This window comes from Lipophrys pholis (assembly GCF_963383615.2).
Source record: "Lipophrys pholis genome assembly, chromosome: 8".
Lineage (NCBI taxonomy): Eukaryota > Metazoa > Chordata > Actinopteri > Blenniiformes > Blenniidae > Lipophrys > Lipophrys pholis.
Window position 1 is genome coordinate 19,732,078 of NC_137630.1, and position 51,103 is coordinate 19,783,180.

General features: G+C 41.2%; 4 protein-coding genes across 4 annotated transcripts; 2 read left to right on the forward strand and 2 right to left on the reverse strand.

The window, feature by feature from the left end:
- The first annotated feature begins 6,894 nt into the window (after positions 1 to 6,894).
- On the forward strand, positions 6,895 to 17,288 carry LOC308113399 (transmembrane prolyl 4-hydroxylase-like). The gene is made up of 9 exons (XM_080469670.1): positions 6,895 to 7,586; positions 7,790 to 7,871; positions 12,363 to 12,559; positions 12,706 to 12,796; positions 13,420 to 13,582; positions 13,680 to 13,865; positions 15,468 to 15,558; positions 15,725 to 15,848; positions 16,250 to 17,288. The coding sequence occupies exons 1-9, from the start codon at positions 7,224 to 7,226 to the stop codon at positions 16,462 to 16,464; spliced, it is 1,512 nt and encodes a 503-aa protein (XP_080325796.1). The 5' UTR covers positions 6,895 to 7,223; the 3' UTR covers positions 16,465 to 17,288.
- LOC308113400 (secreted frizzled-related protein 5) lies at positions 8,739 to 10,330 on the reverse strand (the record flags this gene model as incomplete). The annotated part of the gene is made up of 4 exons (XM_080469671.1): positions 8,739 to 9,058; positions 9,179 to 9,265; positions 9,351 to 9,526; positions 9,798 to 10,330. 4 exons carry the CDS (start codon positions 10,328 to 10,330, stop codon positions 8,739 to 8,741), a joined length of 1,116 nt encoding a protein of 371 aa, XP_080325797.1.
- Positions 17,289 to 21,898: 4,610 nt separating the features above from the next.
- Positions 21,899 to 36,804, forward strand: LOC308113366 (sodium- and chloride-dependent creatine transporter 1). Its single transcript, XM_080469615.1, has 14 exons — positions 21,899 to 22,477; positions 23,687 to 23,995; positions 27,033 to 27,164; positions 27,266 to 27,596; positions 27,771 to 27,903; positions 29,136 to 29,270; positions 29,386 to 29,489; positions 31,735 to 31,859; positions 31,968 to 32,080; positions 34,582 to 34,722; positions 34,928 to 35,030; positions 35,116 to 35,216; positions 35,304 to 35,474; positions 35,683 to 36,804. The coding sequence occupies exons 1-14, from the start codon at positions 22,447 to 22,449 to the stop codon at positions 35,809 to 35,811; spliced, it is 2,058 nt and encodes a 685-aa protein (XP_080325741.1). The 5' UTR covers positions 21,899 to 22,446; the 3' UTR covers positions 35,812 to 36,804.
- Positions 36,805 to 37,896: 1,092 nt separating this feature from the next.
- On the reverse strand, positions 37,897 to 49,478 carry slc26a6l2 (solute carrier family 26 member 6, like 2; the record flags this gene model as incomplete). Its single annotated transcript, XM_080470051.1, has 19 exons — positions 37,897 to 37,923; positions 38,021 to 38,151; positions 38,334 to 38,388; positions 38,509 to 38,883; positions 38,979 to 39,089; positions 39,332 to 39,424; positions 40,282 to 40,351; positions 40,437 to 40,543; positions 40,632 to 40,727; positions 40,836 to 40,913; positions 41,693 to 41,806; positions 42,573 to 42,720; positions 43,031 to 43,113; positions 43,280 to 43,432; positions 44,975 to 45,139; positions 45,242 to 45,414; positions 45,513 to 45,623; positions 48,556 to 48,695; positions 49,348 to 49,478. 19 exons carry the CDS (start codon positions 49,476 to 49,478, stop codon positions 37,897 to 37,899), a joined length of 2,361 nt encoding a protein of 786 aa, XP_080326177.1.
- Positions 49,479 to 51,103: the final 1,625 nt, after the last annotated feature.

The following is a 51,103-nucleotide window of genomic DNA, read 5'->3' on the forward strand; positions in this document are numbered from 1 at the left end:
TTTTAAAGGTCAAATATTGAACAGCTCCTCAACAATTTCACACAGGGTGACAGAGGTCCAACAACATTACAGGTATTCAAAGTGTGTTTCCCCAAATCCAGCTTCGGTCCTGAATTTGAGCCTAAAAGTCTCTCTAGATTCAACTATTGTGTTTCTGGGTATGTTAGTTTGTTTGGTCATATGTCTTGTTACAGTTACTACCAAGTATTTCTAGCTAGGAAATCTGCCTGTATGCAGGCTTCCTGAGACACTTTGGTTGTGCCGATGTCATTCTGGATAATAAATCTTAAAGAGGATTTCGACTGTGGGCTTCACCTGTCTGCTCTTCATATCATGAGATATCAAGATTCCCAGCAGTCCCAGTTGCTCAGGCAGCTGGGATTCTTCTTCTTTTGTTTTCTCTTGCTCCTCCGGCTGGGCTTTGGCTCTTCCAGCTGCTGACTCTGTACCAGGACCTCCGGTTTCTGGCAATCCTCTGGCTTCTCCAGCAACTGGAAGAGCTTGAGAATATTGTTCTTTGTCCTCCGGGTCCCCCGGCTGAGCTTTGGCTCCTCAAGCTCCTCAAGCTTCTGAGGGTCTTCCAGCCAATGAATGGACTTATTTTCAACCCAACCAGTCAAAGACACTTTGAAGTGGAATTGGGTTCTTCTGATTGGTTTTACTGAATACTGTTTATGTTGTAGTTTTTTATAGTTTATATGTCAGTCAAACTGATTCACTGGGTTTCATTTTTAATTTTTTTTTATTTGCCACAAAATCCAGGTGAAGTTGTTTAAGTTAACATAAATAAGAGATACAGGACTGCAGAGTGTAATTGTTTAGTTTTTTTGTTATGACTGAATAAAGTTCTTAAGTCATTCTGAGAAGAATTTTGATTCAATAAGTGAGTTTTACAATAATTTCTAGCGAAACAAAGCTTCTGCCAATAGTGCTTTTAGCTTCAGACATCTTAGTTGCTCCAAAAATAGACTATTGAGTATATTTGCAATAGCAATGTAAGTATCGGATCAGGAAAGTATTGGTATCGGCCGATACTCAATTCTGAAAAATCAGATCGGTATCGGGGGCAAAAAAGTGTGATCGGGACATCCCTATTAGAAATATTTGGTAGTAACTGTAACAAGACATACGACCAAACAAACTAACATGCCCAGACACACAATAGTTGAATCTAGAGAGACTTTTAGTCTCAAATTCAGGACCGACGCTGGTTAAACCCACAAATATTACGTCCTCTCGTCAGAGAACGGGGTGCCTTCGCAAACAACAGACTCGCTCTACACATCCAACATAGAAAAAAAAATACATTTCTACAAGAGCGGTGGAAACGTTTCACTACATCACTTCAAAAAAATAATCCCTAATTCATTTCAAGGAACAATTTTTCGACTCAATCACTTTTCCAAATGTGAATTGAGTGTTACACTTTGGGTTTACGTCCAAAAAGGCTTTACTGGGAGATAAAGATGCTGGAGCAGCGAGCACATACTGCAGGCTCTCATTTGCACTGACCTTCAGTAAAGTTGCCAAGATATTCACAGATTCACACTTCTGGCATCAGTAACTCTGTAACAAAATGTCAACACACAAACGAAGGCTCTTTCTCATCGCCATGAGGAACAAAATGTGTCCCGAGCTAATTTTTCTCAAAAGTAGCCATTGTTTCTTTGGAGCAGCAGAGATAAGATTGGTCTCTGAGCAGCCGGCTGTGTAACCTGTGTACCAGGGAAAGTCTGCAGATTGCAAACTGCTGCAGCAGCGGAGACAGACACTTCAATATTAATCTTATAAAAAATACCCAGTAATGTCACTGGTGCCCACTGCAGTGTCACCGAAGTCACTGCAGCCTTGACTTGTCCCCTGCTGATGATACAACACTTGGTTTGACGCAGGAGCTCTGGCGTCTTCTGAGAAGCAGTATGCACGTGTTTAATGCCAAGATCAAGGTAATGGTAAATTATTCCTGCCAATAGAGCCCGTTCTTACAGTAAATGCTCTGAAAGATGAATCGATGTGTTCTTTGATAGTATACTACCTGATATACCCGTTGTTTTTTCCTAAACTCAGACTGTCATTTCAAGTAAACCAGCCCCAAAACACCTTCATTTTCTAAAAGGGACTAATGAAGCTTCTGCTTGTATTTGTTCACAAGGTTGGTAATAAAAGAGTCATATTAATAAGTGCTCTCTGTTCACTAGCTGTTTAAAAGAACTTTATTGTTTCATTACCGGGGATCCCTCTCAGTCCAGAAAAATGCAAGATTGTTGTAAAATGGTTTATAAACGCACCGTATTTAAATGAAGTTAACATTGGCTGAAAATAAATCATAATGAAGAGCCCCACCTAAAATGTTTATCACCAGCCGCCACTGCTTTCAAGGTGTTCGAGTAAACGGGGCCTAAATTAGTTTTGGTCTTAAGAATTATAACAGAAAGAGCACCGAAACAGTTTCGTGAAACAGTATTGTTTCACGAAAGCAAATGTGCCCAGATCCTGATAAGGAACAAGTCCCCCGGCCGGGATGTTCTGTAATCAAGGCCCCCCGGAGAGGAGCATGGTAAAACGTCCATCTAAAATGTTATTCTCACCCAATTTAAAAAAGAAAAAGAAAAAGTTTGACATTTCAGATATATTTCAAGATATCCATGTTTTCACCCTGATGAGTTTTACATACAAACACCAATGAAATCTACTAAGAATGGACGTCCCATCCATTTTTAAAGGCTCCTGAAACACAAACATCAGTTTACTTTCCACCTTCAAACATAAACTGAACTAAAAAGACATTTAAGTGTATTTTTAACAAAAAACAGTGAACGTGTTGACTTATTTCTTGTAGAGTAGAAGATAATCCACTATTTTGAATGTGAAGAAAAACATGTCGCTGATAGGTGGTGTTGAGGGGGTTTGGTTTCGACTTTTGGTTGGTAGAGGTGGTTGGGTGGGAAAAGGTGCAACGACTTGAGAAAAGCAAAGCATCTTTGGGTGGAGACACGAAGCAGAGCTGGTTTCTTTGGTTTCTCTCATGCTGCAGGTGAATCCTCTGAAGCTCCCGGTTTGAGGTCAACATGTAGCACCTTCATGTTTGTCCCACTGGGCCTCTTCTGGTCGTTGAGATTCATACAAGATATAAATAAAGTTGGGGGGGGGGGGTTCTTGCCTTTTTCCTAAATGTAATTTGACACCAAACAGTTTGCTTACATATTTAAGAATGTGCATAAAATGAATGCTAATCCATCCATAGAGTGCTTGTTTTTAACAGATTGTAGAAATTTAAAAAAAAAAATATATATATATGTTTTTCAATCAGCTGAAAGACTCCTTATTGAATTCAAAGGAAGTCCCCGAGGGTTGGGCTGCGTTACACAGTCTGTGAAGAGTCCTTGAAATGCTCTTTGGTCCACAGCAGAATACCCCGACACGCTTACTGAAACCACAGGAAGAAAAGAAACGGATGTGAGAAGATGAGTAGGTTTTAGAACAGTGATGAAACACTGAATGAATACCCTCCCCACTACTTACTGTTGGTTGGCCTTTCCTATTTCATCCAAAAGCAACTTCCATCTGGGTCGACCAACCAGCAGCCTTGATGTGAGCAGGCGATACCTCTCCTCAGATATGGTCTGAAAATGAAGTCAAGGGTGAAAATAGTACCAATACTGCTGCAAGATCAGAGCAGGGGCTCGGATCTCCTTTTTCTATTCACAAGAGAATAAAATCCATCCCAACAGCAGATTCTCCATTTAATGGTATTTACATCTGTTCAAAGCTTCTGATCGCCTTCGTTCCACTTGTAATGGCTTAAGGTCCTTCATATGTTATCTGAAGCTAAAAAATGCTGTGGCCACAAATTGTATGCGTTGTTTGTGCTATTTCACTAAAGAATGGTATCAAAGGGAAATATGTAACATATAAGCTTCCCTGTCAGGAGATTAAAGCTCCTGCTATGTGTTCAGCTTAGCTGAGTCGACCTTTAACCTTCTTTTAGGGGGTGGCTGATTTACAACAGACGTGATGATTCACGGCTACTCATAAATTCAGGAAACTAGTTTATTTAAAAGTCTGCCTCTCCCCGTCGGGGAATCGAACCCCGGTCTCCCGCGTGACAGGCGGGGATACTCTCCACTATACTAACGAGGAGCTGGTGGGTGGAGTGCAAACATTGTAATTATCCAACAATATCTAGAAATATACAGTATATACATATTGAAAAACCATTTGCATAGATATCAAATGTTCAAAGATAAAAAAAAACACCAATACTTATTTTCCACAGCCTCCTATTTAGCAAACAAACTTTTCATCTTTCAGAAAACAGGATTTTGAAAGAAACAGTTGAAACTTTTAACGGGCCGTCTCGGTAAGACGGAAAGGCCCAGAGTTGTAACGCCCACTGTGAATCTATTGAACACAGGAAACACAACTAATTCTATCAAGAGAGTTACTGATATCGTGTGAAGATTTTAATATTTGCTTCACCTGATAATCATAACATCTTAAATAAACAAAGAAAGAAAAATGCACATCTGTTCACAGAATGATCAGTTTAATTCAATCGCATGATTACATTAAGAATAATAAACAGTCTTTTTAGAGTCAGAGATAAATGAATATTTCCACATGCAAAATAATTTTCACACTAAAACCCAATGCTGCTCAAAAAAAAGCAATGATATAACTTAATTTATAGAGAATCCTGGAAGTGGTTTAATTCCTGGTGTCACTCCTGGCAAGTCTGGACACAATAAATGTTTTATATTATAGGGAGAGATGAGATGCCAGCAGACACTAGCAATACCATGATTTTTCAGACTTCCTCTAAGTCCCAGCTCTAAGTCAAATGACTCTATTTACAAATGAAAGGACATTACCTGAGGATCAGCAGGGGAGTGAAAATGAGAATCTGACTTGCGCATTGGAATTTTTCACACCTTGGATGTTTTGGAGTGTTTGGGGATGGGCAAAGCTCAGAGCTTCTTTTAGCATACTCAATAAATCTCAGCAATAAATTGTAGAATATTTGCGTGTGTGATAACCTATAATGTGTCCCAGGAATAACTACAGTCTGAGGTCTAAAGACTTGTTTTTACACACAGTTCCGACCATCCATTATAAACTGGGCAAAAAAGCCTTTATGTATTCTGCTCCATGTTTATGGAATGCTGTACAGAAAAAAATTAAAAACTCACAGTTTGTCATGCTGGGCGAGTTTAGGGCCGTTTTACAGCACATGTAAACACCAACCTAACCTTGTTCTTGTTTTAGCTAACTTATATTTAAGTATTTGGTGGCTTTTATAGTTTTGTCTTTCTCTGCGACTGTACTTTTTATTGTTTCCATCTATTTGTCTTTTGTGCTATTTATTTGTTTTAAGAATATTTTTGTATTAAGAATTAATATAAGACACAGCAAACTTTTTTATGTACTAAAAGAGGTGAGTAATCTCAATGTGGTTCTCCTGATTTCAATAAATATACATGTACACATGTGCATTTCAATACCTGGCTCCCCCTCCTGTGGTGCACCAGTATTAGCCTTGTTTACATAACAAACAGCTGAGGGTGAGGTGTTAGCTGAAAGTCTGGGAGTCAATTGACTGTTCTTTGGTATCTAGAGGAAGAAAAGTCAAATGACTTCTCCATGGTGTTGCAAGTGTTAAGGTGATACAATTAATTTTGTAAGGATGCAAAAAACCCGATTAATTAGTATGTTTACTTTAGAAAGTGCAGCTCCAAATATCTAATTTTTGTATGGCGACTGACATATAAACCTAAAGATAAAGTAAATATTTTGGTTCTTGTCATCTTTTTTTTTTAAATGTATAAAATGTAAATGTTTACTTTTATGAAGTGACATCACACCAGTCTTTTACGTGCTGAATCTCAAATGACACAGCAAACCCAGTTGTTAGAGATGAAGTGTTTCCTGCTGGTTTCCATCGCCACCATGTGGTCAAAACAAGACGCATGTTGACATTCACAGACATAAATCCCTGGAGCCCATTCCACAGATCAAGTTTAACCAAGTCCCATACCATGCATATTCAGAAAACACGCTTTTGAAAACGTGTGCTTCCAGTTACTGAGATTCCAACCAGCACCTTCTGAAGGTTGGCCCGTATTTTGATATGGAATTAGAACATAACTCTTTATGCAACAACCCACTTCAGATGAGGTATAAACATGGAAATAACTGACTGGGAAGCAATTAAAGACTTTATATGAAAATAAATAAAAACTAATTTAAGATATACTGTATGTTTTAAGTGTATAATGTGAAGCCATGTTGAGGACTATGTACCTACATTTTAACTCATGATTTTGTAAACTACAATCAAATAAAGAAAATCAAGGCAAAGTATTCCTGCTATGAACAAGATTTGTGGAGATAGACTGTATACCTTTTTACTTGTGTGAGTTAGCTTCTGATAGGTCACTTGTCCACGGTGTGATTGGCTCCAATTCCCACGTTCCACAGACTAGATGAAGTAGGAATAGAAGAATGATGGATGAAAAGAAATGAATGTCTTTTATACCCATGTCAATGTCAATATCTGCAAAACATACACTTCCTTTTTACTCATATCATGGTAGGGTATAATGTTTACTGGGGAGCAGTTACTGCAAAAATAATACAGAAATATGAAAAAAACTGCATAATAATTTTCAAATACTGTCAATCATCTTCTTCAATGGGCTATCATGCGTAAAGCATCATAGTGGATGTCAAAATAACAAAATTCTGCTCTTTTTTTGCCAGTTTTAACTAAAGAGGTCGGTTGTCTGGTCGGTTTTGGCCCAAGGGCCTCACGTTTGACAAACCGGATATAAATGTTTTTAAAAGTCAGTTCCGGCGGTGGCCGCTCGGAGTCGCTGTCAGTTTGTTTGACCCCCCAGAAGCGACGCGTTAACTCGTTGTTAGGCAGGTTGTTAGGGGCAGAACATCAGTTGGGATTAAGCCACTTTAGATAATGATGACACATTCATATACTGAAAAAGAAAGAGTGTCGGAATACCTGTTTTTCACTCGAAGCTGCCCCCTTTCTCTGGGTGGAAGTAGCAGAGACCCCAGCGTGGATCTATGTCTTAATATCCCGGAGGTTTGTGGAGCAGTTTGCTCCGTTGCTAGCGAGGTTAGCTAAGCTCTGACAGCCACTGTTTACCATCAAATAAATATACACTTCTCTTTCTATCGCGATCGCTTTGATATCTTTTGTTGCAAACATGGAAGATGTTCCGGAAGATCTATTAGAGCAGGAGGAGTCTGACAGCAGCATGAAACCACCGTATAAAATCCCTTTTCGCTCCACTCGGTTACAAATCCAGAGGAGCAATGTTTGCTCTCGGGCTTACTTCGTGGTGGTCATGGTCTTCTTTCACGTCTACATCGTGAATGTGATCGCACTTCTGCTCTACGTGCACTACAACAACGGCCCCGGGGACCTGGTCAGCGGGGACGGGGGCTCCTCCTCGGCACCAGCCGGCGACAGTGGAGGCAGCCTGCCTCATCCTGAACCATCATCCAGAGAGCTGCATGAGGAAGAGTACAGCCAGACCTTCAGCCTGCCTCGCTTTGAGGGGATCAGGGTAGGAAACTGACTAATTTCTGTAGGCCAGAGTGGGTCGCTTCTCCTCATCAGTTAAAGTAAATCCCTTCCAAACGAGTGCATTGAGTTGGCTTTCATTCACAAGTACCAGGAGTCATTTCTTTAATACACGCCCACTCTGCTATAATATCACATTAACATTTTTGAATGAAGCATAAAAAAACATGCCATGCACCTTTGCAGGTTGGTCATGTCCAGCAGGTGTCCCTTGGATCTGACAGGACACATGGGATGAAGACTCTCAGCCTGAAACCACTACTATTTGGTGAGTACTTCGTAGGGGTGAATCACTGGTATTTGCTGCTATTCACGATTCAGTGTCATTTCATTGGGATTTTAAAGAAAAAGATTTATTCAATTCAAAAGTCAATACAAACAACGATCAGAAATATTAAGTTAAAATCCATCTGTATATACAGGGTCTAGTAACAACATGACACCACATGCAAAAACAGAACAACTGATATTTACAACTGTTGGCTTTTGGTTAAACTGTTCATAACATGGCCTAACCATTTTAAGCTTGCTTTGCCAGTCAGATGTGTCTCATCCCTTGACAAATAATTAGATTGTTGTGTATATCCCCAGGTAATTTACAAAGCATGATATACACAAATGGAAATAGAAATGTTAAAGCTTATATCTTTTTCAGTTTCCTCTGCATGGAGAGTATATAAGGGAGTTATCATCTGCAAAGGCCTCTATGTCAAACTATTTGAACCAGAAGGTCTAAATTTGTAAAGTACTGTTCCCAAAGTATTGTTCCACAAAACAAGATGTGTTTAACTTTCATGTCTTGCTGAAAGGTGTTTATATGCCTTTAAAAGAGTGAAAGACAGGCCATAACTCTGCAAGTGCACAACTGTGGTGCGACTTTTCTAGAAGTTAAAATTCATCTTGCAGCTTTCTTGAAAAATTATTTCACATCAAAAGGTTTTTACAGACCAACGCCACTGTTTAAAATGAGTATATCTTAGAAAATATAAAAATGTACTAACTTAATCTTTTGTCTTACTGTGATTTTGGCTTATTGATGTTATTTATATCAAATATGAAGCAAATTTAAGAATGTAATGAGATGCTTTTTCTAATTTCACAAGGAAAGATTCTTTTTTTGACAAAGCACGCAGTCCTAGCTCTTGCATCTGTGACGTTTCCATTTGCGTGCAGCTGCCATCAGGTTCTTGTCCTGTCTGTGCCAAGCATAGGCCTTGTTGACCACCAGACGCTCCCCCTGCACTGTGCCCGTCACAAGGAAGGTGCCCCCTCGTGGGTGTTGCCTGGTCATGTTCCCCACACAGGTGGCATCCCTCTCCAGCCACAGCTCAACGCGTGAGCGGATCTGCCCACCTAACAGTGGTCCATGCTTCAAGACGTCCAGTTTAGCAGCCAGTGAGAACTGAGATAGAGTCACTGGACTGTATTTGAGCCTCGTCAGGCGAAGTTTTACAACTGGAAATAAGTAAACACAAATGTTGCGTGAAATCTCATTTTTAGGAGTTGTTGCATGATTGGTTTGTATTTCCAATCATCATATGTTTTGTTTTTTTGTGAAAGAATATTGTTACTTACCAAAATCACTCCTGCAAAAAGTCTCCAGGGTGTCTTTTGAAGAGGAAGCCTCCTCCAGCTCACAATCCTGGCAGCTTGCCTGAGGCACTGAAGAGGCAAATATTTAATTGAATCATTTGTTAACTGAAGTCAGCTGTTTGTGCGTGTGTGTGCGCGTAATCAGTTAACTCACCTCTGCGCCCCCCTGTATGAACAGTGGTGTTGGTGATGGAAGAGATGCACATGAGATGGTTTGCAAGATATTGGTCACATCGTAGAATTTCGGGCCAGGGGTAACCATAGCAACTCATAATAGGTGCACAGCTGTCCCGTACAGATTCACATAAACTCCTACAGGGGGATATGGACCTGATGAAGAGGAGATGAAGAGGGAACAGGGGTAGCTGTGAATAGATAATGTGGTTTTCATCAATGGCACAGTGGTATAAGACACACACACACACACACACACACACACACACACACACACACACACACACACACACACACACACACACACACACACACACACACACACACACACGTGATTGTTTTTTGTAAACAAAACTCGTGAAACTGTAAATTATACACAGTCGCTTTATCTCACTTTAGTTTGAAAGTTGCTGGTGTGTAAGCTTACCTGTCGAGGCAAATGGGCGCGAAGAGAGAGCACAGGAAGATGCGGGCATCAGGATGGCACTCTCTGGCAAGTAGCGGCAGCCAGCTGGCACTCTGCTGCACAGCCTCAGCAGGAGAATCATGACCCAGCAGGTTGGGCATCCTCATTGTGTCGTAGCCAATGTTTTGGCACAGGGCCATAGCTGACGGGATGGGGACACAGTGAGAGGAGCTGCGGGGTTCCCAGAGTCCACCTTCACTGTTCAAGAGTGTGGGCCTGAAGTTGCGAGTCGCATCAGTGTCCCCCCAACCTTCACCATCTTCTGATGCTGCAGCCCCTGGTTTAGAAACACCAGTATCTGCAAATCCAGTTTCACTGTTATCTGTAATACTTGCCCTGTCCTGACCCTTTTCTTTTCCTCCAGACCGTACCCTCCCCCCTACCCTCACTCGTCCCTCTGGCCGTCCTCTCACTCTGCCAGAGCTCAGTGCTAATGGACCATTAGGTCCAGTGAGTAGAAGAAGAAATAGCAGTGAGCCTGAATGGGAGGACATGTCGGATATAGAACGGGGACAGAGCAAAGCAGTCATCCTGGGTCAGAAATTTGGAGAAAGAAAAAGTCCTGTGTCAAAGTGGAGGGAAGAAGGGCCAAATAGAGCCTAGTATTTATAGTGGGTGGTAAACCGATTTGCATAGAAAGGGGAGGTGTGGAGTGGAGGACAGAAGTGAGAAGGGGTGGGGTACACATTGAAGTGTTAAGTGAGATGTGTATCCTCTCATGTATGTCAGAAATTAAGACCTATAATGCACTTATTTCAGTGTTGTGTAGTTTGCTTGCACCTTAATTCAAGGAAAATGAAAGACCTGATGTTAAAAAGAAGAAGAAAAAAAAACCTCCACCTTTTCCATTTTCCCACATTTTCTTTGAAACTACACTGTAGCTATTTGCACTTTTTCAAAATATCCATTTCAGATTAGGTTGTTTTTCATTCCGAGCCTGCAACTCCTGAGAAACTGAAGATGCTTCTCAAAGTAAACTTTATTATTGATGAAGTGAACTGATTGCCGGCTTTTTGCTGTTTAAGAGAAGTGAATTTATGCTTTCCAAATAAATGCCAGATTTAGGAAATACTATGAAACACTGGCATCTATACACTTTTTATGTCATTTTGCATGTGTGTAGAATCAAAACAGTTTGTTGGTTGCTCTCCTGCTGCGTAGCCATGCACTGGTTCTTGTCCAGACAAGCAGGTCACTTCCTTTCCGTGGGAGAAAGAGACACGTAGGTGGGGGTAGGAGGCAGCAGAGGAAGGCTCATTTCAGTCCCCCTTCATTCATATCAGTTATCCTGATTAATGAGGCTTGACTGGACAATAGGATTAACCAAGGGTACAGTGTGCAAGACACGGGTGATAAACAAAGCTTCTACTGTACGAGCAGACAACCTACCGGATGTCTTTTATTTGTTAAAAAAAAAAAAAAACACAAACGTTCTGATATTTCTGTTAGGAAACAGATGGAAATTGTTTACAATGACTTTGAGCATTCACAGAAAATGTAGAAACTGTTTTTTAAGCAGATCTCAATGTTGAAAACCAAGTATGTAGAACAGTTTTGTTGTTAGATAACTTTAGTACAAAAAGAAAGTCGAGTATATGTAATTGAGAATGAGCACATTAAAGTCTAATTTTGTTACCACAATACACTAATTATTATTAGTAGGTACTGACTCCCTGAAGCCTGTACTCTCCATGCTCCACCGGAAGAAGTCCCATGTCATTGCTCATTAAAAGTCTCTGTGGAGCATTGTATACATTGTATGAGCCACTGTGGGATGACTGGACTCATTATACACATCATCTATATACAGTACACCGTCACTAAATAGGTTCTTTCCTTAAGCACCTTTAACATACAACCTGAGGAACAATGAAAAAATAACCGAAATTTCCCTTAATTATTGTTTTATATTTAGCACTTTAAGATTAATGTTTGGATTCTAATGTAAATTAGATTTACTGATGTCTTTGAAACAGAAACATCATTGCTTTGTGGCTTCCTCTTTTTTCTACGCTTTGATCAAACTGTCCCTAAATTCATCCTGAAAGGTTTTCTTAGGGAACCAAAATAATTAGTTTAGCCGTCTGACGGATCAAACAAACACTGTTAACAGAAATCTTTCTAATCCACTTAGAGCCAATCAGTCACTCGCCACTTCAGGTCTGCAATAAACTTCCCTTTGCGAGTCTTTGCAGACGCGATCACTTAATTTAAGTTATATGACATGACGCCAGTTATTATCATCTGTCTGTCTCTGAGTGCCTTTACTCTTATGTACTCACCGTGTGAAGTTGTTACGGGTCAGAAAATGGCTTTCCTTGAGCCTTATCTTATTGCCTGACAGTAATTTTGATATCTTAGAAATATGTGTCTTTATGGGGACAGATTAGCCTCTATTTAGTCATTTTATAAAACATTATAAATGGATTTCTTTGAGTAAGCAGACAAATGGGATTGGATTTCTTATAGCATGCACTCATATACAACGGTCACACCTGCTGCTGTTTTCTTTAAATGGTCTTGTAGAGATCCCTGGATTTCTGTCGGAAGAGGAGTGCCGTGTGGTGGTGCAGCTGGCGCAGCTCAAAGGACTGATGGACAGCCAGGCAACAGCGTCCAGCCCAGGACAAAAGGAGTCGAACCAGCCACTACTTTCTCTCAGCACAGAAGAGATCTTCAGTTTGTTGGACTTGAACCAAGATGGGCTGCTTCAGAAGCAGGAGGTGATAAAAGAGGAACATTGTGCATCCCTATTCCATACGGCTACTTGAAAATATCACATTTCTTGAGAAATGTCTTTGGATGGATGTATGAAAGGATTAATTGTCAGAACATGTGGCTTTTGGTGAAAATCTTGTCCTTTTTTCAGATTGTGAGCCACTCACGCTCTCGAGATGGAACCTGGTTGAGCCCGGACAGTTTACGACAGATACTGACAGGCCTGGAAACCTGCCCGACAGGTCTCTGCTCATGTGGTTTTTCATTTGTGAAAGATTCAACTGAAGTAGCTCTATCTCTTATAATTTTATGGTTCGTTTTGAGACTCTTTTTTTTTTTTTTTTTTTCTACAAAAAAAAAAAAAAGAAAGGTGGCTGTGCATGCAATTGTTTTTGAGTGGCAACGCAGGAAGAAGAGTGACACCGTTTTGACCGGAAACTATTGTGCCAGGCACTCGACACATCCCACTCCGGATGTCCCTCGACCTCTCTCATTAAAAACTGATTATTTTTCTTAATTTTCCCCCGGATCCCCCGCACCCTAAAACTCCCTCCTCCTCACCCCATGATTATCCCACCCCCCACCTTCCTGGCCATTTCATCTCAGGCATCCCAAAGCTATTGTTGCCATTGGGGTGCGGTCTCCCAGGGGAACTGATGGGGGGGGGGGGGGGGGGTGTTGGCAGACAATTATTCAGCTCAGAGTAACAGCACAAAGAGGGAAAGAATAGCAAAAAGAGAAACTGGGGGTGTTACAACCCAATGTTCCATGTGAAAAAAAAATCTGAGTAAGGCTATACGGAAGTGAAGTTCTGCCTGCCTGATGTGCTGATCTGATAAATTATCCACTTGTGTGTGTTTGACAGGGATGCTGACCTTAGCGGACTTCAGACAAGTTTATGATGTTTCTCCACATCCCGAACAGCAGAAAAAAGGCAAACTCTATGGTCAGTTTAAACAGAGAAGCAAGCACACGTGGCTTTACCAAGGTCCTGGATCTCACCATGTGCTTTACACACTCAGGAAGAGGTCACTACCTACACACACATTGTTATCCTCGCAGTAATCCCCATGTTTGCATATAAAATGTAGAAAAACATTCTGCTGTGTTGCCTCTCTTACTCAGAGTCGCCAGTCTAACACACCTGCCCTCGCCACTGGTTGAACTGAGTGAACCACTGCAGGTAATTCGCTTTGAGCAGGGAGACTTCACAAACGCTCACCACGACAGCACTCCTTCCCACTCGGAAACAACGTGTGCACACACACGACTGGCCGGAAACGCGTCTTCTCTCACAGAGGTCTCCTGCAGGTATTCATCTTGTTTTGTTGCAGATGCATGTCTCTGTTACTGTTTAAGTAGTTTGACCATTTTGAAGATGTTTTTGTAAGAATAGAGAGAGCTTGTGTTTATTATTTGGAGCCCAGATGTAAGGAGGTTGTGTATTTCTTTGGAATGTTGCAGAATGTTGTGTTGCTAAAAGGGTGGAGGTCTTGATTTGTGTGAAATCAAACACTAAGACAGGCTGGCAATAGGCTGGTGTTTTTAACAGTCTCATTCCTCCTTGGATACATGCTATTTTATGAAACTTGTATCCAGTTTAACATCTCCAAGACAAAGGAGGTAATCGCTGACTTTAGGAGATCAAAGGGAAGAGAACACCTCCCCCTCCACATTCACTGAGAAGCTGTGGAAAGTGTGAAGTGGAGTCAGTGTTTCCAACCAATTGTCATGGACTGCCAACACCTCAAACCTGCTCAAAGAATCCCAACAGAGACTGTCCTTCCCCAGATAGCTGAGAAAGGCCCACCTCCCCCACAAAGTGGGGCTCAGCTTCTGTCAGAAAACCACCGATGGCATCTTCACAAAGTGCATCACCGTGTGGTTCGTAAGCCGCACAGCTGCTGAGAGGAGGGTCCTGCATAGAGAGCCGTCACACTTCAGACTGTTTGGAACCATACAAACTAAAGGACTGACCTATTAACCATACATCTACCTCACCTGCAACGTTGCACAGCAAACTATCACACGCCATACAACCTATTTATACTTTTTTTTTTACATTTTATTACCGTACATATCTTTTTGTCTATATTTGTACATCTGTATATAAGGAATGGTCATGGGCAATTTCATTCTACATTGTCTCATGACAATAAAACCTTTCTGGTTCTGATAGGAAATCTCACATCTCTTCACAAAGTTTCTACTGGAGCGTATTTTGTTCCACTTCTTGCAAATGAAACCGCAGCGGCTTGACCTCGGAGCGATGGGAGATCTCACAGTGAGGAATGTTGCGATCAGCTGATTTTGCACCGTTTTACAGTGTATGCTCTGTGCGGTGCAGCACACTTAAAATTGCAAAGTTTCGTCGTGGTTTTGTTAGAAAAGATCAACTTGAAGGAAAACGTCTGTGAACACTGTCTGGAGGTTTTGATTGTTTCTCCACAAGGTGATTGTGAACTGATAAAGAAATTGACATGCGTGGGTGGAGGGCTTGTGATGGTTATTGAAATGAAGGATATTAGTCATTTATTTTATTTTTTTTGTCGATATTTTAGTAATATTTGTGAATTTTCAGTTGTTGGTTTTTTTATAGACAAGTAGATAGGAAAATGTAAATTTTTCCATTTAGCTGGTTTTTGATTCAGTGCATCAATGTTTGCAAAATAGTTGTTTACAATGAGATATTCTCAAAACCTGACTTTTTAAATAGTCAGGTTTGAGCTTTATTAACATTTTGGATTGAGCAACATCAGCAATGTAGTAGAAATGAAATTAATTATCACAACTTCAACTTGCTTTAAGTAACTGAATTGAGTTTTGGCACAGTGAACCAAAAAAAGACTAATTTCTGTGAATGAGGAATTATTTTGCACATTGATGTAGATCTGTCTTCTCGTTTCACTGCAGGTACCTTACGGTGTTATTCTACCTCAACATGGTCGAGGAAGGTGGTGAGACAACATTTCCTGTGGCAGACAATCGCACCTATGAGGAGCAGGTGGGTGTGCTGTCACAAATTCTATTCGTAACCCTGCTATGTTTCTCACCTTTATTTAAGGGTGTTTCTGCGTTTTGACAATGTGGACTGGTGATGATCCATTACACAGAAACTGTGCATTAACAGACTCACAAGTTGTATTTTGGAACACGTTTGTGTGTCCTAGGCACTGGTCCAGGATGGAGTTGATTTGACAGACACTCAGGAAACGTGTAGCAGAGGGAATCTACGAATGAAACCCACTGCAGGGACGGCCCTGCTCTGGTACAACCACCTCTCTGATGGAAGAGGTAAGATTGCGGTTTGTACACTTGCATCGAGTGAGTGAGCATTAACTCAAAATATCATTAATCATTTATATCTTAAAAAAGACTTCCGATGTGCTCTGCATCTTGGTCTGTTTTGTGAGCGTTTCACTGATTGAACATCGTGAAAGAGTCAATAAGACCATATAGAATAAGAAATTTCAGCAACAGCATCAAAAACAGGAAGTGTCCCTCCCTTTACTACAAAATAGTTCAATTAAGGGAAATTTGCAAATAGCAAAGCACGATGAAAAGCGTGTTCCAGAAGATCGGAAACTTCAGATATGCAAAATGTAATGAATAATTTTTTTCCTCTTGTTTACATCCATGCACACCACATTAATTTATTTTGAAACCCTGTTGATCGCCTCCTGTTGTTTCCTCAGGTTGGATGGGTGAGTTAGACGAGTATTCCCTGCACGGCGAATGTCCAGTCAGGCGTGGAGTGAAGTGGTTGGCCAACAGCTGGATCAATGTGGATCCAGATCACCTGCAGCAGGAGCACTATCAGAGACTAGTTGCTGAAAAGCATCAAGCTACATCAGGCATGGAAGACCATTATAGTCCTGTCTCACATAGTGACCTCCATCAGGATCTATAGCCGGGACTTTTGATGATCAGACAAAGCAACTTTCACTTTAAAACGGCGTCAGTTTGGCTTCACTGAACCGACTGAGCTCTGACAGACCTTGTCACGTTTTTTTTCACGTCTGAATTTCAATACAACTTGCACAATATAGCATCACAGAACTTCTCCTGTCAGACAATTTAATATAGACATGATGGGGCAGAGTCTTTGCGTTTTTAAATTAATTTGTAATACATAAAGGATGAAGTACAAATATATTTGATGAATGCTATTCTGTATAAAATCGCGCCTTAAAAATAATTTTAATAAGGGAGTTTGAAAAAGATGCTATTTGGTCCAGGAAATGCGCCTTTCATTTCGGTTTACTAGGCATCTTGTGCCCCAGTTGCAGGTCAGTGCTATTTGTAATTCCAGACTTCAGGCCTTTTGTTATAAGACATATCACAATATCATATGTGAATGTGTTCCAGAGGAAGACGATGTGAGATCATGTATTTATGCCTGTCCTTTTCTTCTTTGCTTTAATTCCCATGTGAAAGAGCTCAGATTTGTATGTTACCTACTGCAAATGTTGGGATTTTGTAGGCTGGACAAAATGCTCACTCTTGCTTTACAAAGCCAGCCCTTCAGGTGTAATTCAAACTTAGCTCTTCAGGGTTCCCACATGTATTGAATTGTCTGGTTATTTATTTGAGTGTTATTTATTCTTTGCCACCAGGTGATTTAATTTAAAGTGTATTTATAACAGCTTGTTGTTGCACTGATATTGATGTACTGTGTGTGTGTGTGTGTTTATTGTGATGAAATACAGTATAAAATTGTTTTCTTAGTGCTGGTGTGAGTGTTCACTGTTTCATGTTGTTGATATATACAATAGCCACTAGATGTCACCCAACATCAGATGCAGACCTGCATTTTCTGTGACTTGTTGGATGAACTAGTTAGGAGATGGTTGAAATTGTGATACGATTTATTGCTGCACATATCTTTTATTTGTGTGTGTGTCGAGTTGACACAGATAAGCACGTAGTACCAAAGTGCAGATGTGAAAATGGCCCATTGGTGTTAGCATTATGAATGACAGGTCATGTGTGCAGAAATATTAGGCAAGTTAGGTTTTGTCTTAAGAGAATATCTCAGTGTCAAAAATGATTTGGCAAATATTGATGTGCATAACTAAGCCAACGGAATGACAAACAAATATTTTCCTCCATCTCACTCATTTGCATCTGTTCGAGTTAAAATGATGAGCAAACAACTGAATGTTTATGATACAACATTTATAACATCCACATAACATCCACACACAAATATATCTCTCTACCCCTTTTCTTTTTTTTTCCCCCAATGACTGTCACAAATCTTCTGATTATCAATTTCTTTCTGTTCACAATCAACCACAGCCTTGGAGACACTGATCAGAGAGGTGGGCTGTTTTCCTTCAAAGTACCCGCCTGCTTAAGAGGAGCCCACAAGTACTCAATAGACTTAAGACGTCTTTACTGGCAAGTCATGCAGTGAGGTACTTTGACATCTGTGAAGGAGCTTTGTCCTGCATAAATATAATAGTCTTCTTGAAAGATGCAGAATTCTATTTTTTATTTTTTTTCTCTGCCACTGCTTAAAGAAAATGTCCTCTAAAACCGGCACTAGTTCTGGGAGTCGATTTTAACCCTATCTTCAACCTCATCCTTAATGATACCTGCCCATACCAGAACCCCACCTCCACCTTGTTGGAGCTCCGTGCTTATTACTGATCCAGCCAGGGGCCCATCCATATGGTCCGTCAAGAGTCACTCTCATTTCATCAGTTCATAAAACCTTTGAAAGATCTGCCCTTAAGTCTTTCTTGGACCAGCCTTGATATGTTCATCAATGTTTGTTGGATTATTTTGTCCACATCTCAGAGCACTGAACACCTTGTACTTCTGGGGTCCTCCAGGTAGGCACAGTTCAGGAACATGCCAGCACTGGAGGACAATACATTCTTAGTATTGCATCGTGCTTGGTTTTTCATATAACTTTGACAGTCAACTTGCACCTTTTTTCCTCAAAGCGTCTGACCCTGTTCACTTTTGGGAACAAAACAGTTGACATTTCTGTGATCACAACCAGATTATTTTCAATTTCAAGCGTGCTGCATCCTTCTGAAAGATTTTTTTTTTCTCCAATTTTTCACTTTTCCAAGTCAGTCAAGGGTTCAGAGTGACTTTTTTAACCTCAACCTTTTTGGAGTGTGTGAGGAAACCAGAGTAAGAAGATGCTCCAGTTGGACTCAGGTGAGGGTGAACACGTTATTTCTGTTTTGTTTGTTTTTGTCGTGCAGCGATGGTTTTCATCCAGTATTTTCAAATGGAAGCACTCAAAAATTCCCACGACGTGGGAGTGCACCTATCTGCTCTCACGCAAAACGCGCCGTAACTCGTGTTATTGAAAGACCCAGATTTATGAACTAAAGAGATGAAGCAGCAACAAAAGAGCTGAGATAAACATGACGGTAATGCTGGTGCTTATTTTGAGACATGGGCAGAAGCCGAGATAAAAAAAAAATGTTTCTGACTGTGGGACATATTCTGCTTGATTTTCCATTCTGTCTTCAGTTCCTCACTCTGCTGTCCCCGGGTGTGCAGAGACGTACGACTGGGTCAAGCCAGCCGCCTCTCTGTTTACCAGTGCGCCCATACACCATGCATTACTGTAAAAGCATACCCAAACGCATTTAAAAATAAAAGTGACATTCCAGTAAATTAGATCTCACTTTCTTAGTTAACACAACACAAATGAATACTACTGCTCATAGTAACAACACAAAACAACAAACAAAGTTAATGAATGCATCATTAATACAAACTATTAAAGTTATTCTGCAAGAAAGAAATCTTTAAAATATCCTTCCTATTAAAGGTATCACTTCTGCACAAAGAATAAACTAATGCACGGAAAACAAAACCATTACCACTCATTTCCACAAATGTCCAACACGCAGTTGCCCAAATCAATCACTAAAGTTGATATGTTTACAAACAAACTGGAATTTGTCGCCACTGAGGTTTGCTGACGTCATCTTGAAACATTTGTCCAATTCAGCCCCAAAAAAGCCAGACTACTGATCGTTAATAATTTTTTCTGTGACGGAGTTTCCGTGACTGCAAGATGTCAACAAACCTGGATATGTTCCGTAAAATTTAAATGCTGGAAATACATATTTGTATGAGTGTAATGACGAATTTCCTTCTGAAAGGTATTGTCAACGTATTAGGGATGTACATCAACAGCTAAAACTGAGTCCTACATTTTAAAATGTTCCCGTCGGGATTCTGGGAGACTAACTTTAATAATAAAATATTAATAAAACTTGCTGCCTGCAGAAGCGAAAAAAGCTCAACACATTTTCAGTTAGGGATATTTTAATGTTACTATATAATACTATAAACATTAGCCCATTGTAATCACTTGTTTCAAAATAAAAGCCCAACAAAAAAGTATATCAAGGCAAAATTCTGATTTATATCATATCATATCATATATCTATCTGTTGCCATGAACCCATTTAACTTCAGATTGATAGGAGGCCAGCGGACGATGTGGCATGTCAAAATAGGAGCCCTCTGAAATAGCCCATCTGGGCTCCATTTTCTCTAACTTCGGACTATTATTCAAAGGAAGTTTCCCGTTATCATACATTAATTCCAGGTCAGACTGATAGTAGACAATCTCAGATTGTCACTCACCAAGAACCTGCCCAATTTGATATGGTATATCCAAATAAGAGCCCTCCTGGACTCCTTTTTCTTTACCTTCAGACTGAAATTCAAAGAAAATTCCGTTATTATAAAACCATTCCTTGTCACATTGATAGTAGACAACCTCAGGATGTCACTTACAGAGTCCCAGCTAAACGTGATGTGTAATTTCAAACTAAAAGCCAATTGAAATTTTGAGTATAACCAAGAACTCAACATGATATCTCCTGATTTAAAGTTGGATTACCTCCAAAATTTCTGTTTATCATAAAGACATTCTACATCACAGCAATAGTGGACCATTCCAGGATACCACTCAGTTAATATTAAGGAATTCTGATGTGTCATTTTAAAATTAATTTATTTGAAAATTGGAATATGCTGCTCCATCTGATGGTACGCCATGAAACAGGAAGTGATGTGTAACTCTGCTCGACATACGGCAATCTGCTATTTGGGTTTAATGGAAAGGAGAAGAAGAAGAAGAAGAAGAAGAAGAAGAAGAAGAAGAAGAAGAAGAAGAAGAAGAAGAAGAAGAAGAAGAAGAAGAAGAAGAAGAAGAAGAAGAAGAAGAAGAAGAAGAAGAAGAAGAAGAAGAAGAAGAAGAAGAAGAAACTACTCAACTCCTTTTCAGTCTCTTTACAGACATTTACACAGAATTGTGTGAATGCTGGAAGAACTTATAGTTTCTTTTTTCATTCTGAAAGGGGGTTTAGCCTAATTTTCATTTGACATGACTATTGGCTTAATTTTCTTATGACATCACAAGATGTTGCTTAGTTTATTTTTGCTCAGCACATTTTATTATTATTATTTGACTTCTAATGGTTACTTAAGCATTAATAATGCACTAATGTATTTGTTGTTGCCTATTGGCAATAGTATTAGTGTTTTATTAACTAATTTAGAGATGTCTTTCACTGGAATGTCACTTTTATTTTGAAATCCGTTTAGTGTGCGCTTACGGTAATGTGTGGTGTATGGGCGCACCGCTCACCAGAGCGGGGGGCTGGCTTGACACCAGTACCTTTCTGCACTCACGCAGAACACGCCATAACACCTTTTCTTGAAAGACCCAGATTTATGAACTAAAGACAAGAAGCAGCAACAAAAGAGCTGAGATTACCATGACGGTAAGCTGGTGCTTATTTGGAGCCATGAATCCATGGACAGAGGCCGATATAGAAAATGTTTCACGTGTCCCACAGCCGCACGGGGGGCAGTAACGGCATGCTACAGCGCCACACAGCAGCAGTGCTGAGAGTAACGCGTTACTAGTAACTGAATACCATTTCGACTTTAAGTTGTGGAGCCGCTGTTGGCATGAATATTAAGCGAAAGGCGTCCTGCAGTCACAAACGTTTTCTAAATCGGCGTCTGTCCATGGATTCATGTCTCAAAACAAACACCAGCTTACCGTCATGACCTCTCCGGTCTTCTGTTGCTGCTTCTGGTCTTTAGTTCCTAAACCGATTCTGGTCGAATCCAGGGGGTGAACCAGACGGAAAATTGACTGCGAAATTTGCGTTGGTTTGTGGGGTCAAGGACGGGTGCCGCCGCTCCTTAAAGCCATCCTTGTGACTCCGTGCGTCGCGAGCGCGGTGCTGCTGATGCTGTGCGCACCCGCACCGAGCCCTCCGCAGCCAATCAGGGCGCTCGGCGGCGGCGAGCGGAGGCGGAGGGAGGCGGGGGAAGCGGCGAACACAGCTAACGGACTGTGCCGCCGATCACATTCTTCTCGCTGCGTCGTACCAAGGCATCTCCCAACCGATCCTCGTTCTCCTGACTGGGCTGCTGAAACCGACCACGGACACCATCTTCACCCAAAGGCGCAGTATCATTTCCATCTAACTGTCATCCATGAGATTCTTCAGGCTTACCTTCAAGTGCTTCGTCGACTGCTTCTGAATCTTCTGCGTCCAAACGGCTGAACGGACCGCGGCGCTTTTGTCAAACATTTTTCCATCTTCTGGCTGAGCTGAGGCTTATTTCCCCGACGTGCGATAATCACAAAAAAAACCTGCGATTTTGCTTCTTCGATATTTCAAGAGGGAGGAAATTAACAAACTCAGAACCTCGAAAAAGACAGCTGAGTGTTGTGGTTACATCTCTTTAGACTGCCTCTCTGAGCCCGTCGGGTGCCTCCGTAGCAGGCTACACGTCATCTGCCCCTGGACGAACAGCCAGCTCTTTTTAGTTTTTTTGTTTTTTTTAAGAAGAACAAATATTTTTGTGTCAGTACCCAAGAAAAATGTCTCCAGAGTTGGAAGAAAACAGTCAAGGTGAGTGAGTGCAGGACATCAGAGCTCCACTGATCACAGTGTATTTGTGTCCATCCATGTGTAAAACAGCATAAAGCAGCCCTGCCTCTGCATCTGCTTTGGCCATGTTTCTCACATTTCTCTTGACATCACGTACACACTTGAGGTTAAATGGCTGAATATGTCCCCACGACTGACTCCAAACAGCCTGAAGTCATTTTGATGGTAATGCTGCCGAGCATGTGTCACTCCCGGTTAATCCACAAGAACTTCCTTTTGCTCTCATAAACACTGCCAAGTTTTTTCCTCTATGTCAGTGTCACAAGGTAATCTTCTCTCAGGTTCTACCTGGGACATTTGCACAGCACTCTGCTTCCAGTGTATTCACACTTGACGGGGATCTTAGGAACAAAAGGTGCCTCATGTATTTTCTTTGCTCCGCACATTTGAAACTATTTTGATAGATGTAAAAATAAAAGGCAGTCACACACTGTTTGACTGTAATTCTCACACTATCTTTAGCCATTATTGGGTTAACACATAGACGCTTACATCTTTTACTTCCCCACAATGCGCCCCCCCCCCCCCCCCCCCCTCTGTCCATGCTCCCCCTTAAACTGCTCTGATCTGGATTCATCTGCCTTGCTTTGCATCCACCACAGAGCGGCTGACGCTAGTATCTCAGAATGGGAGTAAAGATGTGCCGGCACGTTGCATCTACTTGCAGTGCAGTGGCGTAATTGAAACAGAGAAAATGAAAGCTTTGTGCGTAACGCAGGGGGCTTGAGATGTACCTTGAGGCTGGTCTCTGCTGTGTTGTGCCGCAGCACACTAATCACTCTGTCTGTGAGACACAGACAGACAGAATGAACATCGGGGGAGGGCTCAGGGATGAGAACGGAACTGCTATTAGATGTGCAAGGGAAAAAAATGCTGAATGTGACAATAGAGATGTATTTCAGTCATATTAATAGACTAAGGCTGCACTGGCTATTTATTTCAATGAATGGAGAGTCCCCGTCATGCCTCTCTTCCCATTCAGCAAAAGGCTGGTTTAAGAAAATTGTAGCTCGCCTGTTTCCTCCTCTGACGTCATATGGGAAGTTCTGAATGTGCATACTTGAGTGTGACAACATTTCCTCCAGCTCTCTTGTGGTAACAATCTCAGTGTTTTATTCAGGAGATTTTCTTATTCTTTTCCCTTTTCTCTCTTTTCTGATCCCTCGTCAGGCGAAATCAGCGTCCCCCAGATGGAAGCTGGGATCTTGTCAGAGGAGGAGGGTAGCGGGTCAGCTCGCCCACTGGTGCCCATGCCTGGAGCAGACCCGGGGTGCGGTGAGGGCGGAGGGGCCGGCCCACCGCAGACCCCGGACGGAGCAGAAGCTGGATTGGGAAACGGGGATGTGGCGGTGCCAGCGCCAGCGGTGGAGAGAGAAACCTGGACCAGACAGATGGACTTCATCATGTCCTGTGTGGGCTTTGCTGTTGGTTTGGGTAACGTGTGGCGGTTCCCTTACCTCTGCTATAAGAACGGTGGAGGTGAGTCACAAGGGCACGTTTCACTTATTACACAAGTAAACACAACTGGAATGACAGGATGAATCTTATCCCTGAAAGTCGATTAAAAACAAAAAGTCTCTCTTTAAAGTCTGTAAGACTTGAAATGTTGGAAGTAATTGTGTTATCAGCACACATGTTTAAATACTCATCAAACGCAATCTAAATAGACAGTGCAGGATTAAAAGTCAGCTGAAGGTCACCTGCTGTGCTGTGTTACTGTTATAAATGTTAAGATTTTGATTTGCCAATGACTTCTCTTTTCTTGAAGTGCTGTGTGCCAACCCCAACGGTCTGTGGCATTTAATGAGAAAGTCCACCTCAGATAAAGACAGGCTAGAGCTCAGGTTGCGACAGCTGAGTTTTACGGGTGACAATTACACAAAATGTCGTAAATACACTGATGAAACGCTTAGAGACACTACTACCTAGGTAGCCGTGGCATAAACACGTAGGTGAGCTATGAAAGAATCGCCTATTTGTTTTAATAATTTGGGAACATGGCGGTAAAAAACAGGGCTGCAAGACAGAACGCTGTATCAAATGTAAAATGTGTACTGTGCAGCGTCTGCGTGGCTTTTTGCACGTAGTGCTGACACTCCCCCCCATGTGACATCACCGTATTCATTATGTTCACCCGTTACTTAACAGACACACATAGTAAAAGTTGCTCCACAATATTGCCTTTGGCACATATTCACCAGAAGTGGATGTAGCCATTTAGTTTGAAGTCTGGTTTTCTTCATCTGTGCCAGCTTGTACAATAGTAACCTGACCGGACTGCAGCTCTTGGCCTTGACTCACTCTTATCTCGGCCCATCCCACCGTTCCGTTTATTTTATGAGGCGTTACTTTGGAATAAAAACTGAATGAGTGACAGTGTGCGCATACGTGTGTGCGCCCGCGTAGTTCTTAGTCCAGCCCTCGCTCTCCCCCCACCTCCCGCTATGAGTGTGTGTCTTGTGACCAGTGGCTCTGATACCCACCTTCTGGTATCATATAACAATGGCCTGCCTCACACACAGTCCCCCCCTGTGCTCCTGCCCAGCACTCATGAGGCATACAAAGGTGCTCTCTCCCACCCTCCCCCTGATAAGGAGGCGTATGGATATGTCACACAATAACCATCCTGTGACTAAGCCAGTCGAAGTCTTCCCTCAGTGTCGACTCAGTCGCGTCGAGTACAGTACTTCACTTCATGCCCTTGGCTAACCCAAGGTACACTCCGTAACACAACAAAGGTATCAGATAAGAGCTCAAAGAAGGACACACTACACTGGAGACTGTGGATATACTGTAAAATCGTGCAATTAATGCACTGCAAATCTCGTGTGTGGTTGGAACTCAGCCGCCAGGCCCAGTATGTCTGGTCTAGTTATGATTACAGAGGATTTACTTAAGCTTATTAAGGATACTTCTCCTTGATGATTTGGATAATAGGTTGGGGTATGTTAGCACCAGCATTTTCTCCAGTCCTTTCATTCACTCCTCTCTGTGCGTCTCCTCTCTCTTTCTCTGTCTGTGTCTCTCTCTTCCCTCTCCCTCCTCTCTCTCTCTCTCTCTCTCTCTCAGACTCACACTCACCAATGTTTCCTTATATGGCTACAGCCCTCTGCTCTCAGAGAACGACATAAAGAAAGATGAGCCGAATGAAGCTCAATTTGTCAGGCGGTAGCGCTGTTGCAGAGCTGACCAGGTCAATGCCTTGGTGTGTCACTTTTTATTTGTTGAGCCTCTCGCTCCCCGATTCTGCCCCAGTTTTCCTCTCTGTGTTGTCTATCCATCCTTCCCTCCTTTCTCCTGAGCTTCTTTCTCCTCTGCGTCATAACTGGTCATGTGACTCCCTCCCATCTGTACGCTGTGGTGGCATCGCGTACTTATATTATTATTCAAACGGAATCGCTGCACTTGCATTTTGAGTTTCACTCCGCTGTTTTTTGTGGAATGACATTATTGTAAAACAAAAAAAAGAGCAACTGCTCATGGTCTCTTGCCGCTAAACAAAATAAAACAAGTCCTCCAAGTATTGTCAGGGTTAATCATTCCTGATAGAGCCTGCTTGAGTCTGCTGCTTAGCTCCCTCCTGAATTTGATAGTTTATTGTTTTTCTTTGTTTCCATACCATGCAACTTTTTCGTTTCAAGGACAATACTGTGCTGGCCAGACCTCATGTGCAATGGGAGACAATGTGTTTGTCTCCCACATAGGCTTTCAGAGTGTCTCTTATCTGTGGCCTTGCTTGTCCTTCTTCCTAGCTATTACCCTTTTTGTTCTTCTATTGTTTCTCCCTTCTTTATGACAGTTACTTATTGTCTGGTGTACTTCATAACTGGAAACTTTATTTCATTTTTGTGTGGCGTGTGTAACCCTTTACTTTAAACCAGAGTTGTTATGTATATTATATAATAACAACATCCAACAGCAAGCAATTTCCGTTCAACTCAAAAAGTAAAACATTTAGGTGTAGGATGAAAAATACTTATAAATCTACATGCAGTTCTCATAGAAGAAAACACACACATATATCAGGACCTTGAATAAAGCATCTCATGCTTCATATGATATATCAATATTTGAATATGATATACACTCTTTTTGTCTGAATCAAGCACAGGAAGTTTTAGTAATTGGTTGGTATCAGTCTTCTGACGGTTCAGTTTCTTTTTGACTGATGATGTGATAAATATATATAAAAGGTATCATGTTAAACACATTGCATAAATAATGGATACTTTAAATGACCCCACTCTGAACTTTTGAATCAGATTATCTGTCTATTCATACGTCACCACAATATTATAAGCAGCGTACCCGTCACTGGGAAAGCACCAATTCTCAGTCTGTGTAACACAAAAGAAACCCACTGCTCTTTAGTTTACGGAGGTCAGAACAGGTCGTCTTAGTTAGTTTATACACCGGACGCCCTTCCGGGAGTAAATCCGGGTCACTCAGGCGCAAAGTCAAGGCAGAAAGACATCAAGTTGGTTTGCTCAATATGTGTGTGTTTTGTTTCCTGCAGGGGTTTTCCTGATCCCCTACTTGTTGTTCGTGTTCATCGGGGGCATCCCAGTCTTCTTCCTGGAAATTTCACTGGGACAGTTCATGAAGCAAGGAGGAGTCTCTGCCTGGAACATCGCACCTCTTTTCAAAGGTGCTGATCCTACAAAATGTTGTATGTAAATGATCACACAAAGAAGCCTACAAGCATCACTTGAAATAATATCCGATCACTTCCGTCCCTCTCTCTGTCAGGTCTGGGCTTGGCCTCGATGGTCATAGTGTTCTTCTGTAACACTTACTACATTATGATCCTGGTGTGGGGGCTCTACTTTCTCTTCCACTCTTTCACTGACCCACTGCCCTGGGCCACCTGCGGACACCCCTGGAACACACCGAACTGCACGCAGGATTTTCGACGTGCGTGCCACAACCGCAGTGCCCCCCAGCCTGCACTGCCGCCATCTGCTGCAACCCCGTCTAACCTCTCCTTCTCACCCCCCTGGAACCTCTCTGCTCTCCAGTATCTCAATGGCAGCTGTGTGGAGGCTGAGGGCATGCGCTCTCCGGTCATCGAGTTCTGGGAGTATGTCCAATTGAATATTAAAACTGTACTGATCGACTGAGGAGTAGCTCATTTTTGATTTGTCCTGTAGAAACTTGATATGGCTTGTTAAAGTTTGTTCAATGTGTTCACACTGAAGATAAGGTTGAGTTTGTGTTTGTAATTGGTGGACTTCTCCTTCCTTCTTCCCCGCAGACGTAAAGTGCTTCGCCTGTCTGGAGGGCTGCATGAGCCTGGTGGCATCAGCTATGAGTTGGTGCTGTGTCTCATTGCCACTTGGATCATTGTTTACTTCTGCATGTGGAAAGGAGTTAAATCTACTGGCAAGGTAAAGAATTTCCTGGCTGTACAATTCACAATACATAATGTCACATGCCAGCGTGTGGGTTTAAAAAGTGCAGATTAATATTAAAAGCTTTATACTGTACATATACCCTGCACAAAACATTTCCTGTCACAGTTCATGGAGTGCAGACTAATATTTGCATGGCGTCCAGCGAAGGTTTAAATAATTGCAATATTTTGCCCTTTGATCTCAAATCTACTTTAGTGTAGTGAGAGGATCAGTGTCCAGACGAAAGCGCATAGGAACGCACGACAATATAAGCACACATGTATTCTGTGAGTGCTCGTTTTTATACTTGTTTTCAGTAACATTCTAATCTTGCGCTGACCTCTGGATCTTCATTGTGTTGCACTCTACATATGTATATTATAGTTCAGGGTTATTGGATTTTAGTAGCAGAGGGAATACAGCCTGTCATTGTTTTCTATCTGTGTGCTCTGATTCAACATATCGTTTTTGTAGCATGTGGGGAAATCTGTGTTTGCATAGTTGTGTCTCCAGAGCAGCCAAAGCTTAGAGAATGAAAGAAAAAATAATGAAAGCGATTGAGCCAACCAGCTGTAAGCCGATTAGTAACTTTCCACCATGTAGATGTTTGAAAGCTGGAAAGAGGCTTTTCTCTCCATGTTCGTTGTAGATCAAGGCAAATATGTGCTTTCTCACTACTTTGCTTTCAGCACGCTGATTTAGACTTGACTTGATGCTTTCACTAGTTAGCGGGGGGTGGCTTTCTCAGCGTTACTTGACATAGACTACTACCTTCTGAAAAGGTCTGCCAAAAACCCCTGCTATTGCAGGAGGTTTACAAATTGTCTGGCTTTCCATTTACAGGCTACCTTTTCTCCAAAGTAACATGACAGGCCCCATTACACATCTACTACAGGGAGGACCTAATGGGCTTCTACTTTTGACTTGAATATTTGCAAAGCAGGTAATTGCCAAATCAAAGCGATGAAACATATCTAGGTACACTTGACCTTAGCTGGTGAACCATGTTAATAAGCACTAAACCATTCAGCTAGCCTGTTGAATTCACCACATACCTGATGTAATGTGAAGGGTTAAATGTTTACTGTGGCATTTTCTACTTTCACTTAATATAAGTTAATGCATAGCAGTCACACTTCACCACTCCAACCTAAGTATATCCTACTAATTGGTTCACGAGTATCCAGAAGTGGACCTGACGGCTGTGTATTTGATTCTCTCTGTAGGTTGTGTACTTCACTGCTCTGTTCCCATACGTGGTTCTTGTTGTTCTTCTGGCCCACGGCGTCACTCTGCCTGGAGCTTTGGATGGCATTGTTTACTACCTGAAACCAGACTGGTCCAAACTCGGAGAAGCTCAGGTTGAACTTTTATATAAGCTTGACTTTGGGTTGTCAGAAGCAGAGCATCTGCATGCATTAGATTAAAAAAATTTAAAATTATGCAACATCACTCACACATTTTTTTTTATAATAGGTGTGGATTGATGCCGGCACTCAGATTTTTTTCTCCTATGCCATTGGACTAGGTGCCCTGACCGCGCTGGGCAGCTACAACCGCTTCCATAACAACTGTTACCAGTGAGTTTATACACAACATAAAATCAGACCCCACTCTCACTGGAGGAAGGCCAACATCAACACAAAGTCACAGCTGGTCTCTGCATGCTTCTGTATTTGACTCCTGACTCCAATGCTTCCTAGAAGAGATCAGAATTCCACAAAATGTAGTCTTTGTTTTACTGCACACACGCTGACAGGATCAGCATAGCATAACCACTCTGCCTTTACCAACAGTCACACGAAGAAGCAAAAGGATCAGTTCCTTTTCTACTAAAAATAACACCACTCACATTTGCGCTGGCTTGATGGTAATGTCTGTGCTGATCTCCAGACACCACAATGACCATCAGGGTTAAAGACGCTATATGATTACATGCAGGAAATTTGATTGAAAGCTTCCGAGCTCGCTACTTTCATTTGCAACCTTTTCCATCTTGGATCAGAATAGAAGTCAGTTTCCTCCATCCTCAACATGTAACAGTTTCATTTTACCTTCAACCAAGCATTATGCTCTGCATAATGAGCTCATCCAACAAAATATCAATTATACACTTAATGAAGAGTAAAGTGCCTGTGTTGTATATTTCCAGTTACAGCTGCTGTTATTACTGCAGTTTGATAAGCTTGGATGTGTTTATCTTTAACAGACAGTTATGTAAACCTATTAAGGCCCCCGCAAGGTAGGATGTTCCATAGCAGTGAATCGCCACATGCGCTTGCATATTTGGAATGCTCAAAACAGGAGGGGCTTCATGAATATCTCGCCATCTGACATTTTCTCTCCCTTGACCTTAATTGGAAGTTGAAAGATGAGTTCACAGTTTGAAGTATGTTCGCTGTGTTTCTCTGACACCATACTGGATGGCCCGGGGGGAAAAAAGTGGCTTGATTGTTTCTGAGATGTTAAAGTATATTTGGCAGTCAGTTTCCTGAGTTCAGATCATTTGCTATAAAAACATGTAGCTGTATTCATCACTGATTAACAAGTTAATTCAACCTAACATGCAAAGTGGGAGGAGGTTAAAAATCATGCATGCTCAGGGAAAACATGGAAACACCACAGAAGCAGGCCCTGACCTAGAATAGGACCAGGTTGATAACTGTTTCACCACTGTGTCCAGCCCAGAACATCACCGGATTAGGAATCGTTTTGGGAAAAATGTAACACACATCCCCAAATACAGTCGTGAGTATTTGTCCTTTAGCATCTTCTCATGTCAGTGTGTCTACAGTAATGATCGATTGAGATGATGGCACGGTTACAGTTTTAACCCCTAAAAGAGGTCAAAATCTGCCATGTTTTTCCACTGCTACAGACTCTGAGCTGAATGTGTTCACCTGTCCACCAAAAAGAAATATCACTTGTAAACTTAATTCGTTTATAGAAAATGAGGGAGGAAGGGAGTTCAGAACTAACTGAACTCACCACAAACTGTGATCTTATATTCCTCAGTCTTGCTTATTCTTACTGCCGCAGTAATGTGCTCAACCTGTTCAGTCAATTTGTTTTGTTTCTTTTACTTTTATGTCGTATTTCTTATCAAAATAGAAAGAACCTGGTTCCAAAGTGAGTTTATTTTTGTTTTCGGCTCGTCATGATACTTTTGAAGGGCCACATAATTTGTGTCCTTCAACACTAGCATTGTTATGGACTGCTCTCATGATATAAACACTTTGCTCACTTATTTAGATTACCTACATTTATACACACTAATCAGATGGATAGAGCACACTGAGATTTGATTGGTGGGTGTTTCTGAGAGTTAAGATGCAAATCTTGTTTATGCATTCCTCATATCAGACAGGATTCCTGGTTAGTGTTGCCAACAAGGCTTGACTTGTTGACGTAAACAGAGAACCATTCCTCACCGGGCGGTCGTCAAGAAGGACTTTGCTGACTAAGAATTTCAATGGGAACTCAGGCTGCAGCATTACTGATTTATTTATTATTTTAGTGAGAGACACTGCATAAATGTAGGAAACAGCTTTTCCTTCGATTTCTTCTCCTCTCCGACCTTGAGACAAACTTCCTGTTGGCATGTGCACTCTGTTCTCCATCTGCCAACATAAAGACAACAGCAGCTTTCAGACAAATTACTATTGATCCCATATTTACCATCGTGACCCATCCCCTCTGTGCTGGTGTTTGTCCTGAGCATCTTCCTTGAGCCTCATGTTGCAGTGTATATCATAATGCATCCTTTTTTTTCCCACAATGCCTTTATCTCTGCTCTGTCTTCTTCATCCTTCTCTCTCTTTGTAGGGATGCATTTGTGCTGGCTCTCATTAACAGTGGGACCAGCTTCTTTGCAGGCTTTGTCGTGTTCTCTGTGCTGGGCTTCATGGCTGCAGAGCAAGGGGTGGACATCAGTAAGGTAGCTGAGAGTGGTGAGAAAACTTCACAGCGCGGTCTCCTAAACTGCAGAGTGATGAGCATCTACAGTATGTGTAATGAGAGTCTGCAATTCTTCTGAATCTGTCTTTTTTAATGTGCAGGTCCAGGCCTGGCTTTTATAGCCTACCCTAAGGCTGTGACTCTGATGCCTCTGGCGCCGCTCTGGGCTGCACTTTTCTTCTTTATGTTGCTCATACTGGGTCTGGACAGCCAGGTAATACAAATAACCACACTTAAGTTTGTTTTCACATATATATTCTAAACATTTAACATAGGATTCAGCTCATATGGTGTGTGTATATTAATATAAAATAGCGCTGGATCCTTCTTTCGAAAACACGTCCACACAGTTAATCAACCGTTTAATGTCTGTTTTTGTCTCACTTCCTCTCACCCCCGGGTGACACACACAGTCTAAAGACTAATTTTTCCAGCTTTATCATTGCATTTCTCAGCAGCCTGTTTGAGTCATTGCCTACATCCATTGTTTTACAGACCAGGGATTTGTCAATGAGCTTCTGTCTTATTCACACAGAGAGCGTCTGTCTGCTCTCCAACCCATTCATTTACACTCACTTTCCATTCTCTCGCATTTCTTCTCCGTCTATATATTTCTTCAGTTGTAGCCTTATTGTCCATGAATATTCTGCCTTTTCGACTTAATCATATAAAAATAGCCGCGCAGCTGTGATCCTCAACTCATTCTAGAGGCTGAAAAGTGGTGCTGTAAATAGGCAGATAACATTCCTGCATATTTGGGTCAACATGCTGACCTCCAAAATCTCTATTGTGGGTGAGACACAAATATTAAGACTTTTAAATAGTGCTGAAGTTGCTCCACCAGCAAGACCGCTGTACTGAACAAAGCAATTTTTTTTCCCCCTGTATCTTCCTGTTTTATATTTCTGGTGACCTTGATACTACACTGTGTGCAGACTTATCGTTAATGTCATTTCTTAACAACTACAGTGCTCTCGCTCAATCTCAATATGTCAATGAAGCTCAAACCTGACTGTTTAACTTTAAGTAACCTTCAGGTTCTGTCTTTCTAAAGAGAATATCTCGAGCTGAACAATTATTTGTCAAATATTTATGTACAGAATTTAGGGATGCACCGATACCACTTTTTTCCAAAATGAGTAGTGTATGAGTACTTGCATTTGAGTACTCACCGATACCGATACCGATTACTTAGGCCAATACACACATTTATTTTTTTCCACAGATGTTATTTGAACAATATTCCTACGTTGTGATGTACTGACATTCAAAATTAGTTCTTTTATGGCACTGCCACATATACTGTTAGAAAACATTTCAATAAAACTTTTGTTATCAGTGTGTGTGTGTGTGTGTGTGTGTGTGTCTGTGTCTGTGTCTGTGTGTGCGTGGCCCCTTTGACAGGCGCACTGCTCGCTTGACCAGTGTGCGTGAGGGAGCGAGCGTGCATATGCTGAGCGATCTAGCAAGAAGCTGTACATAAAAGTAAGTGGCCAATAAATGCAACAAGTGTTCATCCCATGTCCTGCTTTCCACCGGCTGTGAGGCGAGGGAGTTAACCCCGAAGCTGAGGACAGCTTCGGCCCGGAGTGGAAGTTGGTCTCCCTTGCGTCTTCCGACCACGGTCTGGAGACTGGAGCAGGAAGGGTTAACACTTTGTCATAAACTGAGAGCTAACTTATGTCCTTTCAATAAAACTTCAGAAACCGCAGGGTTTCCTCTACATTCATGTAGGAGTGGCGGGCCGCCCAGGCTGGGGGTGCGCTCAGTGGAACGACTTTGAGCAAGCTGTACCCTCTTCACTGACCGCCCGCGCTTTGCAGTGAAGTGCTGTAAACCGCACGCTGCCATAAAGTGGTATCGGTGTCGTGGTATCGGTGGCAGTTTTATGAGTACAAATACGAGTACTCATGCTTGGTATCGAACCGATACCCGATACTGGTATCAGTATCGGTGCATCCCTAAAAGAATTACAAGCCAACTCAATGAAAAACTAATATTTTCCCATCTCACTTGTTTATTTACATCCGTTAAAGTTAAAATAATGATAATAATCATCAATCAAAATAATCATCTTTAGCACCTTTTAGTGGCAAGCCATGCAGTGAAGTACTTTGATGTCTGATGTAGCTTTGTCCTGCATAAGTATCATAGTTTTCTTGAAAGATGCAGGCTTTTTTCTGAGCCACTGCTTGAAGAAAGTGTCCTCTAAAACTGGCGCTAGTTCTGGGAGTTGATCTTAACCCCATCTTCAACCTGAAAAGGTCCAACTAGCTCATCCAAACAAACGGTTTGGTATTTCAGTGATCTCACAACCAAATAATTTTTACTTTCAAGTGTGCTACATTACTCTGAAACAGTCAGAATCAGTCAAAAAAAAAAGGGGAAAGAATCTGCCTAATAAATGTGCACATCTTGATATAAGGTTTGTCCCCTAAAAGACACACCCTTCCTCATTACACCAATGCACATCGCCTGATATGCTCAGTTCATATAAACACTTCAGCATGGAGTTGAAAAATGTGCATATAAATGAGGATATGGCCAAAAGACTCACAGTTGTGGTCACAGTGTACTATGTCACAATATTTTTAGTCACAGTTCCTCTCACCCTATCACAAGTTTCAAAGTTTACGCCATTCCGTTCACCTCTGTGTCAACTCTCTTTTTATTCACTGCTTCCTCTATGTTGTCTACTTGTCCTTTCTCTTTCAGTTTGTTGGAGTGGAGGGTTTGATAACAGGAATCATGGACATGTTACCCCCTAAATCAGTGCTGAGCTCCCTGCGGCGAGAGGTGGTCGCTGCCATCTGCTGCGTCATCTGCTTCCTCATTGACATGTCCATGGTCACCGAGGTACAGTGAGGAGTTTTATTTCTCATTTACAACAAAGAGACAAATGCTTGTTTCTTTATGAATATCAGCACATAGACCAACTATGGCCAAACATGTGTTTTATGTTTTACATTTCCATTTAATACCTCATAACGTGATTAAAACAGAAAGGCCAAAGTATTTAAAAGGTGTTCAGGATAGTCACTGCTCTTTCGTTTTCCTCCAGGGAGGGATGTATGTCTTCCAGCTGTTTGACTACTACTCTGCCAGTGGCATCACTTTGCTGTGGCAGGCCTTCTGGGAGTGTGTGGTGATTGCATGGGTCTATGGTGAGTCGGCAGAAAAAGTTCAAACGGCACAAATCAATGAATTATCACAACATGAGGGATAACTCTTCCCTTTGGCCCTTGTCAGGCGCAGACCGCTTCATGGACGACGTGGCCCGGATGATCGGCTATCAACCCTTACCCTACATGAAGTGGTGCTGGTCCTACATCACTCCTCTCTTGTGTGTGGTACGCGCTGTTTTATATGGTTTCCTCTGTGAGATTTAAGTGTCCATTCCAAACTGCTGAAGGTTTTGTTTTTTTCTGTACATGCAGGGAGTGTTCCTGTTCCACGTGGTGAACTACAAGCCCTTGACCTACAACACAGTGTACACGTACCCTCTGTGGGGTGAACTGTTTGGCTGGGCGCTGGCTCTGTCCTCTATGCTCTGTATCCCTCTCACCGTGCTCTACAAACTTCTGTGCTGCAAGGGATCTTTGCTGGAGGTCAGTATGCCTTTCTGCAGCCGTGCATTATTTGCATTCTCTTGTTTCAACTATGAGTAATTGCTGATAAACCAGCAGGAATGTGTCTCCTTGGATATCGACCTCTCTCTCTTATCTGCTTTTCCAGTTAGTTGATTTCATCATCGTTCATTACACAGAGTAGGCTGCGGCATGGCCATTCATCATTTCCTTGTCTGTTTCTCACCAGCGGTGGCGACACCTCACCACCCCGGTGTGGGGCAGACATCACCTGGAGTACCTGGCCCCAGAGAGCGAGGCCAAACTGCTGCCCCCTGCAGGAACCAAGAACACACTGCTCTTTGAGAGTGTCATCTGAAGAGCTCCACTGAACCACAGAACACAGAGCCAAGGTCATCGTTGGCATCGGCGCGCGTGCACACACACACACACACACACACACACACACACACACACGAAAACACACAAAGCAAAATGCTATTTACTTGTTTGTTTCTCACCAGCTGTTTCAACACACACTGAGTTTTAAAGCCCTGGACCAATGGACCAAAGATTAGATTGGAGAAAAGCTGCAGCACATCTGCACCCACACAGTCATCACAGGCTGATAACACCCTCTGCTCTGTTTTCTGACTCTACCTCGCTGGCTCTCCCCTCTCTCTCCACCCCTTGCCTTCGTGCTGTCCTGTCTTGCTCTGTGAGTGTAACGTGTTCAGTGTAGTTGCAGTATCTTCCCTTTTGGCACCTTTCTGTCGGGATCTCAACATTTGTCCAAGCCATGATGTTATATTGAAAATAAGCAGACCCATAAAAAATTGATAAATCTGGAAGACCCTTTTAATAAAAGGTCTCATATCTGCTGCTGACATGCTGTGGTCCGAGTGTGTATGTATGTAAATGCACGTATGCTCGTGCGTCTCTTTGTGTATGTGGGAGTGTGTCTGAAAGCAGGAATGTGTGTAACATCGGTGTCCTCATTTACATGTGACATTGCCTTTGGCCATAGTTTTCTGCCAACTGTGCTCTCTGAATTAACTGTTAAAAAAAAAAAAAAAAAAAAAAACTTCCATTTGCTAAAAAATGAAGAAAAAAAAAAGAAATCATTGTAACAAGACAATGCATCAACACATTGAGCTGTGTATTATAAACTAACATAAGTATCCAATGTATTGTAGGGTCTGTGAATCAGTGTTAATATTTGAAGGGGGTGATGGTCATTATTTCCACAAAAAGAGAGTGACAGAAACTTCGGACTGAACTGTGTAACAAGCAGGAAACTGGGTTCATGGGGAGGGGAAAGAGACTGGATGCGATGTCAGGAGAGAAGCAATAAATTGACTGATAAACATGGATGTGTTTTTAAGTGTCTTTATTATTGCAAATGTATTCATTTATTTCATAAAATAATTACAGTGAACATTTACATTGACCTCGAAATATACCAGACCAACAACAAATATTTTGCATCTGTATAAAAAAGAAAAGGGGTCAGATAAATTATTTGATAGTTCAGCATCTCACAATCGGGACAAAAACAAGGAAAAGAATATTCAGCCATGATTATAGAAAATAATTTTACAGGGTTTAGTTCATAGAAACGTACATATCAGATCTGGTTGATCTAAACATTCGGTGCGTCAAATAGTAAGAAAACAGCAGAAAAGTACAAAAATAATTAAATAAACTATGTCTGAGATCAGTTGTCCGGAAAACTGTTTCCTACCATTGGTTCATTTGGTGGTTACAGTAGCAGATGACACTGGGTCCTAAAAATAGACGGGAGCTCAACATGTCAGGGGAATCAGACATGTGAATACAGACTATAAATACACCCACTTTCATTCAAAGCACCTGCTCTTAGTAAATGCATCATTCAGATTATTAACATTTGCCCTTGGAGCAAATTTGAGAGTTATAAACCCCTCCAGGAGGCCAAGTCATGGTCAGATGTTTAGATTTCATGGAGTTGTTGTGGAGAATATTCTTCTAGTCAACAATAGTGACTCACAGACATTGCGGTGTGTGTGTGTGTGTGTGTGTGTGTGTGTGTGTTTGCTACGCCGCTCACATTTCGCCTTTCAGTCAACCTTTCCCTCTCTTCTCTCTCACACAGGCTATAAATACAGACTCCTATTAGTCCACTGTTACATTCTCCCACTCGGCCCCCACCCTGATGTCTCTCGCACCACAGAGGGAGAGCGAGCGCTGCAGTGACGTATTGCTGGCTATCTCATTAGACAATATCATAAAAAGCCAGTTGCCACAGCAACGGCTCCCTGTATTTCCATGGCAACCGGCCGCCATGTCAAGGTGGTGCATTCTCCTCCACCAAAAGGGGAGGAGACAATGGCGACCAATAGTGCGCAACGAGGCTGCCTGCAGCCTAAGAGGAGGAGGAGGAGGAGGAGGATTGTCGGGGTTGAAGCAATCTGATTTCTGCTGGTCACATCCTGGTGTTACAAGAGATATTCTGCAAAAAGAAAAAAAGCATAGAAAGAAGCAAAACATGAGTGATGTAAAGAGATGACAGATGTCAGAGGGTTTCACGAAGGTTCAATGTGACTCACAATCACAAAGTCCGTCTGCCCCGTTTTGGCAAGAATATGAAGCACCGCATCATGAACTGTGACAAACAGCCTGCTCTTTGGGATGGAGTCTGAGAAAAAACCCGCCGTTTCCAGCTGGTCCACGACGCAGGCTGAGCCGTGTTCACACAAAGAGAGAGACCGTTAATGCACTACAGGGAAGGCATATTTTTTCAAGGTATGAATAGATATTGAAATTTCTGGTGCCACTGAGGCTGAGTCCTCGCTGCAGTCAATGTGAAAGTCTTGCGTAGCCTGACTCTGCATTAAGGAAATGAACGGTGTCCTGTCTCACCTTGGCAGTTGGCGAGATAGATGTCCAGATCCACCTCTCCAAAGTCATTGAAAATCTGTCGGAGAAGGAAAAAAAAACTTCTTTGCCATTTCTCTTCTTTGAAAAGCTTTCATTGTACACAATGTCTGCTGCTGTCACTCATCTGTTAATTAATCATACAAGGATGCGCACATACATTTTTAAGTGTTTTCACAGTGACTGTGTCCACAAAGCTGCTTGTGGAGACATCCAGGACGATGCTGTGTATGCGGGATTCACCGGTCTTCACATTGTCCTCGTCACCCTCCTGGGAAAGCTGGGGGATGCAGCTGTCGTCGCCGTGGCAACCCGCGTATGAATCTGTGTCTGACATGCTGGTGTCAGGTTGGTAAGCCCAGTTGGCTTGGCCTTTACCGAAGCTGTTTACAGCTGTTTGTGTCTGACTGAGGGCGATGCCGTTCCCTGCACTCTCCCCCTTCGTCTCCGCAGATATTTTCCTGTTGCTCATTTCCGACTCCTTCAGGGAGAAGGATCGATTGGACATATGTGACGACTTTGGGCTGGCATTTTTCTGCAAAAGTGAAAAAAAAAAAGATTAGAGAAATGTGAAATTCATATGAAAAGAACTGCATAGACAATGCTTCGGTGTGACACGGGATATCATACTTGATTCTTAGCCTCTTTTTTAGCTTTCTTTTTCTCTTTCTCTTGTTTCCGCTTCTGTTTTGCGTCATGTTTTTTCTTGGCTGTTAGAAGCTTCCCAATTTCAATTCCACTCTGCAAAAAAAAAAAAGGCCAAGCATCACATTAGAGAGAGAGCACAAAAAGTGAGACTACAGAGAGAGATGGCCTAATGAAAGCAATCAAGGCTGCTGTAGACCGTAGACAGGGCATCACATCCTGTAAGCAAATGCACTCAGAGTTCACACACACACACACACACACACACACACACACACACACACACACACACACACACACACACACACACACACACACACACACACACACTCACTCACCTTCTCCTGCAGAGCCTCCAAGAACATGTCAGCATTCGTATAGTAGATAGTTGTGGATGAACGGAAAATTTTAATCCCTGGAATCTCTTTAGCCTGTGGGGAGAAATCAGGTGGAGGTGGGCTTGAGAAACTCACACCACACACAGCTCTCATTTGCACCTTCCGAGTCCCTCAGGTGAAGTTTCACTCAGCTGAAATCTTCAGCCTCCTAATGAGTGTAAACAGGTCCAACTCTATGCCCAGAGCACGCTCTTTAAAGGGCCAAATGATGCAAATTTAGGGGAAATGATAATGTATCAACACTGTCGGAAATACAGCACAGTGCAGTACAGACTGCCATATTGGACAGTATCACAAGGTGAAAATCCAAAGTATATCCCCCATAAAGAAACCTGATGATTTACTTTACATTTCTGGAAGTTGTGTTTAGGAACATAAGCGCTAAAACTATCGGACGAGTTTAATGTTTTCTGAAGCACTAACAAGAGAGCATTCAGCAGATGTGCTAGAGTTTTCCATCGTTGTTTATTGGATGATTGAGCCTAACGAGGCTAATGTGGTTAAGTTTGATAATCATCATGAACCAAAGTTTTAATTATGACAATGAGGTTTCTGGAGTCACAGGATCGGCATGGATCAAAATGCATCATGGAAGTCATTTTCAGTTGTTTTAATTATTCAATTTCTCGATGCCAGCATTATTAACACCAACACTTGTGTGTGTTAGGTGGCAGCAGTGAGCTCCCGGTTTGACTTCATCGAGCTTCTTTGAATATCTATCAGTGTTTTAGAAATTTGTTATTTAATTATTTTTTTCTTAGTTCTAGAAGCTTCATCGTGTGTTGTTTTTACTTTTCGATCTGCCATGTTTCTTATGAGACTAAAGACAGTCCAGACATTGGAAATAAAGGACTGGATCGGAATGAATACAATAAATATAATTTTCTTACCTCCCTGTAGGTTTCTGTGTCCAAATACAAATCAGTGCCTGGTATGTTCCCCAAGATGGAGTAACGGGGTCTGAAAGGTAATAAAATGTCACTACAGCTTGAATGGCTCTCATCATGTTTACATCAGTGATCGTTAATTTGAGCTGTGTAGTTACAGTTGTGTCCTGAAGATGACAGTGAGCATGGAAAAGCCGATGGAGATGGCCAGGCCCATGTCCAGGTTAAACAGAATGGTGCTCACGAACGTTACCAGCCACACGAGCTGAAAGGGCAACGTGAATAGCTTCAGCAAACAGCATCAATGGGGCAAAACAGTGCACAAACTATTCAGTTGGAGTATTAAATCTCACCAGATCCACCTTGTTGGTCCTCCACAGCGAAGGAACATCCATGAACTGCTTAAACATACCTTTCAAATTCACAAACACTATTGTGGACAAGACAGCCTGTAGAGGAAGCAGACAGAGAGAGGTGGAAACACACCTGTAACCTTACGGCAACCTGAAATAGCAGCTTATCAATAATGACACACAGTAGAGCGAAGGGCGTGATACCTTAGGAAGGTCTTCAAAAAGAGCACCAATTTTCAACACTGTGATCAACACAATGATGGAGGAAATAACCCCAGCAACCTGATCAAACACACACACACACACACACATGTAATTACTCAACAATAAATGCTCAGAAAATGAACAACATGACAGTGATATGCAAGCAAAAGGAGAAAATATGTGTTAGTTCATAAGTTTAATGATAATGATGATGTGTTATTATGATGTTCCGGAATCCACAGAACAATAGACGTTTGTTTGGAACTACTGACTGAGTTTTGTTCATATCAACTGGTGGTGCTTGATTTTAACACTCAGGTGTTGTTTAAAATATATTGTGACCTTTTCTTTTTGTACATTTGTGACCTTTTAATGTGTGTCCCAAAAAAAAACTTTGAGTATTATTCAAATGTAAAATAAAATGTAAAACTGTAAAATGTAAAAAGTGTAAAACTGACCAAAATTACATTATATTTTTTTCACTCTGTGTCTTTAAAAGGCGTCCTCGTCCTAATTGTTTCATTGGTGCATTATTGCACTCAAGGAGAATATCTTACTCCTTGGTTTTATTTTTTCTTTAATCTTTTTGAGAATAAATCATAATAAAAACAAATGGATGGAGGACAGAACTATAACTTATTTTATTGAGTCACACATTTGTATGATTGAATTTGAAGCTTTTGTGCAAAATCATAATGATAAAAACAGATGCAGTTGAGTTTTGCTTTTTACTGCTGTCATTTTATTGTGAAAGTTACTACTTACATGATGGTTGGTGCTGTTGCGTGCGGTGCGTGCGGTGCGTGCGGTGCGTGCTATTGCGTGCGGTGCGTGCGGTGTGTGCGTGTGTTTCTTACTTGTGTTTTGCCTCCTGTGCTCTCCTGAACCAGACTTCGAGACAAAGATGAAGTGACAGAGTAGCACTGAAAGAAGCTGCCGACTGTGTTACTGAGACCGAGGGCAACCAGCTCCTGGATGAACCAAAAAAAGCAAACAGACACACATTGGGTCACAAACAGACACTCATAGTGGCCTTTAATACTGATGAAGACATAATATCATTAATGTCATACCTCAATCTCCTCAATGAACTGTTTATTACCTTCAGAGCCAAAACATCACTGGGGCCAGCATAAATAAATAAAGCACATTGCTTTAAACTGTAAAGCTTAACCAACCACACGCACACACACACACACACACTAGTACATCTTTGACCAACACTGTAAGAGGTTTAAATGATCCCGTGACAGTTCATCATTATTATTTTTCTATAATCCAGACTTGAGTGTTATTTTAAATAACTTTGGAAAGCTTGTGAACATTCAACACAGTATTGCCTTCCTAGACGACAATAGCGTATTGGGTCAGCGGTAGTAATACATACAACTGAGTTCTGTTGCTTCATTCATTGACTTGAAGCTCCAATGTAAATCTCAATTCCTCCACTGTTTGAAGTGCACATGTCGAATACTTACTTACTTACAATAAGAATTGGAAACAAATCAGTGTCTGATGTTGTTGCAGCCTGACAACCCTGGACAACCTGAGTCATTTTTCCACTAATGTGACAGCCATGACCAACTGTGAGTGTAAAGTCTAATATCAGACCAAAGCTTTACCTCGAACAGTTCACAGTGAGTCAGATAGGAACATAGACTCTAAGTATAACTCTATCAGCTGGCTGTGAGTGACACAACGTGCATGTGTGTGTGAGTGTGTGTCTGTTTTCCTCACCTGGTTACTGTCCACCTTGTAACCATGTTTGAGGCCAAATGTTTTGCCCAAGGAAATATTGATGGCATAGCCTACAATTGCCACAGCAAAGGCGTCACCGATAACCTGTGAGAAGAGAGAGGAATCTGGAGCACGAGGGGCCTTGATCCTGATACAGGTGAAAAAATAAAGAAATTACTGACACGATGCAGAAAACCAGAAATCAACACTTTCCTGCAATAATCCAAAAGCCTGGTATTTAATTGGTATTCACAAGTCACACTTTAATCAAGCAGCTTTTAGATCCACTGTAAGAGTCATTTGTCTCATTGACATCTCCACATTTCTAAAAACTATGAGATAACTCTAAGTGGGACTCATGAGTCTCTGATCACATGTGCAGCATTTTGCACTTAAATATACCCTGAGCTTCTGTTTCTTTCTCTGGATAAATTTCCAACATGCAGTAATGCACTTACCCACTGGGAATTTCTCCGACCACATCAATATAGTATTTACTCGGGAGTCCACTGAAATGGGTAATGATTGTAGCTACTATAATCTGTTGAAGAAAAAGGTACAAAAACTGGTTGAGTTTGAGGACTTCAGTTAAATCATTACTTTTCCAGAACACAGTCTCTGTTAAATGAGGTCAACAACCCTGAGGACAAGACGCCTCCTGGTGGACCACAACATGAAGAGCAAAGCAAAGAAAAGGGAGGACTTACAACTACAAGCTCTATGGGCAGAGGCATAGGCAGCTTGTGTCTGTAGCAGGCGTTGATTTCTTTCACCACAATGAGAACAGTGAGAGCCACAAGACTGACCACCAGCTCTGGCACCTTCGTCTGAGGCAGCAGCTTGCAGAGGTCCACCAGAGTCTGAGAGGGAAACACAGGGAAGCAGGATTATGATGGCTGCCTGAAACATTGAAGCATATATTCTAATCTCTGCCATGCTGGTTGTGCTAAGAACACAGGGAGCACACACTGAGAGATATTCATCAGAACAGCACAGGTGGTAGGTAACAAAGCACTGATGTCACTTTTTTTCTTTTACTCCCTATATGAACAGAACAATCATCTACGTACTTCTACTTCTAGTATTAGTTCACCAAACTGCTTCTTGTTTTAATCTGTTTAGATGACAGTAATGAGCCACACTGAGGCTGCAGTTGATGAATCCAGTGGTGATCCAGTCCAGTGATGCCTCCTGTTTACTTTTCAATCAAGATCCCTCTTAACATCTACAACAGAAGTTTTATAGATTGTGCAATTGCTGTTGACTGGGCTGGTGTTTCTTCAGTGACATAGAATAGAATAGAATAGAATAGAATAGAATAGACCATTTACAGGAACTTGCTGAGCTTAACCTTTTTTAGTTTTTTAAGGTTGTTACATTAGAATGAAAAAATCAAATCAATGAAACTACACCCATAAAATTTTCACATTTAACACCTCTAATGCACTTTTTCTTTTTTTTTAACCAAACCTGTGGTGCAACCTCAAACCCTTTTTGCCTCACGAGGATCGTTTTCAGAAAAATTGTTGGAAACAGCTTGTTGCTTCTCACGCTGTGAGATTGTGCAGGCTTTGGTGAGTGGAACTGCACAGTATGGATTTGGTCCCAATGTCATTTTCCAAGCAAAAAATTCAATCAATGATCGAAAGCCTTCATATACTGTATGTCTTTTTTAACTAAAACAATGTAACCCACAGCAGACAGATTAGAAAAAAGGTGTCAGTCTTCTTTCTCCACTAATATAAGCTTGTGACTGATTTCACTGAAGGTTTCTGACCGTTCTGCCCCACCCGCCTTTCTGTAATTTCAGGGATGTTCATGTGCATATTTCCAAGTGATGAAAGCTTTAATGTGATTAAACCAGGAACCGTGATTAAACCAGTAAAATTGTCCCATAGATGTGTGTATGTCACACAAGAATTGTAAAGTTTGGGCATCTGTGTTACATTAAACAAAACAAAACAAAAAAACCACATATCATCCCACCATCGAGCAGGGAGACTATCAGCAATATCACATATCATATGTAACTTCCAGTAATTCACTTCATAGCTGCACACAATATCAAACAGATGTGTGCAGAGGTCAGCTGAATGTCCATGGAATCTATTGGTGTTGGTGAGAAGAACCAGACTGAGTTCATTGTGACATGTAAATGAATGTATTGAGGTGAGATTTACGAGTAGAGTTTTACAGTTGAATTGCTGCAGAGTTAACTTTACTACTTATTAATTCTCTTTCCCTTTGCTTGCACAAAGGGAAAATGTGCAAAATCCTCAAATAAAAGGCCTTCAACCAGACATGAACTGAGCACAGTGCAATATATTGCCTTAAATGTGGTGAGACAAGAATAGCTGGAATGCAAATACAAACATGAACTGCAGTTGATTTGACATACTCACATAAATGAGAGAAAAAGGACCGGTGAAGCGCAATGGTTTGACTCCAAATATGTACTTGAGTTGAGAGACACACACATGACATGCTGATCCTGTTGTGTAGCCACGAACGAGGGGCTCTGACAGGTAGGTGACCACAAAACCAAACCTCACCACGCCCAACACAATCTGAGAAAACAGAATAAAAAGAAATCAAAGGTTTTTACGGCTGAAAAGGGAAACTAAATCCTTCAACATAGGCTCTCATGTTATTATTGTTATCACACAAACCTGAAAGATTCCTGCCAAAATGGTGAGGGAGCACGCTACCTTCACCCTGTATGCATCCCTTGCATCAATATCCAAATCTTCGGTCCCATTAGTCCCATTTACCATGTAATTACTGTCTGGAGCCAGCCTTTCGGTCACACTCCCAATCATGATGCTGATCACAGCAAATGTACCTGCACAATCAGGTATACACAAATGCACACAATTAGTAATGACAGTCACTGTTCTTTTGGATTCTCCTGAAAACATACATACACTCGTTTCCACTGACCGATAGAGATGTGTCGAGATGTACCAAAGATGAAGTAGACCAGAACTGGGAAGAGGGAGGTGTAAAGGCCATACACAGGCCGCAAGGACGCCAGAAGAGCATATGCCATGCCTGGTGTAAACAAATCACAGTTAACTGGGAATAGTATCACTTCCAAGTGGGAAAAATAAATGTTAATGTTGTTAAATTTGGAACATCTTCTTTAAATTGTTTTATTATGCATCATTACATATCAAGTTCTTTCCCAGGCAGGCAAGGCAAATTAATAAAAAAAAACAAAAAAAAAACCCACAAATGACTATTGTTTCATGAGAATAAGGGGTAAGACTAAATAAGCTATGCTTCTTCCTACTCCTATTGGGGATGTTGGGCCATTGTTTATTATTTATCTGTTACTTTTTTCCCCTTGTTTGCTTTGCTCTGTTATGATTGTTGTTTGTTTGTGTTTGTTTATCTTTGTTTTGTTATGTACTCACGTGTCCGACTTACCTAAACTAAACTAAACTAAACTAAACTAAGTCAACATTGTGGACTTAAATACAGTTGGTATATGTGATTCCCAAAGTGTGGCCCCCTCCTGGTGGTCCACGGAGGTATTGCAGTGGGTCCGAGCGAGGTCATTTCCAATTAAAAGTTATTTGTATTTTCCATCAATTTTGTAATTACGTTTGGTACTACTAGAAAAATCTAAAAATAGATATAAGAATAGACACTTTTGTATAAAAAAATATAAGAACTGATAAAACAGAATGATGGAATTCTGTGTTATCACACATTTATCCACCAGTTTGGTGTGGGAAGCAGAAGTCAACACTGGACCATAAGTACTAAAGATGAATGTGGTTCTCTGATCACATTCATTGAAAGGGAGAGTCACAGAGGAACATGGAGCTTCATAGTTTACAGATTTTTCTGTATGTCTGAGGTGAAAACTGTGAAATAAAAGACTCATGATAAGTGTTTTTCATTTAAATTAAACTGTTTGCACATTATTTCTTGCCTGCGTTGCAGAAATGTGGAGGAGATCTGGAGGTGGACTGTACAACACACTGAATTTGTTGAACAATATGCACGTTTTTGTTTGTTTTTTTTGTTCCTCCGAAAGCATGTTTCGTATATTTACTGCATTAGCCCATGTTCACATTGAATAATTCTGTTCGTCTTAAACTTGTAATTCTATCAAGTTTGTGATATGGAAGATTTTAAGTGGGCCTTGGAATTATTCAGTTTGGGAACAGCTACTATAGGTGATGTTTTTTGTTTGAATTTAAGTTGACATTTGTCAGCAGATTTTCACCGTACTCCTTTTTTTTTGCTGTTTCTGTCCATCATGTAAATGGTTTTAATTGGGACAAGACTCATCGTTTTGAGATTTTTAGTGGCCATTAACAATGTTGAGTAAGTATTTGAATACTTTATTAGTTCTTGAATAAATAGTGGATTTATTTCACTAGTTACTGACAAATAGAATTAGTTGAAAAAGCAACTTGTGTGTTATTTCTTCTTATCTTTCTCAGTTGGGGCGGCTGAATGTTGCGCACTAGTTGGCAGATTCACTCTTTAAGCTCAGCTGAAGTGAAATCACTTGACTGGAAGGCACATGTCATGGTTAGTTTGGGAGATAGTAATGCAAAACTCAGCACAATTCTACTTCCTGGATCAAATTAAGTTCAGCTAATGTTTAATCAGGCCTGTGACCATGTGGTGGAATCGCTAGAGTTAAATCTAACAGCGATCACATGGAGCAGGGAGGAGAGAGACAGAAGCTTCACGACTGTTTTCAGAAGTGACAATTAAAAGGAGCATGGAAACGTCAGTAATTATTACTGCATTATTATTTTCATTTAGAGTTTCCTACAGCCCGTTTTTCAGGCATTCTCTTTGAAAGTGAGGCCAATTCAGTATATTCTCACACTCTGTGGCGTCTCTGCTTTCATGCGCCCAATTTAGTTGTAGGAACATAAAAACTGCTTGTACATTCTTTCAGAGAGGTTCGACTGTTTTTCCTGTCATGCAACATGATCACTATATTTTCAAGTGATTGGTGCATTGGTATGCTGTTTTTGGCTGCCCTGTGTTTATTCCTGCCCATCATTTTGGGGCTCTCCCCAGAATAACAGCAACAAAATCAATGTTTCTTTTCTTTAAACGAACATAAAAAAAACAATTGGTTCATGCATGAATTCAGAAATACGTCTAAGTAAAGCCCCCCCAAAAAACCCTGTTTCATTGTTTTGCAACAATCCCTCGATGAATGATTTTATTTTTGTTGCTTTTGTTCAACAGAAGGTGTTTGTGAAACTGTTGCATACAAGTTTATTGTGCTGAACTGCAGCAATGTTGTAAATCTATAGCGCAACAGTCTCACGTGTGATATCAGGACTGAGGACACAGACATGAGCAACCGGTGGCTCGTGGCCTTCATGTGGCCCTATCTGCATTCTTTGTGGTCCACAAATTAGTCTTGTCAGCATTGTGCTCTGTTTGATGACGTGGTCCACTGCGTCCCCCCCGGACCATGTCTCTGAAGTGTCCTTGGCAGGTTGGCAAATAGATTCTGCTATTTGTATGTGTGAAAGATTGTGTGTGTATAGGTGAATAAGACTGCTCACGTGGAAGCATGCTGAGACTCTTGAAGCAGTAAAATGTGATATTTTAAGTGAAAGTCTTTTTTTTTTTTTTTTTAAATCAATGACTTATTAGTTTCATGGCTGATTTGAGGAGGTAGATCATTTTCATCTATTTGCACCAGATTTGTTATCACTGCATTACTAAATGCCTTTATGGTAAATCATCAAATGCATGCCCAATGTTTAAATAAACCTCCTTTAGAGACACACAACTAGTTATTTTTGATAAATTAGTTGCCATTGTTTTCATATATCCTAGAAGAAGCACTCTAATACCCGCAGTCATATCAGTCTCCATCTGGAGGAAGCCTTTCTTTTCTCTGCTTTCACTCTCAGTATTAAACTGATGCAATCATGCTTTTCTCATTTATGACTTAACTCCGATCTCAAGGCACACATCCACACAGACACACCTTGTGGCAGATGCATGATGCCCACACTGCAGCCGGATACCAAGTCTCCCAAGGCATTTTCTCTGATGGAGTAGTGGGGCAACCAGCCCAGGACAGGAATCCAACTCAGGATTATACGCTTCACCTTGGGTAAGGAACACCTACAACAGGTTTCACACAAATAAACAACACCCATGGCACTGAATATGTATCACTGAAGTCGTCCAAATTTATTTGTACATGCAGGGGTTGTTTGCATTAGTTCTTAGAGGCCTGTTTCAATTAAAGTTAGATTCATAATGAGGAGATCTGCAAACAGATGTTAAATACAGTAAAAGACATTTGTTGATATTTCTCATGAACGCTGGCACAGACGAAACCTGGAACATGTGAAATGTAACACTTGCTGCCAGTTTTATCAGCGGACCCCTTGAAACCAGGTCATTTTAGATAACTGAAGCATGTTGATATTGCACTGTTCACTATAGCAGTCACACATATTCAAAATAAACTTCTGACAAATGCCAGTTTGCTGATTGAAGTGGAAACGTGCGTGATTCTCTAAGTGATTACAAAGCGGTTTCTTGGGAGATCAATATGATTATCAAAGGTTAATATAAGAGTAAACTCTGACCTTCAGCCCATCATGATGTTATTTATCCTACAGTTACAGACAATAAACTATTTTACATTCAAAATTACAAATTACCAGTTTCAGCTTAATTCACAGTGAAGCCGCTCTAGCCCAAAAACAGCTTATCTGTTGTATGGTCCAGTCAGTACCTCCGCAGGTGGCTTGACTTCTATATTTACCTGAGGGAATCTTTGACCCGCTCACTGAGGGACGGTTTGGACGACCATGAGCCTTTCTGTGCCACCTCTTCCAGACGCAGCTCATCCAGAACGTCTCGGTGCACAAAGTACTTCGTCTCCCTGCTGTTCATGTCTGTTTGAGTAAATACAACAGACTTAAGTAAACCCCTTTTCTGTTGTTTGTTTTTTTTTTTCAGTTGAGGATCCCTGTCAGTGGAAAAATGATTAAAATAAAAAATGTCGCAGGTGTCTCTGCCTCCTCTCTGCACTGACAGACAGCTCTGACTTCCTCAGCTGTTTTTTTTGGACTGTGGGAGTGACTATTTCTGTCCTGTCCTTATAGAGAACATCCACCTGCCCAAATGTCGCTGTCCTGTACACACATACACTCCTCAGGTAGCGTGTGTTTGTGTGTGCATTCCTGTATGCTTAACTGGGTGGAAACAAGTTGAAAGAGGGGCGGGGATGCTCAACGGTTGTAAAAGTGGTGTTAGGACTCAGTGAAACACTGCAGGTATTCACAACTTCAACAACAAACATGCTCGCAATTATTTACAGAGGGGTTCTTCCACACTGTAGATTTGCTGTCTGAGCAGCAGCATGCATTAAATGTTGCATCTTTATTGTTGTCTAACTCGGCTCATTCAGGAGATAAAGTATCAAAGTTTTTATTTTCTGCAGGAAAGTGATGACACTCTGAGCTATATCAATGTCCACGCTCAGAATTTAATCCTGATGGATGTTGGGTCAACAAACAATGTAAATTACTTTCAACCTAATTTGTTTTAATAAAAAAAAGACATTATTTTATGTATGTGTCCTTACTACCCCCACTGTATATACCAGGTTCTTCCTCATCACCACAAGATGTTGAAAATCTCAATTGAAACAAGTGGAATGAGCTCTCCTAATAAAGTTTTATACACACTATGTTTGCATTGCAGTCACTTTTACCTCAAGGAGTCCAAAGTGTCACTTTAGAATTGTCGCTTAGTAAATAGAGGACCGCTCAACTTTGAACAAGGTGACCTCATAGCGCTAATTCATTAGTCACAGAGTTGACAGAACCCCTTAAATAGTGTTTAAGTTTAGTTAATATTTAATAGGGTATCGGTCAAATATGCTTTGATTACTGATTGAGATGTGGGTTGTAAGACCGTGTTCAAAGTAGAAAAATGAGATGGATGGGGGCATTATCATTCAACCCTTAACCATTACGTTTGGTAACACGTTTGCTTTGGCAGAACAAAATGATCTAAAAACAAGCATCAATTCAAAACAAATTTTTTAAATGATAAGTTTATAATATTACATAAAGGTTGAATTAATAAGCATTTATTACTCCCAGTCAGTGCAACAGGTTGAAACCCTTGACCACAGCTAGTCACCGTGTGTGGGAATAACAGTTGAGTATTGAATGGATTTATGATTAAGGTTTTAATAAGCTATGTTTGCTGCACAGAAGGAACAAATGTGGATGTGCTTCCAGCAAACAGATGATGGAAAGCTGGTTTGTTCACTGCAGTTGTAGTGGTTTTCCTCTTGAGTTCCACATGTGTTACAAGATATATACCTTAAGGTTTTGTATGTGTGTTTGAATCGAACATCCTCACTAATTTCTGAGCTGCTTTTACTGATGATGATGAAAATGATCACTAAAACTTCTCTCAAAAAGAAAAAATAAAGTTTTTGGATGTCGTAGGGTATTGTTTGATTCAAATGGAGTGGAGCTGGTTCCTTCCTCTGCTAACCTCAA

Excerpts from the sequence above, each read along its gene's own strand:
- LOC308113399 (XM_080469670.1), top strand. The coding sequence starts at position 7,224 with ATGGAAGATGTTCCGGAAGATCTATTAGAGCAGGAGGAGTCTGACAGC. Across the intron at positions 7,872-12,362 it reads CCTGAAACCACTACTATTTG|AGATCCCTGGATTTCTGTCG; the intron begins GTGAGTACTTCG and ends ATGGTCTTGTAG. Across the intron at positions 12,560-12,705 it reads GGCTGCTTCAGAAGCAGGAG|ATTGTGAGCCACTCACGCTC; the intron begins GTGATAAAAGAG and ends TCCTTTTTTCAG.
- LOC308113366 (XM_080469615.1), top strand. The coding sequence starts at position 22,447 with ATGTCTCCAGAGTTGGAAGAAAACAGTCAAG. Across the intron at positions 27,165-27,265 it reads CATCGCACCTCTTTTCAAAG|GTCTGGGCTTGGCCTCGATG; the intron begins GTGCTGATCCTA and ends TCTCTCTGTCAG. Across the intron at positions 35,217-35,303 it reads TCACTCCTCTCTTGTGTGTG|GGAGTGTTCCTGTTCCACGT; the intron begins GTACGCGCTGTT and ends CTGTACATGCAG.